The sequence below is a fragment of the Macaca mulatta genome, chromosome 4 (assembly GCF_049350105.2).
Source record: "Macaca mulatta isolate MMU2019108-1 chromosome 4, T2T-MMU8v2.0, whole genome shotgun sequence".
NCBI lineage: Eukaryota > Metazoa > Chordata > Mammalia > Primates > Cercopithecidae > Macaca > Macaca mulatta.
Window position 1 is genome coordinate 129,604,038 of NC_133409.1, and position 72,089 is coordinate 129,676,126.

The 72,089-nt window shown below is 41.1% G+C and overlaps 1 protein-coding gene and 2 long non-coding RNA genes across 6 annotated transcripts; 1 reads left to right on the forward strand and 2 right to left on the reverse strand.

The window, feature by feature from the left end:
• The first annotated feature begins 3,780 nt into the window (after positions 1 to 3,780).
• Positions 3,781 to 14,162, forward strand: LOC144340340 (uncharacterized). The gene is made up of 5 exons (XR_013416340.1): positions 3,781 to 3,917; positions 7,862 to 8,000; positions 10,024 to 10,155; positions 10,858 to 10,936; positions 12,885 to 14,162. It is a non-coding gene; the product is annotated as an uncharacterized LOC144340340 (long non-coding RNA).
• Positions 6,499 to 30,029, reverse strand: TMEM14A (transmembrane protein 14A). 4 transcript variants are annotated; one of them, XR_013416040.1, is made up of 6 exons: positions 29,940 to 30,029; positions 23,830 to 23,915; positions 19,035 to 19,136; positions 16,807 to 16,894; positions 9,166 to 9,261; positions 6,499 to 8,585 (listed from the first exon to the last, which is right to left on the reverse strand). XR_013416040.1 is itself a non-coding variant. In XM_015136475.3 (5 exons), exons 2-5 carry the CDS (start codon positions 23,897 to 23,899, stop codon positions 14,876 to 14,878), a joined length of 300 nt encoding a protein of 99 aa, XP_014991961.3. In that variant the 5' UTR covers positions 23,900 to 23,915; positions 29,940 to 30,029; the 3' UTR covers positions 14,338 to 14,875.
• Positions 30,030 to 31,959: 1,930 nt separating this feature from the next.
• LOC106997970 (uncharacterized) lies at positions 31,960 to 36,800 on the reverse strand. Its single transcript, XR_013416339.1, has 4 exons — positions 34,616 to 36,800; positions 34,255 to 34,384; positions 33,635 to 33,752; positions 31,960 to 32,784 (listed from the first exon to the last, which is right to left on the reverse strand). It is a non-coding gene; the product is annotated as an uncharacterized LOC106997970 (long non-coding RNA).
• Positions 36,801 to 72,089: the final 35,289 nt, after the last annotated feature.

Genomic DNA, 72,089 nt, shown 5'->3' on the forward strand with positions numbered 1-72,089 from the left:
GCCCACCTCCTCTCAGGGCTTACCCTGGTAAAAGCCCTTGTTGGAACTGGAGATTGAGCTCTGCCTCTCTGAGTTCTTGGGGCCTGGCCAGATTAGATAGCCTAAGTTACCTCAGAGTTCCTGACATGAAAAATTGTAGGAGAAACTGAAATCACAAACATATGCATTTTTCATCACACTTCATAAATATTGTAAGTTGTAAGCAAATTGTGCTTAGGAAAAAATAAGTAAAGCAAAGCATGTTTAGGAAAACAATGCTTTTGGGAAAGCTTTGTTTTATACCTTGGTTATCCCTGTTCATATTCTCATATTTGTTATCAACTTTGGAATATGATGACTTCCTTTTATAATAATTATTTACATAAAATTACACATTTGCCAAGATGATAATATTGAAGGTGTAGTAGGCTCGGTGAGAGGGCAGCCTAGCTCTGGTTCTCCTATCATTTAGCTGAAAGACTTTAGGCAAGTCACTTAACCTCTCTGGTCTTCCTAAGCATCAAGGGAAGCTTTGGTTAAGAAGAGCTCCAAGATTATTATGTCAGCCGCTGCCTTTCCTTTTTTTCTGGTGAAAATATGAGAGAGAGAAAGCCACCCACCAACTCTCTCTCTGAATGTTGGAAGTTTTTTGGAGCATCAAAGGTAGTAAAGAGAAAACATCTAGTATAGGGGATTATTAAGCAGACCCAGAGAGAACTTATTTTGCAAAACCAAAACAAACAGCAGAGGAGATAAAGAAGAACTCCCTCCCCATATTCACACTCATACTCTACCCTTGCATACAAATTATTTTTAAATTTAGCAAGTATCCAATTTCTTTTTTTTTTGAGACTGAGTCTCACTCTGTCGCCTAGGCTGGAGTGCAGTGATGCGATCTCGGCTCACTGCAAGCTCCACCTCCCAGGTTCACATCATTCTCCTGCCTCAGCCCTCCCGAGTAGCTGGGACTACAGTCACCTGCCACCACGCCTGGCTAATTTTTTTTTTTTTTTTAGTAGAGATGGGGTTTTACTGTGTTAGCCAGGATGGTCTCGATCTCCTGACCTCATGATCCGCCCGCCTCAGCCTCCCAAAGTGCTGGGATTACAGGCATGAGCCACCGTGCCCAGCCGTAAGCATCCAATTTCTATTTCTGAATGCCGCATTTCTGTTCATTAAGACATAGTCATAAGGAAAAGAACATGTCTACTAAATATCTGCTCATTTTTAGAGAAAGGCCAATATGGGTGGCTGAAAATTTTATCCATATTTTCTCATTTTTCTACAATGAGTTTTAGCACTTGTGCAATAATATTGAAAATATTTTTAAATAAATAAGGGAAGAGAGTTTTACATCCATCTTCTTTGTCTTATAAAAATGGCAGAATTCCCTGAGACTGAAATGTCTCTTGCTCTTATATTTGAGAGTTGAAGTTAATGCTAGTCTTCAGGTATAGGAATGAGAGTGATAGGACATCAAGGTTTAACACTATTTAACATTAAGTATTTAGGAATTATGACCAGGAAGCTATGTATTGGCATCTTCTCTGAATATTTTTTATTACTCCAAATTGTAAAATTTAACATTTCAGATTATTTTTTATTGTAAAATGGATAGAATACCATCTGGGAAAAATAATATTTTCCAGTTTCTGTTGGGTTTTTACATGTCTATGCAAGAAAATATTAATAATACAGGAAAACTGATTGTATTTCAATTTTATGTTAAAATTATACTCTACAAAATATACACATTTAATTGGTAAATGTATTTTCAAGTGAAAGTATCCAGAAGTTAATTGGTGACAATCTAACAATAACACTGGTAAAAACTCTTGTGAGCAGTAAGAAAAGATAGCTTGATTTATGTTTCCTTAAATATGCAACAAAGGATCTTTTAAGTTAATTGTGTTTTATTGTTGGATTGTTACCAAATAACTTCCAAGATTAGCCGCAACTTAATTCCTATGTCTAAGCCTGTTTGTCTTAAAGAGAAGGTATGTAATGAGACAATCAAACATTTGCCTGTTCTTTAGCACTGGAAATAAGAGGCAACAAACACCACCCAAGGGAAAGTTATGAGAAAAAAAGTAACAATGGTGAAATACTGAGCCAAGACGGGAGTTAGTCTTTGTTATACATTGTGTCATTTAACCATCATGACAGCACAACCAGTGGGTATTAACTTCATTTTCACATGTTAGGAAACTGAAATTAGAAGAGAGTAACTTATCTGAGCCAATTAAGGGGAGCAGCCTGCGTTCAATTTGTGGCTGAAAAGTTTACCAGGCAAGTTATATCTGCACAATAGTAGACTATAGGTATTTCTCAGTCAGCTGAGTTCAGTCAACCCTTTGCTTTGGTTTTATTTAAAAACTTCCTTGCTTTCATAAGATCCAGAAAACAACAGCATGGGTTCAATAACTTACTTGAAATATTGGTTTAATTGGTGGTTAGGCCTTTTACTTTCTATTCTTTTCTGTGATATCAACAGTAATAACAATAAAAATGTTAATAGCAACATATTCTTATATTCTCTCATTTTTCAATTTGAAGAAAACCTTTTTGAAACACGTGAAGAATTTGAGAAATTAATCCAAGGTGAGATAAACGCCTTGTTATTTGTGATGTTGCATTAGACCAAAGAGATGAGATGGTCTCTCCGTTAATATGAAAGTCTCTCTCTCTCTTTCTCCCTCATATTCTAAATAAGAGCAGTAAGAATTATGTAAACAGTATCTATCCATATCCTATCTCCATATAAGGAAGATAGTGCTTGGATCTTGCAACTAGGAGGAGCCCTGCCTCCAAGTTTTTAAGCTGTAATAATTCCAACCCCATTCCTTTGTTTTTGTTGCCCTGGGGATAATGTCTTCTTTAGCAGTTGCCAACTTCATGATACTGCACTGTTCCTTTGTTGCTTTCGGTTCCCCAAGATACAGTTCATTCCTTTATATTTAATGATCTGTGCTAAAGTACCTGATATGGTTCTGTCTTCCAGCTAGACCCTGAAACCAATGTAAGGGAGAACTGCCTCAACTTCAGGTGTTAAATGGGAAAAGTGCAGAGCCAGCCTTACTGTTGCCATTCTGAGGCAGAGAGAGAGAAAGAGAGAAAGTACCTCCAGTCTTTTAAATTTAACGATTGTTCTCTCTAGTTACAGTTGCTTGGTTGGTTAGTTGGCTGGTCTGTTGGTTGGTTGGTTTTAATGCAAAGATTCCTTGGGAATATTGAAAAAGTAAGCCCGAAGCAGAGAGAGCTGTCAGCCAGAAGGGAGATCACTGGGATTCCAAGAAGGGAGGGGTAGGACATGGAAGGCTGATGTGGGAGAATGTTGGGAAACCATGTGTAGAAGAAGGTGCAGGGAGGCACCTTCAAAGACATGCTTTGAATTCCAGGCAGTTTAAATCTTTATGCTTATTTTCCTATAAGAAAATGGGGAATAACAGAAAGGTTTTAGGCAGAGGCTTATGGCTTCAGAAAAACAACCAGAAAGAGCATGTTGGGTAGATAAAAGTTGTGGTAGTTCAGAGGTAAAAAGAGGGTGACCATAGGAAAGGAGAATAAGGAATGAGAAAGGACAATTCTTGGCCAGAGAGAAAACTTTGTACCTACCAGAGTACTCAACATCATTTTCTTGCACTCTACACATTTTTGTAGGAGTGAATGGGTAAATATTTCTCCTTTTACTTGGCCTCTAAAAATATTTGATTACATAGTTCCATTTTGTAGCACCTTTAAAGAAAACAGTTACTACTATCACAGACAATAAATAACCCAACTTTCCTTTGTGTATTTTAAGGTGGAACCCTGATGTATGGACAACACTTGCCCATGGTCGAAACTCATGGAATGAATTTGGTAGAAACCAGAGCCATCCTAAGATAGATAGCTGCAAAGTATGACTTGTATGGAGGGAACCTGAAGGAGCAAGCCTGGTACAACAATCACTTCTTTCTTAGAATAAAACTTAAAAAAAAAAAAAAAAAAAAAAAAATTTAAGCTTATTAGCAGTCATGTGTAGCGTAGTTCTGATAGATTAATGGAAAGTTCTTTTCTGGTTTCTTAACTTTGTATTATAGGAAAATCTAACATATCAAAGGAAAGAGACTAGTATAATAAACTCTATACACAAAATTTACCTTTGACAATCACTAATTCATGGCCAATTACACCGTTTCTTTAATTTTCTGGTTCTATATTTAGCTCTTTATTAGCTGTTTATTGTTTCTTTATTTACTAAAGCAGAGACGTTAGTAAAGTACATCTACCACTTTCTTGTGAATTTGTGTTTCCCTCCACAAGGTGGAAGTGGCACACAGAGTAAATCACCAGAACACAGATTCAAAATTTTCGAGGGAGGAGCATTCTAACCCCACGCAATTGATTCTGGAAGTGGTTGTTGGAAACTACCTCATTAATCTCTGGTCACACCAACCTCTGCCCCCTGGCCTCCCAGACATTAGTAAATTCCTTGGTGCAGGCACCAGTCCTTTTACAATAGGCAGACCCATCGACAAACTGACAAAATAGTCTTATTTTACCTGGGGTTTATAACAGCAACCCTAAACTGCAAATTATTGCACAGAATTAGAAAACCATTAATTGGTAAATAACAAATAATCCATCTTTACTAAATGAGATGTGTTTTAAATAAATTTCTGAAGCCATTGTTTTATTTCAAAAATGCATGTTTTCAGAAACTTAGCTTTAAACATTTCAATGTAGTAAAAATTTTAAAATTGATCTTGTATTTTTAAATCTCAACAAAAGCTTTCTCTTGCTTTCTAGTAGTTTCTCACTGACTTAGAAACCAAATTTCTGCTGAAGCCTCCCTGCAGTGTAGTTTAACATGTTCCGCTGTCTCTGTATTTTTATAAATTGGTAGTTGGGTTTAGAGGCTTTATCAGATTCAGGTTCTAGTGGTTTTTGCAAGGCTACTTTTGGTGTCGTTATGTTCCTCTGTTAGGAAACATAAAATATCTGCTTGTCTATTCTTTATGATATCAGTAGCCACTGGTGTTCAGTGCTAACATTCCTTCTGCATCTATTATCTGAAATATTTCTTTTTCTTTTCTTTTCTTTTTTTGAGACGGAGTCACTCTGTAACCCAGGCTGTAGTGCAGTGGCACAATCTTGGCTCACTGCAACTTCTGCCTCCCAGGTCCTGGTTCAAGCAATTCTCCTGCCTCAGCCTCCTGAGTAGCTGGGATTACAGGCACATGCCACCACGCCCAGCTAATTTTTGTATTTTTAGTAGAGACAGGGTTTTACCATGATGGCCAGGCTGGTCTTGAACTCCTGACCTCATGATCCACCTGCCTCAGCCTCCCAACATGCTGGGATTACAAGCATGAGCCACTGTGCTCGGCCTGAAATATTTCTATAAAGAAAAGCTTCTGCTAACACAAGAAAGGGGCTAACAAACAAAATAAAACACAAAAAAGAAAAACAAGGGCCAGGAACGGTGGTTCATGCCTGTTATCCTAGCACTTTGGGAGGCAGAGGCAGGTGGATCACATGAGGCCAGGAGTTTGAGACCAGTCTGGCCAATATGGCAAAACCCTGTCTCTAATAAAAATACAAAAATTAGCTGGGTGTGGTAGTGCTCGCCTGTAATACCAGTAATTGGGAGGCTGAGTCACTTGAACCCAGGAGGCAGAAGTTGCAGTGAGCTGAGACTGTGCCACTGCACTCCAGCCTGGTCAACAGAGTGAGACTCTGTCACAAATAAAAAAAAAAAAGAAAAAGAAAAAACGTCCTTTCTTCTACTCTGTGGTTACTTGGACATACAGTTTCCAAGACTGATGCTTGATTCTTTCCCTTTGTTTACTATTTCCAAATAATGAGTTGGTTCATTTGCAGTGACCTGTTAATTAGTGTTGTTTTCATATCATTATGAACTCATCAATTCAAAACATCTTTGATGTGTTTCAATTAACTTCAGGTATCATTCTTATTTGTGCTCAAATTGTCCTACCTTTGGCCAATGGGAGTCAATGGGAATTTTTGGTCTGACCCTAATGGTCTCTGATGACTTCCTTATTATCTGGTATAAGATGATAATCCCAATTAATTCTGAACATCTCCTGCTCCAGACATGGACTCAGTCATTTCTCTAAGAAGCTCTGGTTCCTTTTAATGAAAAACAGTTTTTAAATAGATCTTTCATATAAACTGAAAATGAATTACTTACTATTAGTGCTTTCATTGGTATATTATTATGATAAAACCTTGTACATGTTACAAACTTTGTATTTCAAAACTCTTTCAACCGTATAAACCCACAACAATCCTAATGCTCAGAATAGTACTCTCCTGGTTATCTGTTGCTATAGAATGTGATCTCTCACAGTGCTGAGTTGACAGGGCTCAGCCGAGTGGTTCTCTCCAAGTCTCTCATGGAGTGCCTTACTCATGTGTCTGGCACTTGGATTGGGAGAGCTGGTGTCATGCCAGATCCCTATTGACTTCAATAGGGATGGCACCACGTATGAGAGTCTAAAGAAGAGACCTAGAGCCAGCAAACAAGACTTGGGATTTATTGAGGGGACTTACATACAACGCGGTCCAGTGGTGGCAGGCTGGACAGGAGAACAACTACCATTGTAAAAAGCATGCTGGTTATATGGCATTTTCACTTAGCACCCTCTCCCTTGCAACCTCCACCTGGCAACCTTTATGTAACCCAGAACAAAGGGCCTCAATCCCTTGCATGGCCTGCATTCCATGGGATGCACCAGGGGTTCAGATGCTCCTCATAGATAAGGAATGAATCTCTAGGTGGGCCACTCCTGGATTCCTTAGCTTGGAACTCCAAACACAAATTCTTCTTAGACCACAGGACCATTCTCAGGGTATTGCTATCAAGTACATCTGCCATATAGCTGGACCATATGGGCCTAATGGGGCATCTGTCTCTCTCCACATGCCTTCTTCACAGGACTAGCTTGGGCTTCCACATGGCATGAGGTTCTCAGTGTAGTTGGACTTTGTACATAGTAGCTGGTTGGCCTCTGAGCAAATGTTCCAAGAGGACCCAGTGGAAGCTGTGAGACTTATGTCCTAGACATACAAGTCTAAGGACATTACTTCCTCACATTCTGTTGGCCAAGCAAGTCTCTGAGGCCCACTCAGATTCAAGGGGAGAATGAAACTTACTCTAAATAGGAGAAGTAGCAAAGAATCTGAGGCCATTTTAAGACATGCACTGCTATTGTAGGTTAAAGGAACTGTGGTTCAAAAAGATTAAGAGACTCATCTTGGACCCAGACCAAAGTTTCCCAAGGCCCACACCAGTAGTCTCACTATGTCATGGTATCTTGTCAAATATAACATCCATGTTTCCATACATTCTGCAACAGAGATGTGGGTGGTGGCAAGTGGGAACTTGTGTAAATTTTGTGTTCTATGAAATTGCTCTACGATGTTTGAGAACCTTCAATCCAGATGGAGATGTGTCTGGCAGTGCAGAGGTCCTTATTACCTCTTCTTCCACATGCATCATCCGTAGCAGCATGGGTGATCTATTATTACAACAACTAAATAGCCATAAATGATATTTGCCCAATTTGCTGCTTTGGGATTATTTTAATACTTTGTGTGTATGTATTTTATTAACACTAGTCTTACATAATTGACAGTCACATACATATAATTGCTCACACACTTTGATCCTACAACTTTTCTATCTCCCAGTTGGATCTAAAGGAACAGTATGCTGCTGAAAACGCTTGGCTTTAGCTCCTGGAACAATGCTCCATGAGAACACTTGATAGCTAAGCGGGTGAAACTGAGGCACTACTTAAAATGTTTCTTTGGCCCGTGAAATGAGAGTTCCCTTTATCTGTAACTTTTTTTTGAATTACCATCCTTTTTCTAGGATTCATATGTATGTAGAAGGCTTGAAGGACCTGAGTAACATGATTATGTTCTTGCCACTGTCTCTGCCTGAAGAGGAGATGAATCTTGCATACATCCTTGAAAAAGCCACTACAAGATTCTTCCCTGTTTGTGAGAAGGTAAGCAACCAACTCCTGCCCTGCTTTATGGCTTGGATCAAGGGGGAGAAAAACAAACGATAGTAAAAATAGACAAAGGATTTTATCAGTAAAGATCTCCAAACCCTTTGTGAAAGCCCAAAATTCTTCCCACACTTGCAGTTATACGACAAATCTGCTCTCCTTCCTCTCACCCTGGTCTTCTGGATTTTATTTTTTAAAGAATTGTATGCATAATTTCAGCACTATTTGTGGTTCTGGTGCTGATAGAATTTCAGTCACCTGTTTTAAAATAGGGCCTAATAAATAAGATTCTAAAGGAGGAAATCCCACACTAATGGGAGAGCTGGGGGAGAGGGGATGGATATTATTTCTAAAATACACTGGACAGTCCTGGGGCTCAGGGCTGTTTATAAGGTTAGAATTCTATGGAGTATTCTAAAAGTTTAAAAATTGTTTTAAACATAATGCTTCAGCATTCATGTCTCTGCATTTTTAACATCTGTAAAATGCTGTCTTAAAGCTTGCACTTAGTCAGGGTTGGATGGCTTCTTTAGTTATCAATGCGCTTCACCTCCAGGTGCATTGATTATAATATTGGTAAGTCTAGGAAAAGATGATGAAAAATGTTAGAGCTTGGTAAAAACAAAGAAAAAAGAACCAGATAAGTTTTTCAAACTCACCTGCCATGCTGGTTTAATCTATCCTTTTTGGGTTGAATAACAATAGTTCTCATTAAATGATTTAATACATATATTTGAATATATTTATCATGATCAACAATTTTAGAGCCTAATCATGTAACATAGATTATCTCGTTGATACTTATGTATTTGGCATAGATGACAGATATCCTAACTTCCTCAGTTAGACTTTTCCCTTAATTACACTTGGTGAGCTCCTAGCTCCAACTGGATCAAACTGTGAATATTCTACACCCCCAGGTTTTCCCCATATTGTTTCCTTCCAAAGTATTTCAAAGATAATATATTCCTTTGTAATCAGCATGTAATTTAAGATCTTTTATCATACAAATACTGACAACAGAGTGAATGTTTACCACCACCATGTGGTAAACTAATGCATGAAGTTTTTGTTGTAAGATACAATGAAGCACAGACTTCTCATAACTAAAAATGGGACTGTAACTGCACTAAGAACAGTGCTAATAATAATAATCACTCACCTTTACTGAGTGTCAAGTGCCGTGCTATACAATTTGCATGCATTAATCCATTTAATCTTCATAATAACTCCACAAGATACCATGTGGTTGCTTCATCTGTAAATAAGAATAAATTATTTCCTCATTTACAGATGAAGCAACTATATCTTAAAGCAGCAACGTAACTTGCCCAATGTCATACAACTAATAAAGTTGGAACCTGTACTCAGGTCTCTGCTCAAGTATCAAAACATCATGAAGTCTACGGCCTGGAATGTACCTTAGTGACCACCTCCTCCAAACTTACATTTCATTTTGTATTTGATCAATTTTGACTCAAAGTTGTAATTTACAGCCCTATTTGAAGACAATTTGCTTATAAAAATGAGGGTTGGGTCCCTCTGAGAATGACACTCCCCCTGCAAACACAGTACCTTCCAAAGAGCAGCACACCAAAGAACACACCCTGAGATGGTGCAAGGAGAAAATACCATCAGCCCCGGAAGAGCCACCAATGGAGGGTGTGGTGCGAAAATCACTCTACAGAGGTTCACAGGATAGGTACAGGGAGAGAAGGTGAAAAGAAGACAAGCACATGAGATAAAGCTGTTTCCTATGTTCAGAATAAGTCCGGAAGATTTAAGCTATTCCATTCCTTTCTTTTTTTGTTGTTTGTTTTTCTTATCCATTCCTTTCACCTCATGAAGCCCAAGAGAAATGGGGTTTGCTTGAGCTTACACAGCTAGCCAGTGGCAAAGAACAAATTAGCAGCCAGGTCTCTTAACTTCTAGAAGACTTTCTGCCAAATCAAGCTGACTTTAAATTATATGTTAGGTGTGTCCTTCATCCTCTGCCTTTTCCTTATTAACCATCATGCAGGCACTGAGAGACCACTGACAAGATTTTCTTGTGTGCAATCGGCTGAGCTGGGCTGATACACAGCAACCTGAAGTTATCTTAATGACTGAAGAGTGCAAACCCAGTGTCCTCTTGGGCTTTCCTCTGCTACAGGTAATGGTACCCAAATAGCTCCCAAGAACTGCAGGGAGAATGAATTTGTATTATCCACTTATTCTTTCATTCAGTCATTCACCATCATTTATGAACCTACTAACTTCTTTATGCTAAGGCCTGTGCTAGAAATACGAAGATGCCCTCAAGGCAGCTATCTCCTGGCGAAACCAAGCGCATAGACTGGTAACTTCAATATAATGTGGTAAACTAAAACGTAACATAAGAGAAAGCAGATGTCTTGAAGTCCTGGGCTCAAATGATCCTCCTGCCTCAGCCTCCCAAAGTGCTGGGATTACAGGCATGAGCCACTGCACCTGACCCATATTACATTATAAACATGTTTTGACATTGTTAGTCTGCCTCATTTCTTTACAATGGAGTCTATTTTTGAAACTTTTCTTGATTATATGTATATTCCATTTATTATGTTCAAAATAATCTTTTTAACAAAAAAGAAATATTTTAATTGTTACAAAAACAAAGGAGGCAGCTATTAGAAACTCTGCATTTCATAAAACAATGAAACTTTGTTTAAATGTTTTCATGATCATCTTCCCGCAGACACCATTCATTTTAAAAGTCCTAGTCAAGACCATTAAGCAGTTTCATCTTCTATATTTTAAAAAACCCTAGAGATTTAAAAAACAGTACAGAATTTCACTATCTTTATATATCTTACAAAGCTATTAAATTTTTCAGTGTCAAGAGCAAAACATTACCCCATACCTAGCTTCATTACTGGAAGGTGGACACCTGATTCAGCAATACTCATTAACAGGTAGGTAGATTTTACCTGTGTTGACGGTAGTAAAGCCATTTTACAATCAACTTAGGAGGTAATAATACCAGCCAAACACACAAAGACACAAACACCAAAAATGATATGTTTAGTATGTACAAATAGCTATACTTGGGGCATGGCTATCAAGTAACAAGACTGATTTAATACTTTATAGTCATAGCACATTAAAAATATATTGCTAGAGGGATAACGGTACCACACATGAAAAATGTCTATATGGAAAAGGCTGCGATTTATTGCAAAGCATAATATATAGCAAATTCCAAGGAAGGGCAAATAATTTTTAAACAAATCTTTAAATTTAATGGCTTAAGCTAAAGCCTCAGTTACTTTTCGGAGGATTCATAACAAATAGGGGTTGAAGAATGATTTTCCTTTTTTCTTTTCCTTTTTTTTGGAAATGATATCTTGCTCTGTTCCCCAAGTTGAACATAGTGGCACAATCTCGGCTCACTGCAACCTCTGCCTCCTGGGTTCAAGAGATTCTCCTGCCTCAGCCTCCCAAGTAGCTGGGATTACAGGTGCCCGCCACCACCCCTGGCTAATTTTTGTATTTTTAGTAGAGATGGGTTTCACCATGTTGGCCAGGCTGGTCTTGAACTCCCAACCTCAGGTGATCTGCCTGCCTCTGCCTTCCAAAGTGCTGGGATTACAAGCGTGAGCCACCACACCCAGCTTTCTTTTTTTGATTTACTTTTTTTTTCTTTTTTCTTTTATTTTTTTTGAGATGGAGTCTTGCTCTGTTGCCCAGGCTGGAGTGCAGTGGTGTGGTCTTGGCTCACTGCAACCTCTGCCTCCCAGGTTCAAGCGATTTTCCTGCCTCAGCCTCCTAAGTAGCTACTATGCCCAGATAATTTTTTTTTTTTTTTTTTTTTTGTACTTTTAGTAGAGATGGGATTTCACCATGTTGACTAGCTGGTCTTGAACTCCTGACCTCATGATCCACCCACCTCAGCCTCCCAAAGTGCTGGAATTACAGGCGTGAGCCACCACACCCGGCTTTTTTTTCTTTTTTTTCTTCTGATATTTTTGTTTCTTTTGCAATGTCCTCTTCAGTGGAACTGGATGAATAAGACCGCTTTGTTTTTTAAAAAAATTGATTTTCTCTTTGCTTTTTCTTCTCCTCTTCATTTATTTTTTTCCTGTAATACCTGCAATTTATTCAGTTCTTCATTTTATTCATCAATCTTCACTATGTCCCTTTGGGGTCTACTTGGAGAAAGTTGCAGCATTCAAAAGTCAGGTGGCCAGGAAGCCACATTTTTTACAGCCTGCTCTGACACTGTCCTTGTTGCAACCTGGGACTGCCATGATGTTGGTAAGAGGGGTCGCTGGAGTCTCCGGCTTTCTAGAACACGCTTGTTTCCCATTAGCTGCGAGGATGAGTCACTGCCAAAGTGGCCACTTTCACCCGTGCCACGGCCTAACCTGATTTTAAATAGTGAAAATCATAAACAACTTAAATGTCTCATACCTGAGAAATGTCTACATAAATGAGGATACATTCATTGGATAGAATTCTATGCAGCCACTTAAAGTTATGTTTTCAAGGATTACATAACATGAAAAATGCTTCTGGCATAAGAAAAATGAGGACTTCTCTTTATTGTATACCAGGATGCTTTAGAATGTTTGTTTTTATAAATAATGTTGCAACAACATCTTTGTAGGTGTAGATTTTTCCACATTTAAGATTACATCATTAGGATACAATTTTTAAAATGGAATCACTTGGTAATAGCCTATGAATATTTTTGTGGTTGAGAAATATGGCTAACTTGCAAAGTGGCAGTATCACTTTGCAATGCCACACAATGTATGAAAATCCCAATTATCCCCCACCTCCACCAGAATGTGGCTCATTTGCATTTTACTTTGTTTTGCTATATTCTTCTCTCATGGATAGGGTTCTTTTGCATTTTAGAAATTCAAGGCCAGAAACAGCCACATCCCCACAATTAATAAATTTCTCCAACCTGGAAGCCAAAGGAAGTCTCTACTGGATGAAGAATCTATTGAGACTGTGAAGAACACATTTAAATTGGAACGTGGTATGTTTCTTAAAAACATGAATAGTATAGTAGCTGAGTATTAACAAATGAAACAAATGAAGTCTAAGAAACATAGTAAATATTTCACTCTGCATTTGTAGCAGACCCATAAAAATATCGTAAAGCCACGTTAATGTAATAAAGTAATGAAACATGAAGACATAAACTGCCTAATACCTGTAAGCTAGACAGCCTTTTCTATTTTTCATAAGACAAAAAAACACCAATTAATCAGAACCATCCAAATATGAATCCTTCTACGTATTGCAAAAGAGTAAAATCACAAATATGCAAATGAATGTCAAAGATTTCTTTAAAAACAAAACAAAAAGCACACACATCACCATCATACACTTCTACCATATTTTGGGAAAAGTCCAGGGAACAGCATAGCTTCAAACTAGTTTCTTAAACTTTCAATCACTAGAATATTCTGCAGACACGGCATGTATTTCTAGGATCAATTTCACAGTTAGTTTCTACTTCAGTATCATAATCGGTTTTGACTATTATAAGCTGCCGTCAGTTGGAATCTGAAGATTCTCCTCAATCATCTCTGACAGCTAGTGAGTGAGCAGAGCACCTCAATGATGACGGTTTTTTCCAGCCTTGCCTGTGGTAACAACCTCTTTGCCATCATTAGGATTCAAGGGATTTTTTTTCTTCTTCTTTAAATTGGGTTTTAAGTACGTCAAAGAATTTTATCTAGATTTCCTAGTCAGTTCAACTGGTAGAGCTTTTTTCTGCCCTTAATTGAATTACTTATCACTGAAAGTTTAACAACCTCCTTGAAAGTCAGTTGGGAAAGGTAACCGATGGAACAGAACCACATGAACTCTGCTGTTATCAGTTGAGGACCCTACACTTTCACTTCAAGAAAGGGTGTGAAATATGACACCACTGCACAGAGCCAACAGGATAGGAACTATAGATTTTTAGAGCTCTAAGGGGTCGAGCATTTAGTTCAATTCCTCCTTAAGGATGAGAAACTGAGTCAGAGGGAAAGGAAATGACCTTCCAAAGAGCATCAGATGGGTGGAAGAATTGGGCTGGGATTCGGGTTTCCTGATGTTCAGTTTGGACCCTAAAAGTGCCTTGGACGTTAAAAGTTATAACTATGCCTAAAAATAAAGTGGTAATTTGAAACAAAATTGGTTTTGTTTCAGAATTGTTACTCTTTAAGAGAGAAAAAATATCTACTCCTGAGGAAGTAGAGTGTTGGCTTAAATAAACCCTCCTTCTCAACCCTTTTCGTTAATAATTGAACATTTAAATGTCAAAGATGATTTAAGTATTCAGAGGAAAAACTAACATGAAAGAAACAGGTTTGAACCAAAATGTCTTTTATTTGAATACTGAATACATTCTGTTAGGACGTAAGAGTGTGCTAAGAATAAAATGTTTTAAAGGAAAAAATAGCACTGGCAGCAATACAATTAAAATGGAAAAAGTATAATTTCTAATAATATCAAATATAACACAAATGACAAATAGATACATTAGCATTCTGTGAACTCCACTTAAGAACTGCTTTATGTGACAAGTTGTAGTTTAAGCTTACTTGAGACATGAGTATTTGGAATTTTCAAAAAATGCCAAATATATAGAAAATAGACACAGCAAATGGAAGAGCGTATCATGATTCATTAGACACTTTTAATGAAAACAGCGCTTGACAATTAGAAAACAGTTAAAACTTTTGCTTTAGGAAAAAACTACCTCAAACTAGTGTTCATATTAGAGGTGACAGTGCTCTTGGTGTTTCTAGCATTCCATATTGAAGTTTATCTTTTAAATACAAAAAAATATGCTCTGCCCATTACAGCAGGATGACATGAACTTAGTTTTCTGTTCCTCCAGATGCTCAGAGCAGCAACAAGACAAGTCTCAGGATCATCATGAGGCTGGATTTAAAATAAAACAAAGACAAAGGGAGAGTCACTTTTATCTGGCATAAGACAGAAAGGGCCATGCACTCGCCTATCCATTGGTGTTACTAATCTTGGCTTGGGGACTCTCCCAGTTCAACCCGTTGGAGGATTAAAATATCCCAGACATAACTGAATTAGCCACTTTAAAATGTTCGCTAAATGAATAAGGAAAAATCAGAACCTGTTGTCCTGAAAACCTTGGATGAGGGTTTATGAGAGAAAGGTTTGGGAAGAAACAAACTTTCAAAAGCTAGTAAAATAAAGCAACTTGAAAAAATAATCAAGGACCAACTTGGGGGAGTTACTAATTTAATCTCAGCTACTTTCTATTAACTGAGGCCACCTTCTGGATGCATAAACCCTACTTCTTTTTTTTTTTTTTTTTTTTTTTTTTTTCCTGATGGGAGTCAGGAAAGTCTCACTGTGTCACCCAGGATGGAGTGTACTGATGCAATCTTGGCTCACTGAAACCTCCACCTCCTGAGCTCAAGCAATTCTGCCTCAGCCTCCCAAGTAGCTGGGATTACAGGTGCCTGCCACCACACTCGGCTAATTTTTGTAGAGATGGGGTTGTGCCATGTTGGCTAGGCTGGTCTTGAGGTCCTGACCTTGAGCTCCTGACCTTAAGTGATCCACCCGCCTCAGCCTCCCAAAGTGCTGGGATTACGGGTGTGAGCTACCACACCCAGCCCATAAACCCTACTTCTGATTCTTCCTACCACCAAGTATCACTTTTAGAACAGGGCTATAACTGGAAAGCTGTCTTTTGTAATCACACTCCTCCTCCCCTCCCTGAAAATTCTAGTCACACTAGAATTTTCTAGTGTGACTAGAGTAGAAAAAGTAGTAGTGTGACTAAAGTTGAAAGAGGAACATTAAAATTATTCATCATGCTACCACCCACAGAAAAACACTACTAATAGTTTGAAGTATTTCCTTCCTGTTTTTTTATACACAAACATTTTTTTAATCACACTGTATTTGGTTGTTTTTTATCCTGTTTTTATACCTTACTTATGTCACTAAGATTTTCCAATGCCACCAAATCATTTTTGAAAACATAAAAATGTAATGCTCACTCAATATTCCATTAAATGGACAAAACATTTATTCCAACATCTCCTTACTGGTGAACTGTTAGGTTGTTCCTAATTTTTCAGTCTATCGTGTTTCCATTGGAAATAAAGTTACAATGAACATCAGTCTTTGTGCATATCTCACTGCTTTGGAATAAATTCCAAAAAGTGAAAATGTCTATCGAAGGAAATAAACATGTTTATAGCTTTCAACATATAAAGCTAACTTTCCGGAGAAATTTGTAAAATGTTATCTCTAAATTTTTATTTGGTGATATGCTTAATCTCATGGATAGAATTACTGGATCAAATTAAGAGAAACTTGAGGCGCTCTGTTTATCTTTTAAAAAATATTAAAACTTCTCTCTTAAAAACTCTTAAAAATATTAAATTTCTCTCCCTTAAAAACTTGAAATAACTGTATCACACTGTCACTCTGTCAAACTTTCTAAAAGGGACTGAGTATTAGATTTAAATGAACACATTTACTGTTGCAGATGGGTGAATCCTGAGGAAAAATGAGGCTGAGTTTAGCTCTTTCTTCTGAAAAAGGCAAGTATGGCTTTGCGACTCCGTACTACAGCAGCACTATGCATAGCCAGTAAGAATGTTCACGGGTACATCAATATCAAAGACCCACTGAATCCATGCTATCTTAAGGTTTTTACTGTCATGCTTATTGTAACAAAAAGGACTTTGATCTTTCAAATTAAAATTGATGTTTCCCAAAAATTCAGCACTTCAAAACAACAGCACAGGAAAGTATTGATCAAAATAGCTTTACTTACCTCAAACCTGCAACCAGACCAGCAGGCATTATTTTCTTGGACCTCTTAAATCTCACACCCATTATGGTAGCCAGGAAGAAAGCTGTAACTGAAAACCAAACTAATTCATAAACCAGAGTTTCAAACATGTTATCCATGCTTGTGGGAAAACAGTGGGTACCATTTAAAGCTTTCTAACATTACAACTATAATGGATAGGTACTGAGTTGCCATTGTCTGGAAAAGATAAAGTGCTCTATTAAAACACTTCGTGGGCCAGTGGCTCAAGCCTATAATCCCAGCACTTTGGGAGGCAGAGGTGGGCGGATCACCTGATGTTGGGAGTTCGAGGCCAGCCTGACCAACATGGAGAAACCTCGTCTCTACTAAAAATACAAAAAAATTTAGCAGGGCGTGGTGGCACATGTCTGTACTCCCAGCTACTTGGGAGGCTGAGGCAGGAGAATCGCTCGAACCGGGGAGGTGGAGGTTGCAGTGAACTGAGATTGTGCCATTGCACTCTAGACTGGGCAATAAGAATGAAACTCCGTCTCAAAATAACAAAAAACAAACAACAACAAAAAAAACACTTCATAATCTACCTCATCAGAAAGGTTTCTGGGTAAACAAACATGTTAAAATCAATTCCTGAAATATCTTCAAAAGAGAAAGACTTTTTTTCTTTTTTTTTTTTTTTTGTTGTTGTTGTTGTTGAGACAGAGTCTTGCCTTGTCACCCAGGCTGGAATACAGTGGCGTGATCTCAGCTCACCTCCGCCTCCCGGGTTCAAGCAATTCTCCTGCCTCAGCCTCCTGAGTAGCTGAGATTACAGCCACGCACAACCACATCCAGCTAATTTTTGTATTTTTAGTAGAGACAGGGTCTTGCTATGTTGGCCAGGCTGGTCTTGAACTCCTGGTCTCAAGTGATCCACCAGCCTCGGCCTCCCAAAGTGCTGAGATTATAGGCATGAGCCACCATGCCTAGCTAAGAGTCTTTTTCTAACTAACCTAAATTTCTATTCAAAGAACACTCCTTGAAGGCTAGCACTGAGCTTTATTCAACTTCCCTCAGAAACACTAAGTAGTACACTTGGACCCACAGGACACACTCAATAATGTTCAGTTAACTGAATATGAAGAAAACAGTTAATGTATCTTTTACAAGTAAGATCTGATTAATAAAAAAATACTTAAAAGAAGGCAGACTGGTTTTGTTTTGTAGCATTCCATTTTGGAGAATTTGATGCCTGCAGACTAAATAGTCTAAGCAATAGTATTTTATTCAGAAGCATCATGTCAGCCTTTTCAGAGCTGTGCCTATGAAGGGAGAGGTAGTTTTATGTAAGAGATTAGGACATCAATGCCACAGTTTAAAAACAGCTTTCAAAGAAAAACTGTTTATTGATATAAAAAATAAAATGACTGACAACAAATACTTGTGAACTATTTAAATGCACATCAATAAAAATCCTAATATCACTATATCTGGCTGATACATCTAACATAACCTCATTACTAAAAATATCCCTACCCCCTTATAAAAATGACTAAAGAAAAAAAAAACCCAAATCTCTCTCTCCTTCAAATATAGAACAATTTTGTCTTCATTTATATTTTTTTCCATACATGACCAAGGCACTTTGAATAATAAATCAACTAGAGAAAATGTCCTTGGCATAGTTTTCTAAACCTTCACTGTATATCTCTTTCAAGTGAGATGAAAGTCAAGTGTCCTGGTGACTTTAAACACACAGGTTTCCATTTTTTCTGTGGATATTCTCCCATTAAGCTTAACAAGGGAAGAAACTAAAAAAGTGTCAGCCTTACTTTTTTAGGTTAAGTCTTAAGGCAGTGCAGAATCTAAAAGCTGTTTGTGAATTAAATGAAACAATGCAAGGCTGTCTCTTTTTTAGTTATTCTCACAGCAATGTGAAAACTATGCTAAACATGCATTTAGGAGAGTTAGCAGAAAATCTGAAAATAATTCCTTGCTTTTCGTAATTCAATTTTTCAGGTAACAGGTTTTTATAGAAATATTCTTCTCAGTTGGAAGGCCTGGTAGCAGTAACATCATTTTTTATCAGGTCTTTCTAGAAAGGAGTAAGTGTTGTATTCAGCCTCAACACATGCATATGGCCATTTGCCATTTGACTAAATATGTTCAGGTATATCTAGCATAGGGTATCAAAAAAGATCACCACCTCCAATGTTTGAGTCTCTGTAACCAGGAAAAAATGCCTTACTTACACAGTGACACTTTTACATCTCGTTTGTCATTGGAGACACGGTAAGCTCCATAGCCAGCCAAACATCCAACAAAAAGACCAGCAATCAAAGATAGAACACCACCTGGGAGGGGAAAAAAACATGGGCTCACAAAGAGAATCCCAAAATGAAAGGAATTCATTCCATTACTTCTAGCATGATACAGGTACCTTCAAATGTATTCCTGCTTGGGCACAGTAACTGGACAAAGCCAAATTAAGAATAGGCGTCTTCATGGATACTTTCTAGGAGATGACTGTTTCCTGCTGAGCCCAAATGCAAGGCAGAGGAGCCCTGTGGGCGCAGCAGCGCAGGGGGTCAGATGTCACTTGGGGGAATAAGAAAACCTGCCTTGTGCTGGTGGCTTGGACATTGATTGCATGATCTTGGGCAATTATTTAACTTCCTAAGCCCTTCTTTTTAAATTTTTTCTATTCTCCTTGCCTCCTTTTTATGATGAGGTTGTGATGATAAAAACTAAGATGCAAAGGTATTTTTAGTTTATAGAGGTAAAGACAGAAGTGCTATACAAACCAAGCAATGGTTCCATACTGAATAATTAACAAACCTTCAAGCCTCAAGATGTCAGGACTCAAGGACTAATGGAGGCCCTACCAAGAAAGAGGAAGAACCAGAGTACTGACCCCAGCTACCCAGTCCCTATCCCATGCACTGACCCCACCAGTACACTCCCAGCCCCCAACCCATACGCCCGCCCCAGAGCACTGTGACAAACACCAAGCACTTTCTGTGCACTGGACAGTGGGTTACATGCCAGTGACACTATGAATAACACACACACAATCCTTGCTTCATGGAACTCACCCTATTTAGAATCTATTGGGTTAAAATCCCTTGGGGGGGTAGGGTCAAAGTATCTCTATTTTTAAAATATCCATTGGAAATTCAAATGTGCAGCCAGGGTTAAAAACCACTGCAGCACATGCATGCATACACATCCAACACACACGCACAACACATAAACACAACACACAAAACACACACAAAACACACACCCAACACACACACAACACACACATCCCACACACAACACACACATATCACACACACAACACACACCACACACACAACACAACACACACCACACAACACACACACACACGCACACACACACCAGAGCAGCATCCTGAATGAGAAGACAAACACGTTAGGTTCTAGTCCTAATTCTTTCACTTGCTGGCTAAAGGACTCTGGCTAAGTCACTTAGCCTCCCTAAGTTTTAGCAGTTGTAAAACAGGGTTAATCATCCATGCCATATATATATATATATATGTGTGTGTGTGTGTGTGTGTGTCAATCATCCATGACATATATATAAAATGGCTTAGAATGTTACAGTTGTAGATAATGTTAAATTACACATTGTTTCCCCCAAAAGCTATTCTTCAAACATGGTAAGATGATCTTTTAAAAAACATACATCTGGACAGGTCACTCTCCTAATTAAAAACCCTCAGTGCTTCCCAAAGCTCTTAGGAAAAATAATCCAGTTTGCTATATTGTGGGAACCCTGGCCTTCTTTCAGTTCTCTGAATATACCAAACTCTATTCCTCATGGCTTTTAGACATACTGTTCCTTGTGCAGACTGCTTGTCTCTTCACTTCACTTGGCCAAGTGCAGCTCACCTTCGGATGTCTGCTTAAGTGTTGACTTCTCTGACCCACCATTCTGAACGAGGACCCCCATCATAGTCTTCCACTATTCCTGATCATACGTTTATATGCTGTTCATGGATTGAATGTCAGTCTGCCCTTACCCACTTGTGAGCGCCATTCTTTTTTCTCATTGCTGTTTCCCCAGGGGGAGACACAGGGCCAGGTACATAGGAGCACTTGATATATACTGATTTAATGCATCCCTGTTATGGGTCATGTTCAAGCAGAAGATACCAGATAAGGATATTGTTAAAGAGATTAAAATATTTTCTGAAATGCACAACTAGGTGACCATTAAGGTGTTTTCCCACCTAGAGATTCTATGATGCTCTTTTCTGTATACCCTGAAGATTTCTGAACTGTTAGGATCACCCCATCCCACCCTCCCCACCACCACCATACACACACACTTAAGTATGCGGAGAAAGTGGCAGTGTCTACACTTCAGTCTTGATGAGATCAGACAGCAAACAGCAGAGGCAGGCTCACTGGCAGCAAGAACCAGGAAGGTTCTTGAGAAATTTCATCTTGCCTGAGGAAGGTGGCAGGACTATGAGCTGTTTTACAAGAAAGCCATGCTATTGGAAGGAAGCAAAGATCCTGAGAACAAGCTCAGTACCCCACAGTGGGGGCTACAAGAAAAGCAGCTCTAAACTCTTTCCTTCCCACTTCCTGGGAGGCCTGATCTGGGTGGGGCAGTCTTGGAAGAGGAGTTTTAAAAGGAGTTGAAAGATGCCTCTGGGAGCTTCCCTGCAGGTGCTCTTGTGGTCCTCAGAACAGCGGCCTGCCCAGCAAGCACACCTGAGCCTCTCTGGAGGGATGGCTGTGTCAGTGCCCTTCCCTTCCACTGGAGTAGGAAGGTGTAAGGTCTGGTTCAGCCCTAGTGTGGGAGAAGGCAGGGAATGCCATCTGGCCCTCTTTCGCTCTGGGCACTCAGTGTTACCTGGCCTAAGAAGAGCCTCCATATCATAGTGTCTTCCTGGTCATCCACCTCTCTGGAGACCTACCTGGGAGGAGGGGTGAGCCCAGGCAAGCACAGTGGTCAGCATCCTGTGTCCCGCCACTGGCTCCCCTCTCTCGCCACTGTACCCCCACCAAAATAAAAATCTATCAGCTTCTCCCTTTAACCCCACTTGTGTCTCACAGCTGGTCTAGTTTAGGATTTAGATACATCCATGTCCTCCCACCAAATACCATTTCAACATCACATCTTTCACCTACCCAAGATTATTCTCAATAACTATCCTGTAGAAGGGTCTCCTGGCCCAGCTACATAGGACTCGTACCTAGGGAAGCTCTAAGTCAAAGGAGAGTTAACTCACCTTACACACACATTCTAAGACATTTGGGCCACTGGCAGCTTAGAACATAATATAAAACTAGAGTACAAAACTAGAAAAAGGTATTATGCCTCATTGGTTCACAGACCACCCACTGGCAGGGCAGTAGCAGCAGAAAAAAAAAAAGAATATTAAAACTTTATTCTATGCCAGGCACCATGTGAAATGTGTACCATGCATCATCTTATTTAATCCTAACAGATTAATTTACAGGTGAGGAACTGAGGCCCAGATGTTGAAACACCTCACCTGAGTATCAGTGCTAGTAAGTGGTAGTGTCAAGACTAGAATGCAGGAATGCTTGATTCTGTGGCCCGTGCTTTTACCTCACATTATACTACAAAGTGAGCTTCCTTGTGAACCCATAATACCCTTGGGGGCTTCCAGGATCACTCAGTGGGGGGCTCTTGCAGGAGGCCAAGGAACTATATTGTGCAGGTGGACAACAGCAAGCCCTTGAAATCAGAGACCTCACAGCTAATGTAATTTCATTTGTTCCCACCAGCTGGTAAACACTGAAGAGATGTGAGTTAGAGTAAAATGATTCCTTCCATTCCAACACACACACACACACACACACACACACTCTCTCTCTCTCTCTCTCTTTCTCTCTCCCCCCTCCGCCCACTGTCTTTCTACCTCTCATAAAGACAGGCAAAAATGCCCAGATGTTCTTTTCTATTCTGTAATAGAAGTTATTTAGACATTGTCTTTGACAATGAAATTCTTTTTTTCAAAAACAATCTTATCAGCATTTTAAACTGAGTCCTCTTTAAAGTAGATTATGAAACATCAACCTCTGAGTAGTTGGTTTATAGGTCTTACTTTGGTGCCATTATCTTTTTCTTCTTCAAATACATACCTCTAATACATACATTAAGATGGAAACAATGAACAAAAATCCAAGATGAATTATAGGCTTTAAGGAATCATAGATGATGGTCATTTCTACCCTGCCAGCCCCCCAGCTATAAGAGCTATACTGTGCTTCTGGTCTTTGACTTCTTAGCAGCCTTTATGAAGGAAGCTAACTGGTAACCATGCAGACCTGGCTTTTTCACTCAAATTCAAGTCAACCACTGCCACAAATACAATACCCTTTGAAATAAAAAGCTTCATTTAAAAAATTTCATTAAAATGTAAGAGACGGTTTGTCAGAAAGACGATTAAAGGTTGTACATATATATATATATATGAAACATAACTAGGAGACATCATGACTATAAATGATTCTAAAATAAAAGTAAGATAAAAAATCTTGACCTTTCCTTTTTCTCCATAAAAACCCTATAATTGATTACCTCAGTTTTTTTCCCCCTCTTTTGGACAAAGGTGAAAAGACAACTTTGGATATGATAATTGAATATTTAACAATGCTTTCATTGCAACACACAGGATCAACAGAACTCAGTTTTTTGGTATCACGATTATGTAAAGCAAAAAAAAAAAAAAAAATCCTTATTTAATAACAAGCAATGGTCCTGAGGGAAATTAAATCAATTAACTATGCAACTGATAATGAAGTGAAGTGAAAGTTTTGTGGTGGAAAAGAGGCCCAGAACCCCCAGGTTGGAACACTCTGTAATGCCCAACCCCACGGAAGCCTCTTCCTTTCATGAATCCCTTCCATGACACGCTGGTCTTCAGCCACCTCTAAGGCATCTTTAGCTTCTCATCCTACTTACAGACCCTCAGATGACCTAGCACAACCTCCAAACCCCCCACTAATTCCCTTTCATGAAAATTTGGGTTAGGCTTACCTCTCCGCTTATATCCAAAAATGCTTCCAAATGTCACGAGGGCTGCATAACCAAAACCGATCAGGTCCATTGGCAAGGTTGCAATTCTAAAGCAAGGGGAAAAGGACAGATTATACAAAATAAAAAGTTTTGGGGACGGAATGTATCTAAAAATGATATGCTTATATGGTTTGGCTGTGTGTCCCCACTCAAATCCCATGTTGAATTGTGATCCTGAGTGTTGGAGGTAGGGCCTGGTGGGAGGTGACTGGATCATGGGGGTGGTTTCTAATGGTTTAGCATCATCCCCCTAGTACTGTCTCATGATAAAGTTCTCATAAGATCTGGATGTTTGAAAGTGTGTAGCACTTCCCCCTTCATGCTCTCTCCCACTCCTGACGCCATGTGAAGATATGCTTGCTTCCCCTTTGCCTTCCACCATGACTGTAAGTTTCCTGAGGCATCCCCAGCCACACCTCCTATACAGCCTGGTTGAGTTGATTAAACCTCTTTTCTTCATGAATTACCGAGTCTGAGGTACTTCTTTAGAGCAGTGTGAGAATGACTAATACAAAGGCATTCCACAGAATTACAGAAATTAATTTCTCTAATCTACTAAAGAAAGGGAAGTTCAGCCAGGCATGGTGCTCACGCCTGTAATCCTAGTATTTTGGAAGACCAAGGCAGGCATTTGGCTTGAGCCCAGGAGTTTGAGACCAACCTGAACAACATGGCAAAACCCCATCTCTAGTAAAAATACAAAAAATTAGCGGGGTGTAATGGCAAGCACCTGTGGTCCCAGCTACTTGGGATGCTGAGTTGGGAGGACTGCTTGGGCACGGGAGGTTGAGTTTGCAATGAGCCATGATTGTGCCGCTGCACTACAGCCTGGGTGACAGAGTGAGACCCTGTCTCAAGGGAAAAAAGAGGTTCAAACTTCACCTCTCCCAACCCTCTACTATCCCCTTCATCCTCATCACTGTTAAGCGCACTCCGGGGGATACCTCAAGCTGATTCTCCTCTGCCTGTCTTCAAGATCTGCCATACTCTCAGCTGTTTAATTCTTTCTACTTCCCCAAATAAAACTTCTGCTCTGGTCAGCCAGGTCTCTTCACTGAACCGTGACACTACAATCTTCACTTTTCACTTTCCTGCCTGAAATGTCCTCCCTCCCTGTCCATCCCCAAAAGCCCGACTATCCCCTGTACCCCACCTCCCTTTGAATCTTCTTCCCTGACTTCTACCCTTATTAACTACCTCCTAATTTCCTTAACTCTAGCCTGTATATCAAAGTGATCTGGTGCAAATGGCTTCTTCCTCCTCTAAATTCCTTAACTTCCACAACTCCATCTTGTAATTCTTTTATGTTTGTACGGATAGTAGTCCTCTCATTCTTTACAGATGGATGTCTTCTTAGAGATTGAATAATTCAGTTTAAACAATGGCTTTGTCATTAGTTTCCTTGCAAGACAACTCTTCTGTGGTAGCAGAGACATCCACACTTAATCAATGGCAAATCACTAGAGAATACAATATAGCCCCAGCATGAAGTTAGATGGATGACAATGACATCCTACTGTGCATCATAGCAGCAGCTGAAACATACCCAGTAGTGAGAAGTCCCACTGAAACCCTGCCCACAATTCTCTCAGATGCAGTAGATAGTGTGTCAGCCACAGGCTAGAGATGTGGCTACCAGGCCTCAGACCATGCCCCTCCCTCACCCTGAACTCTCCCTGCAAGTTAAGAGAATAGATGAAAAGAGTTCTAGAGTTCCATACAGCTTTTTAAGGTCTAAGATTCCTAGTGGTGCCTTTATTTCTGAGCTTTCTCACATCTATATTTCCTTCACAGGGAAGGTAATTATCTTTGTAAATATAAGGAATGGTACATGAGATTCCTTGCATATTTTTACAATTTTCTCATTGCTTATCATTTAGGTTAATGGGCCTTTTATCTCCCACAGCAACTGGTAACAAATTAATGTAGAAGAACAGAAAAACGGGCCGGACGAGGTGGCTCACCCCTGTAATCCCAGCACTTTGGAAGGCAGAGGCTGGTGGATCACTTGAGGTCAGGAGTTCAAGACCAGTGTAGTCAACATGGTGAAACCCTGTCTCTACTAAATATACAAAAAATTAGCTGGGCATGGCATGATGGTGCATGTCTGTAATCCCAGCTACTCAGGAGGCTGAGACAGGAAAATCCCTTGAACCTGGGAGGCAGAGGTTGCAGTGAGCTGAGATTATGCCATTGCACTCCAGCCTGGGCATCTCAAAAAAAAAAAAGAAAAAAAAGAGAAGAAGAAGGAAGAAGGAAGAAGAAGAAGGAGGAGGAGAAGGAGGAGGAGGAGGAGGAGAAGGAGGAGGAGGAAGAAGAAGGAAGAAAGAAGAAGACGACGATGATGACGACGACGACGACGACAAAGACGAAGATGAAGACGAAGAAGAAGAAAAGAAGTTTTGAGCTGATCTCAAAGTCATCAACCAGAACTTACTATGAGGAAGGGTATGGGGGAGGGAATCTCAGGCATAGGAGATGACAGCACCAAAAAGGAGGCAACAGTAAAAAATGCTCAGCATCTACAGGAAGGAGAACTAAAACAGGAGAGCTCATCTGTGCCCGAGAGGCGGTACAGTAGGATGTAACATGTAGGGAGAAGCTGGGTCCAAAAACCGTTTGCTGACTGAATGATGGCTAAACAAATAATAATAAGAGAGGTTATAATGTTTTTGATCAATTACTATGTGTTAGGTGCCATTCTAAGGCATTCTAGGTGCCTTGCATGTATCAACTCATGTAATCATGACCACACCCTATGGTATGTACTATTATGATTATCCTCATTTTCCAGATGAGGAAACTGGCGCACAGAGAATGCAAGCAATGCCCGAAGGTTATACAGCAAAACAAAGATTTCTGACTCGGGGAAGTCTCAGTCCTAACCACTATGCAACATCACCTCCGGTAACTGAGTTAGCTGCTGAAAAAAGTGAATATATAAACCAAACATGTTCTTCAGAGTTTTCAATTCTGGATCAATCACATGCTCTTCACAGCTTAAAGTTGTGACCACGGGGCACTGTGTTCCATCTGGTAACTTACAATGTTCAGCCCCATGAACTTCTCATGTTTGGTCCTACTTACTACTTTCTAAAGGAGCTAACCATATACTCTAAAGTATGCTTACCTTCAAACCTGACACTGCCACTTACTAGCTGTGGAAACTCAATAACTCAGTTTCTCCAACTTAAATAAGGATAACAAAAATATCTACCTTATAGGATAGTTCTGAGAATTAAATGAGTTAATACTATAAAGCACTTAGAACAGTGCCTTGCACATACTGAGCACTCAACAAATATTAGCTGCTCCAATAATAATGATTCTTCTTCTCATTCACCCTGACATCTATTTTGAGCTTGACGTGTGTAAGGCTATTACTATTTCAGCACACTGAGAAAACTGAGGTAGAGTGAATTTATGATTTACTTAACGAATCATATCATAGTATCGTAACATATATTTGTACTCAATTCAACTTAACAGCTACTTATTGAGCATTTTCTTTGTGCAAGGCAGCAGGAAGCAATGGTAAGTGCTTAGACATGGCCTTGGTCCAGTACAACACAGCTGTAGGAGGCAGATGTGTGAATGAGCCCTAAGAGGAGAGGTGTGGGTACCATAACAAGGAGTGGCACCCAGCAAGGACTGGGAGCCTAAGGAAGGATGCCCAGATAACACAGGGTTCCAGCTGGGACCTTGGAGAGATGTTGTGCCAAACCCCTATTAACCTCAATAAGGAAGGCAACAGGTTCAAGAGGCCAAAAGAGACCCAGAGCCAGCAAGTGAGACATGGGGTTTCATTAGGGGCTTTCATACAGAGGAGGGAGTCCAGCGGCGGTGAGCTGGGCAGGAAAACAGCCGCTTGCAAACATCATGCAATTTACGTAGCATTTTCACTTAACACCCTCCCCTCAATGACCTCCTCCTGGCAACCTTGATTTAACTCAAAATTCAAGGCCTCAATTCCCCATATGGCCCCTGTTCTATGGGACAGGTGGGGCAGGGCTCAGATGTTCTTCATAGACAAGAAACAAATCTCTGGGTTGGGCAGGCCTGGGTTCCCTAGTTCAGAAAACGCATTCAGGTTCATCTGCCACACAGGGTCATTCTAAGGGTATGCTTTAATTATTGCTGTCAGGTGCATTTACCCTACAGGGGAGCATAAGTCAAGTGAAGAGGGTGGCAGGGAAGGGTGTTCCTGGCAGAAGGGAGCGTGTGTGCAAGGCCCTCATGGCACAAGAAAGCATGTTCTCAAAATGAAAAGTACAAGGGGCTTGTGAAAAGAGAGGGAGCTGGTGAGAAAGACAGGGCTGTACACCCACATAAGCCCTGTAAAGGGAGTCTGGTTCTGTCCTAGGGGCAGAGAAGGATCACCAAAGGGAGCCTCACAATCAGATTTAAATTCCAACAAGCACTTCCCAGTTGCAGTAGTGAAGATGGGTTGTGAAGTCAGGCAGGGAGATACATCGGAAAGCTGTTGCAGTAAAGTAAGCAAGAGCTTAGTTGATAAGGGTAGGCTTATCTAGAGAAATGGCAATGAGAATGGAGAGAAGGTGGACAGATTTCAGAGGTTCAGGAGGTAGAGTCAGCAGAATTGAATTCGAGGAGGGAAGGGAAAGTCAAGGGTGAATCAGAGATGACTCACCCCTAGGTATCTGACTCAGACCATTAGGAGAAGCAGGGAGTCAGGGAGCCTCATGTTATTCTCTGAGACAGAGAACATGGGAACAGCAGCAGGTGTGCGGGGCGGGGAAGAGGGAGGTGGTTAGGAATGATGGGACGTGTTTGGAATGTATTCAGTCTGAGACGCCCAACACACAGGAAAACACCATTACATACAGATCTGAGGCTTATGAGAGCATTTTCATTATCAGGTGTAACTTTTAGACCTAATTGTCTCCTAAAGCCAAGTAGCTGTTGTGAAAATTAATTCCACTCCATCCTGAGCCTCCCAGCTCTTCCTGCGATCTTCTCTTGAGGATCCATACTCTTTTACTTGGTTGGGATTCTCTCGCCTCTCAGTCAGCCAAGCTCCTTGAGGGCAAACCGAGGGTGCACAAGGCAGGTACTTAAAATACTTGTTAAATGAATAAATGAGTGAGTGAACCAAAGGAACAGCTTCTGCCTGAAAACATTCTGTAACTGATCTACCCAATACAGCTTTATTGCCAGGAAACAGGCAGCTCCTTAATCTCCTTAGTGAAGTGACTGTTGTTCTAAGGAGGCAAAATAAATCTACTCCCAATGCTTGTAAGAAGGTTCTGTTCTCAGAGAGGATATTCAGACAAAAGAATCACCTTTTCCATGACGGAGCCATGTGGCCAGGCCAGAAGCACACATTAAAGCCAGAGGCTGTGTTAACATGAAAGGGATAAGGTGGGAGAGGATGTGCACAGCACATCACACGCTCTCATCACAAATGCGATGCTCAAGCCTTGGAAGGGCTAGAAAGCATCTTGGATGCAATGCAGCAAAACGATTTACTATACTAGGTACAAAACAAGGCCGACCGCCCCAAATCCTCCAAAATTTGGAGAACTAAGAGATTTTCAGTCAACTGTTATATAAAAAGCATTTTCACATGCTAAAGATATAACAGTTACCTACCCGTGAGCTCTTGGAGGGCACAAAAGGCACATTTTCGAGTGGGGTCTGGGTAGTGCTGGGAAAGTTAAAATCCTGCCAAGCATTTTGCAATGGTCCATGAGCCCACCCCACCACCCCAGCTCCAGGAAGGGAGGAGGCAGCATAGGTGGGATATTTAGGGATACCAGAAGGCAAAAACTCGGGAAATTCCCAGGAGGAGGAGAAAAATGATACCGGGGAGGTAAGACCGATGGCCTGCAAAATCCCCTCAAGGTCCTCTGCATCATCGTTTGCTGTGCAGGTTTGGCGCGGGGGAGGGGATGCCCGGTAAGCAACGCCCCTTATATTTCTGCGGTTCTGTAAGAAAATTCAGAGCACGAAGGTCTCCATTGCGGGATGCACAGCTCACCTGCAGCCCCGAGCCCTCACTGCGGCTGAAAAGACAGAAGTCTGGGGCTAGCTGCCGCCACTCGAGGTACCTGGAATCCGGAAGCAGTCTCCGCGCCAGCGCTGTCCCACCCAGCGCCCGGCAGTCTCGCGCTGAGCAGAGGCCGCTCCCTGCCGGAGACGCCCTCCCTGCCGCGCGCATGCGCTATGTCCCTTCTAGCCTTGCAGGGCTCTGCCCTGTCCATTCCCTTCGGCTGAATCGGGTCGGCCTATAGGTCAGGCAAACAGGAGGCCCTGCGCTGCGACATCCCGGCGGTAGCCGGACCCGTTGCTCCGTCTATCCTACCTTCGGCCCTGTCCTGGAGCCAGGGCTGGGGTTTCCTGCCTCCCGCCTGACGGAGCGGGACTGGCAGGAAGCGTATCTGCATGTAGCCAAGATTATAGAAGGCGAAGATTTTTAAGTTAACTCCATTCATCATTCAAGGGACATTTCCAGAACCTCTAAAAGGCAACGCGAGGTCTCCTACACACCCTCCAGCAGATTGTCCCCATTGTCAGTGGAGGGAGCTAAGGTTCAGTGAGGTCCAGTGACTTAGTTGTCCCAGGTCAGAATCCAAGTTTGCCTGGTTTCAAAGCCCAAGCACCCTTCATTACACTATAGGATCATCTAAATTTGGTTGGGAGATCAGGATCCTAGTTTTAAACTTCAGGCCCAGGATTTGCTGGGCTTAGATATCTACAGGGAAAGGTATAAATTCCAGAGTTGGAAAGCACTTAAAATCTTGCCTAATCCAAGGCGATCTGCTCAATCCTAGGAATGAACCTTAAATTGACTTTTTTTTTTTTTTTGATACAGGATCTCAGTTGATCGCCCAGGCTGGAGTGCAGTGGCGCCATCCAGTTCACTGCAACCTCTGCCTCTTGCCTCCTGGGTTCAAGCGATTCTCCAGCCTCAACCTCCGGAGTAGCTGGGATTACAGGTGTGTGCCACCTCATCCAGCTAATTCTTTATTTTGTTTGTAGAGACGGGGTTTCACTATGTTGCCCAGGATGGTCTCGAACTCCTGAGCTCAAAGCAATCCTCCCACCTCTGCCTTGCAAAGTGCTGGGATTACAGTTTAAATTGACTTTAAATTATGCCTCTCTGTAGCAACTTACCATCTTATTCTTCTGCCTTCTTGATTGAATACAGAACTCCAACCCTCTTCCTTATGTAACAGCCCTTCGGAGATTTGAAGAAGGCTGTCACAGTGAAGTAGCTCTAGAGGTTCTGTGTCACTGAGAATTACAGCAGAATTCCTCAGAATAAAAGAGGAAACTCAAAAATTAAATCTTGTGAAGTTTGTTTGCTACATCTATTCTTTGTGTGTAAAAGTGCTTCAGGGAAGTAATATAACTACATCTAAGTTATGAAAGTCTGAGTTGGTCCTGGGGAATTAATAGAATTCCTGAAGAGTCACAGAAGAGTTGATGGCAACGCACTGGAATGTGGCGTGGAGAAAGTGATAGCCTGAAATTTGGTTCTGAGTTCTCTCAGCACTCCTTTCCATCCCCTTCTATGTCCATCCTTACCCCAGCCTCCTCCCCTTCTCTCCTCACACTCTCAGAACACTTATCCTATTTGGAATAAAACTAAAACCCTCTTGGAATACTTCAGCATCTTCATCTGATGTGACCTGGGTAAATAACTCCCCTCTGGACCTCAGTGCCTGGATTTAAGATAGGCCAAGACTAGATGCTCTCAGATCCCTTCCACCCTGCCACTAGCACACTCGAAGCTGGAAACAGCCTCATGATATTCCTACTCAAGGCGTGTCACCTAAACCTAAAGAAAAACTTTGTATATTATGGGAATTGCATACCCTTGAATATGTGGGAACAGGATAGTTCTTACGCAAAGGGATCACTGCCCTCTCAACTCATAGGCACTAGCTATTGCCTTCTCCAGCTGATGGAAAGGCTGCAGCCCAGGTAAGGATGCAGGAAAGCCTATTCCCCTTATCCATTTTGTAAAGCTTTCTATGCATGATCCGCAGCAGAGACTCTTAACTTTCAATGTGTCACCAACCCCTTTGGCAGTCTGGAGAAACGCACAAAATACAATACACAGGATTGCAAAGGAAGCCAATTTTATTGAAATGCAAATTTCAATTTTATTGAAATGCAATTTTTATTGAAATCAAATTGTTAGACATTTAAATCTGTCATATAATAGATGTGTTTCTTTATTAACATATTAAAGATTACAAGACCTAGGGGTTGGATCTAATTATTACCATAATTTCAAAGTGGTGCTGTACGTAAATATTTTAAGATATCTGTAACATGGATATCTGTGATTCCTAGTGACGACAGAGACACAGGTACTAATACTGCTGTGGTTTGTTGCCTATTTTCCTGACGGAAAGAAATGAAAACTTTTCTCCATTGAAGTTTTCAGATTTCCTGATTTCTATCCTCTGGCCCCTTTAGATTCACAGTTTCCAATTTAAAAACTCCCAGTCTATAGTAATGCAAGTTTTCATAAGTTGTACATAGGTGGAATCAGAGAAAGGGAAAGAAGGCGAAGAGCCTCACTGACTGGCTGCTAAGGCAGGGCCTCACGGGATGGTTACACCCTGTGGATCTTGAGCCTGCTCCTCATTTTCAAATGTTCAGAAACTCAGTTTGTCTCAGTTCTTCCAGGGGCACCCTGGCTTTTGAGAGACAGATTCATAAAAATCAAAGTCACAAGGGACTTACTGATTTTTTTAAGGCCCACTTCAGATTCTGGATTTTTTTCTCCTTTCAGATCCCAAACAATGTCAAAGGACATTATTCTTGTCCTTTGAAAATATGGTCTTATGGCAGGCCAACATTTTAGCATCTTTTCTATGGCTCGCTGCAATGACAGCCATCTTGTAGGCACACATCTAAAGAGGTTATCACCTTCCATTTCTGTGAAGTCAAAAATCTCCTTAAGTGCTTCAGCACTTTTTGAGGAAATTGAAAAGTAACCAAAAGCTTTCATTATGAAAGTCTCAATATCACATTTAAGCAACTCACATCCCTTTTTAGCAGTGCTGTATATAAGATGTACAAGGCATTGAATGAATAAGATCTTTTCATTTTCTTTGGTAAGAAGTTTATAGACTGAATAGAATTTGCCAAAATTTACATCTGTACTGTCTGACAAATATGCAGATAGATGAGCTAAGTCTAGTTTGTATTTAGACAAATATCAACAATATTTTATGATTTCAGCAGTTTCATTAAAATCCTCATAGAAATGAAGAAGATGATTTGAAACTTCTGTTTTCAAGTCAAAGTACCTAACAGCTGAAGGAAACATATTTTTGCTGCCATGATTCAGCATATTACTTAAAACTGATGTACTATAGAAACCAGAATTGTTGGTGAGATACAGAAATTCGCTTTACACTGTAAGGGACCAACACATTTGTTATCAAAATTTCCCCTCTTCTTTGTCCAGAGGGTATTTTAGCTGCAATTCCTAAATCAGGAAACGAAACTTTACTCAATTTCATAGAGCAATCAAAGGAACGCTATGACAATGCATGCTTGTTTGCCTGGTATGCCCATGCTAATTCAGCAGTTGCTATTTTTGACTGAACATTGGTGTCTTTTGGGAAACAAAAGTATTTTCGATTGGTTTAGAAGCATTCACTCGTCCCATCCTACTTGTGAGATTTGCTCTCCACATGTGCTTGCACATCCCCTTCTCCACCATGTCCAATCTCAAATTTTTTTCTGCATATTATGCAGTATGCTCTGTTTGGTTATTTACCTTCCTAGTTCAATAGTATGTGTCCTTCCATCCATCATCAAAATTACATAGTTGTTTAGCCTTCTTCTTCAGTGATGGGATCATGGTTGCATTGATATTATAATCATTCTCATCTGACCTTTTAGAAAACATGGTCACAATATTCACAATGTTAAAAAATTAAACTGGCACTATCTAGTTACAAAGCACACCAATTAATCCACAGGCAAAGTCAAAGATGAACTGTTAATATTCATTATATACACTTAAGCCACATCACTTTGAATGATGCAACCATGGATGGATGACCATTCTGAACTACAAATCATGGTTGCCAATATCAGTGGTCAAGTGGGTGACAACAATTAAAGATGATGGATAACCTGTGCCATATCCATTTGATACTAAAGACAATGTTGCTTTCAGACCCTCTAAAACTTATGAGTTTTGTACATTTCCTCCAACTTTCCACACTTGTTGCTAAAACCAGGATTATTTACATTCCAGGGAAGGGTCTCCCAGGACACAATGCTCTCAGTGCTAAAATTGGGATAGTTGGTTACCCTATTGGGTTGCCATTAACCAAAGGGCTACCACTCCAGAGGTAGGAGGGGAGGCACATAGAGGCAGAGACTCCTCACCTTGCTTCCACTGATAGTGTTAAATTTCTCCACAATATTTCTCACAGATTCCTCTTCTTTGGGGTGTGATGAAAATAAGACATTGTCTTTTGTTAGACTTCAGATCTACTGAAAGGTCACTGGCCTCCATCTGGAAACACAGGCAAAGCTCAGGGCCAATGCCTTTCCCTGGCTCAGGCCCTAAAGGGAACTCAGAAAAGGTGGCCCTCCAAAGGCAAGAAAGGAGGAGAAAGCAGCTCCATTGATAACGCCACCAGTGAAGGAAGAAAGAAAAAAGCATCCACTGGTGGCTGCTGGGGAACAATAAACCATATCCTGGGGAGAAACTCACCTCCCCAAACTCACCAAAGTACTCCCTTACCTTCTCCTCAGTGGCTTTGGGAGTTCAAATGCCCTGCAAAGATTTTCTTCACAGAATATTTCTTCATGACAGTGGCTTTTTGGGGGTCCATGCTATGGCCACCCAGCCTGTGCTCCTGATCTAGGATCTGTTCCAATAGAAGCGTAGGTGGATCAAATCCAGATTTGTTAAGGACTAAGGGGTTTGGGGACGTTCAGGGCTAAAACCAGAAGTAAGGAGTTTCCTAGGAAGCAGGACTGTCAGTGCTAAAACCACAACTAAGGGATTTCCCAGGATGAGGGACTTTTAGCATTAAAACTGGGGACGGTGCAGTTTTCCAAGATGTAAGACTTTCGGTGCTAAAACCTGAACAATTTCTTCTGAGAAGGGGGTAAGGTAGACTCTGGTTCTAAATCTCTTTGGCATTTCTTAATAGCATTACCCGAGGGAGGTTCTTTCTTTCTGAGCCACAAGATTCCACCACAGGTGGAATACACATGCACAAAATACAGATGCACAAAATATTTCACGCCCTCCAAACACACCACTCTCTACCCAAGCCTGACTTCCCAATTTCCTCCAAAATGGAAATCCACCTGGTTTACCTCAACACATATAAAACGGTCCTCACTCCGTCAGAGCCTTTGTCCATGCTCTGACTTTTCTTCCTGGCCTGACAGTCCCAATCTAAGACTTGCTTCCTCCAGACATAAAGCTGGGCTACTGGGGTTGAAATCCTTGCTGTTCCATGCTCTGCTCACTATGTGGTCTCTTCAAGTTGCTTAATCCTCTCCGCATCTTAGTTTTTCCGTCTGTAAAATGGCACTGAAATGCCTATCTCAGGCATCTTTGAGTGTTCTTCTAATTCTCATATGTGAAGCATTTAGTGCAGGGGCCCAAACAGGCACAGAAACAGGTACTGAATGTCCACTCTTCTCTTCTTGGACCACTCCAGCCCATATATTTAATACTTTTCACTTCCCACTTAATCCGTACAGGAACAAGTTCCTAAACTCTGCTTCCCCCAGTGCACTTGGCCACATGCAGCTCAGACAAAATGATCATGATCCAGGAATGCCTTCTCTTAGAAATGCAATCCCGCACACACAGACCTTTGATGGAATACACAGCTTACCTTCTCTACACAGGCTGCACCTTTCAAGATAGCAAAGGTCAACCCTCTTGGTCTTCCAGTGCTGGGATTCATTTTGGGGAGATGGTCAACGACCTCTTCAAATGTGGTAAAATAAAATATGTGGTAAAATAAATATGTGGTAAAATAAAATATGTGGTAAAATAAAATGTGGTAAAAAAAAAAAAAAAAATTGGGTCATTTTTGCTGGTATCCCAGCTCTGGTTTGTTGGTGAGACCAACGGTAGGGTGAGACACATAGCCACGAGAAGTCTTACGACGAAGATATGCGCTTACAAGAAAGTCTTACAAGAAGCCAAGAGTTTAGGAGGGCTGGATTTCCCAAAGCTTTCACTGGGAGGATTACAAATAAAGCCACCACCCATGGCAAAGTGTCTACACCCACCCACTCTGGGTCTGCAAAGATTCTATCTCCGACAGCTGTTCACAAATCTACTCTATCTCCTTACTGCGATCCACCTTGGCCCTAACAGAACTTAACACCACCGCAAACCCCCAGGCTGGGAGAGGAAAAGGAAAGGCAACCTCTCAGGGCGCAGGCCCCATGCACTCAGCACAGCTGGAAGTTAGTCTAAAAACCCTCTTATCAAAGGGCTGTCGTCTCTTCTCTGCCTGTCTTCCCCGGCGCCCAGGTGTCACTCTCAAGGAACTCAGTCTTCCTGGGCAGAGCCCGCGGTCAGATCCTGACTCGGAGCCCAGGTGGAGGGAAGGAGAGAGGAGGGAGGGAAGGATGTGGAACCTTGCCCGGGTCGGAGCGCACATCCTCCTCCCGAGGCTCCGCTCTCTCTCCTGGGCGGCTCCTGGACGGCGCAGACGTCGATCCCACAGGTCCAGCCAACTTCACGGCACCTATCCCGCGTCCCCCTAGTTCTTGCCGCCGTTCTTCTGGTCGGCCTTGGCGCCGTTCTGGTCCCCACCTGGCGACCCGCCGTCTGGGGCGGCCTCGTATGGGTTCTCAGTGGCGCCCGGCGTCCCCAAGAGCTTCTTCCTCTCATTTGCTTCTAACACACCCTGCAGACGGGCAACCGCCTCAGCCTGGGACAGCCCAGCTATGTGGCAGCAGCTGGCGGACTTCATAAGGTACGAGTTAGGGGACGGACCCACCTTGCCCAAACTACATGCTTATTGGCTGATTTTGCCTGATACTCCGCCATGCACCGCTGTCCCATTGGCCGCGCTCTAAATCCCGGCGGGTTTGTCCTCTAGCAACGTGTCAGAGCCAGGGCCCTGCAGAGGGTCCCAGAGATCCCGCGGGAGGACTGCAGGTGCAGGCCCGGGGCCAAAAGGCTCCCATGCGCCCTCCGCCCGCCGAGCCCGCAGCCTCTCGCCCCCGCAGGTCCGTGTCAAGGCATGGCCAAAATGAAAAAGAGCCAAGACAAGTTCAATTCCCAAAAGCAAAACAACCAAAAGGAAATTCAAGGAAAGCAAATATAAATGAGAAAAATATAATTAAGCAAAAATGAATGTTCGCAAAAGCAAGACAAAAAACTAAGTCAAGGAGTAGGGTCAAAGAAAAGATGAAACGTGAATATAATTTAGGATATTTATACTGATTCCTATTGAAATCTCTACAAGTAAAACTTTTACTATCAATGAATCAAACTTTCATTCTTCTTGCCTTTCCGATGAAAGGGCAGCAGGGGGCACTAGATGCTAGTGTTTCTTTCAGCTAGGAAAGGCGTTTTAGCACGTTATTTGCAAACACCAAATAGTGTTCTCTCAGAGTTCAGAGATAATTATAAAAGTTAACAGGAAATGGGGAAAATAGAGTGATGGTCTACAATCAGGGATGTTAAAGAGACAGAATACAGTCATGGGTTCTTAGTTTCTGTTTCTGGCTGAGCCAGTAAAGCCCCTTCCTCATCCCTCTTTTCAGCTTCACTAGAGACAGAAACTAAAAACCATGGCTTCAGGCTGCTAAAAGCCTAAAACAAAACAAAACAGAACAACAACAACAAAATAAGGCGGGTTGGACAAGCTTACTACATAAAAGAATGTGCAAAAGAGGTGTATGATTTCCATACACCCTGTTGGCTAAGTAGTACAGTGTCCTGAAATATTGGGAGGGTGGCAATTCCAAAACATAAGGGGCAGTTTTTCAGAGGTTGGCTCTGAAAAAGATGCAGGACAGTGGAGAGTGACCACCAGCGCACCAGGCTGACTCTCTGTCATACGGACCCGTTTTGAACTTTTACCGAGGACATGGGGCTTTCCATGCTAAAACAAGGAATGAGGGTTTCCCAGACAGGGGACTTTCCTCTAAGCAATAATGGTTATGATAACAACAGCAGCAAACAACAAACATTTAATGATGCCTATTGTGTGCCTCGAACTATTCTAAGCATTTTACAAGTATCAATTCTCTTAATCTTCACAACAACCCTTGAGGTAGATACTCTATCCTCCCTATCTTACAGAGGAGGAAACTGAGGCAACTCACCAAAGATCATGCAAACAGCTAAGATCTAGGCTTTTTGTTTGTTTTCTGTTTTTGTTTTTGTTTTGAGATGGAGTCTCACTTAGTCACCCAGGCTGGAGTGCAGTGGTGTGATCTCGGCTCACTGCAACCTCCACCTCCCAGGTTCAAGCGATTCTCACGCCTCAGGCTCACGAGTAGCTGGGATTACAGGCACCTACCACCATGCCTGGCTAATTTTTGTACTTTTAGTAGAGATAGGGTTTCACCATGTTGGCCAGGCTGGTCTTGAACTCCTGACCTCAAGTGGTCTGCCCACCTCAGCCTCCCAAAGAGCTGGGATTATAGGTCTGAGCGACCATGCCTGGCCCAGATCCAGGTTTAAGAAAAGTGTAGGTGTGCAGGCTTTGCTGTCATTCTGTCCAGGTTTAAGTCAAAGCTCCATCACATACATTATTAATACAGGAAAACACATAACATTATGACTAGCACATAGCAGATACTCAATAGTATTTGTCATTATTGTTAAAAAGAGCTGTCCCTGTCTCCAGAAGCTTAAAATTTAGTGGAAGAGGTTCATAAGAGCCTTAAAGCAGCAGTAGTGCTTGTTGGATGGATGAATGGAATAGACAAGAAATGCATATAAGCATCCAGAGGAGGAAGAGTTGTGAAATAGAGTGGTCAGGTATTCAATGTGGCACCCATTTACAATTCTGCCTGAGCATACTGCGTGTCACCATTAGAAGGCAGCTTCTGTTTCTCAACGGCTTGAGCTAATCATTATAGTCTTGGTATTTGATGACCACAGGCATGTGTATGTTTAACTAAAATACACTCTTTTTGGTTTTTTTTTAAGAGACACAGCCTCACTCTGTTGCCCAGGCTGGAATGCAGTGGCAAGATTATAACTCACTGTGGCCTCAAATTCCTGGGCTCAAGTGATCCTCTCACCTTAGCCTCCCAAGTGGTTGTAACTGCCACACCCAGCTAAGATGATCAGTTTTTATTTGTCACTAATATTCTGTTAAGAAATGGTATAATATCTACTTTTTTAACTGGAGGAAGTATTTATTATTATTTTTTGGAGTTAACGTTTATTAATTCAATAAGTAACTATGAGATGCCAAGCCCTGGAATAGGACTCAGAAATCAACAGGGTGCCAAGTCAGAGACTAACTCTGAAGTAAGGGGAGTGGGAAGGGCTGTTATTTTAATTGAAACCTGAAGTCTGAGAGGGAGCCAGCAGGCCAGGAGCCAGGGGAGCCACAAAGCGGGCAGCAGGAATGGCACAAGCAAAGGCCCTAGGTGAGGAAAGAGCTCTGTGCCTCATAAGAACCAAATGAGGCTACTTAGGGCTGAAGATCTGTGAATTAGAAGCAGAGTGAATTGGTTCAGCAACAAGCTATGTTCACAAAGAATCTGGGCTGAATATGGTTTCTGCCTCTGAGTCTTCTATTTACATCAAATGGGCTGTGCAGTCTCCAGATGTTGCTGAATGGAAACTTTGCATGATGGGGTGAGAGGTAATCTTTGTGTGTAGCTTGTTTTTCGTTGGTTACCCTTAACTGAATTTAAAGCAACATGTCTCTGCGCATTGAAGACCAGAAGAGCCTCTGTCTTAGATGACTACTGACTCTTCTATTTGGCTTTAACAGTGAAAGAATTGTGTTCTTCTCCATGGTAAATGGATTTACATGCATTCACTGGCATGTAACGACAAAACAACTTCATCTTTTCTAAAAGAGATTTTCTTGAAAATAATAAAAAAACACAAATATTAAGGATAACTCAATCTTTCCTATTCTGTTTGTCCCCGTGGAGATGCTACTGTACTTGTGATTCTTGGAGTATAAAAATCAAACAGAAAATTCGCTTGGTGAGAAAGAAGACTTGGTGTGCAGGGTTAATCTATGTGTCTGTAGGTCTCTATGAGCAAACAACCCTAATGCAATGAAAATGGCATCCTTCAGGAAAAACAGATTATCTTATCTTATAAGGTTGCCTCTTCTCATTACATTAATGTTACTCTGATAACACATTTTAAACAATGTTTTTAATTTAAAAGAAAAACTTCCAAGAGAAGGCTTAGACTGAAAAATAGAGTGTGATACTACTTGAAAATAGGCAACTCAGGAACCTTCTAAAATCCTCTCAACAATGCATTAGGACGCGCTCCCTGTTAAGGTCAAATTGGGTACAAGTTTAATGAGAGAAACGATTCAGTCCCTTTCTCTCTCCTTTCTTTTTATAGTTTGTTCTAAGAGGGCTGCTTGTTATAACAAGTTTAAGCGGGATCTCTAAGAAATTTCTTAGAAAGGGCTGGGCATGATGGTTCACGCCTGTAATCCCAGAGCTTTGGGAGGCTGAGCCCCCAAAGGGCAGATGGCTTGAACCCAGGAGTTTGAGACCAGCACGGGTAGCATGGTGAAACCCTGTCTCTAGAAAAAATACCAAAAACTTGCTGGGCATGGTGGCATGCGCCTGTAGTCCCAGGTTCTTGGGAGGCTGAGGTGAGAGGATCACCTGCGTCCTGGAGGATGAGGCTACAGTGAGCCAAGATTGTGCCACTACACTCCATGAGAGACCCTGTGTTAAAAGAAAAGAAAAAGAAAATATCTTGGAAAGAAGGGGAGTGAATATTAAAGGGATCTGAAATGCCAGCCAGGTGTAGATGAGGTGTTACTTTTAAAACAGAACAACACACCTGTAGCACCTTATGCAGGCTGCGGAACACCTAGGAGCCTTTTTATAGCTCACCTCTCAGGCTACACTTCATAAAGATTACAGTAGCCCTCTCATCCTTGGAGAGTACATTCCAGGACCCCTAGTGGATGCCTGAAACTGAATAGTATTGAACTGTATTACAGTCTACTATGTTTTTTTAATCTGGTAACCAAGAGGGCTACTAAGTGACTAAACAAAGGGTAACATATACAGCATGGATATGCTGGACAAAGGGATGATTTTCATCTCAAATGGACTGGAGCAGATAGTGTGAGATTTTATCATGCTACTCAGAATGGTGCACAATTTAAAACTTATTATTTCTGGAATTTTCCCATTTAATATTTTTTGGACAACCATTGGCTAAAACCCCAGAAAGAGAAACTGTAAATCTACTGTATTGGAATGAAGATGAAGGGGAAGAAATTGCATTATTCATGAAATGGCTTTTTAAGACATTTTTGGGGCCAGGCACAGTGGCTCACGCCTGTAATCCCAGCACTTTGGGAGGCCAAGGCGGGCGGATCATTTGAGGTTAGGAGATCGAGACCAGCCAGGCCAACATGGTGAAAACCCATCCCTACTAAAAATTTTAAAAAAAGAAAGAATTAGCCGGGTGTGGTGGCACGCACCTGTAATCCCAGCTACTGGGGAGGCTGAGGTAGGAGAATTGCTTGAACCTGGGAGGCAGAGGTTGCAGTGAGTGGAGATCGCGCTACTGCACTCCAGCCTGGGCACAGAGTGAGACTCCACCTCAAAAAATAAATAAATAAATAAACAAAACATTTTTGGTAAATTATTCCAGTAGCAAAGTAGTTAGTAATGTTGACTTTTAGGCTTAAGTTTTTAATTAGTGAAGTCAGATGAATAAGAAATGTCCAAGGCTTCTCCCTCATACTGACTGAGGCTATGGCCAAAATGTAATAGGATGTGTCTATGTTGTTCCTTTTTACAAAGATATCTCTATAAAGAGAACTTTAGGAAAACTTTTGTTTCTTTCTCTTCTTAAACATCTCAGAGGCTTCTGAGATGCCTAATTCAGTGGTTCCCAAATTTGCTGCCTATGGGATCACCTGGACATGTTTTTAAAATACTGATGTCTAACTTCTTCTCCCGACATTGTAATTTAATTGGGATGGGCTGCAACCTAGGTGTGAAAAGTGGGGGTTTTTTTGTTTTGTTTTGTTGTTGTTGTTTTGAGACAGTTTTGCTCTTGTCGCCTAGGCTGGAATGCAATGGTGAAATCTTGGCTCGCTGCAACCTCCTTCTCCTGGGTTCAAGTGGTACTCCTGACTCAGCCTCTCGAGTAGCTGGGATTATAGGTACCTGTCACACACCCAGCTGATTTTTGTATTTTTAGTAGAAATGGGGTTTCACTATGTTGTCCAGCTGGTCTCAAACTGCTGATGTCAGATGATCCACCCTCCTCAGCCTCCCAGAGTGCTGGGATTACAGGCATGGGCCACCGTGCCTGGCTGGGGAGTGTTTTTAAAATTAATTTTTTTATATTGAGATAGTTGCAGAATTATATGCAGTTATAAGAAATAATACAAAGAGTTTCCCTCAGTGGTGTTTCCCCCAATGTTAATATCTTCCAAAATTCTAATACAATATCACAAACAGGACATTGACATTGATACCATCAAGATACAGAACATTTTCATCACCACAGAGATCCTTTCCTCCTGTGGGTCTTTTATAACCACACCCACTTCCCCACCCACTGCAACTTTCTCTTTATCCTCTGGTAAGCACTCATCTGTTCTCCATTTTTATAATTTTGTCATTTCAAGAATGTTATATAAATATAATCATACTATGAGCAACCTTTAGGGATTAACTTTGTTCACTCAGCATAATTTTCTGGAGATTCATCCAGGTCATTGCATGTATCAATAGTTCATTCCTTTTTATTGCTAAGCAGTATTCCACTGTATGGATATGCCACAGTTTGTTTAACCATCTGAATTGTTTCCAGATTTGGGCTGTTAAGAATAAACCTGCTATAAACATTTGTGTACAGATAGCTTTTGTGAAGATACATTTTTATTTCCCTGAGATAAATGTCTCTGAGTGGAATTATGTAACAAGTACATGTTTAGTTTTTTAAGACACTGCCAAACTGTTTTCCAGAGCAGCTGTACCATTTTATATCCCTACCAGCAATGAATGAGTGATCCAGTTCCTCCACATTCTTGTCAGCATTTGGTGGTGTCACTATTTTGTACTTTAGCCCTTCTGCTAGGTGTGTAGTGATATTGCATCATGGTTTTCTCTGTTTTGTGTGTTTGTGTGTGTGTGTATGTGTGTTTTCCAGTGGAACAGGACATTTAATTATCCTTAGGGTCCTCCTGGGAGAGGCATTGCGGGGCCTTTGGCAAAGTTCTGGCTGATGGAACCAATAGGGGTGCCCATCAGCCAGTGCCAGACAGGATGGCAGCCCCACGCTTGGCTGGGGACAGCCAGCATTTGGGGCTGTTGCTTGAGACAATTTCTGAGACTAGTGGGTAAGGAATGTTGCCTTTGAATGGAGAAGAGGAGACTACATTTAGAAAGAGGGAGGAGAAGTGGTTTGCGTTGTGGAGAGGGACTCTAAGGTCAAGTTAGGAATGACAGGGAGTTGGTCACAAGGTCCTTCATGGCCAGGTGAGAGCTGTAAGTAGAGTGTAGTAATGGAGTCCAGCAGGGGAACTGTGGGCCAGCTTGACTCAGGCCAGTTTCAGGAACTCCTGCAGCATGTTTTGTTCCACAGCCTCCACGAAGAGCTCAAAGTCCCCACAGTAGTGGTCCCCATTGACAATGTGGGATGGGGCAACCTGGGGGTTGCCCACCAAGACTTGCATCTCATCCCTCACAGCATTGTCCTGGGAGATGTCCACTAGCTGGTATTGGATACGCTTCCTATCCAGGATTCAGGTCACCTCACTCTGCTGGGACTTGATTTTATGGGAGCCAGTGACCGATGTGCTGTAGAGGTGCAGGCTGCTCGTCTGCAGGTAGATTGATGGGCCAGAGGGCAGAGGGCAGCGGTAATGGCAGCTGCACTATGAGAAGACTTCATCGTGGTTTTAATTTGCATTTCTCTAATGGCTAACGATGAGATTTTCGTGGGCTTATTTGCCACTATTCAGTGACATGTCTCTTTATGACTGCATTAGGCCATTCTTGCATTGCTTTAAAGAAATACCTGAGACTGGGTAATTTATAAAGAAAAGAGGTTTAATTGGCTCACAGTTCTACAGACTGTACAGGAAGCATAGCTCCGGCATCAGCTTCTAGGGAGGCCTCAGGAAGCTTACAATCATGGTGGAAGGCAAAGTAGGAGCAGCCGCTTCACTGGCAAAAGCAGGAGCAAGGTAGGGGAGGTGCCACACACCTTTCAAATGACCAGATCTCGTGGGAACTCACTGTCATGAAGATAGCACCAAGCCATGAGGGATGTGCCCCCATGATCCAAACGCCTCCTACCAGACCCCACTTCCAGCATTGGGAATTACATTTCAACAGGGGATTCGTGTGGGAGAAAATATCCAAACTATATTAATGTCTTTTGCCCATTTTGTAACTGGATTTTTTTCTCTTACTGTTTAGTTTTGGGAGTTCTTTATATATTCTAAACACTAGTCCTTTGTCACATGTGGTTTGCAAATGTTTTCTTCCAGTCTGTATTTTCATGCTGTCAGCAGCCTTTTGCAAGGTATAAGTTTGAAATTTTGATGTGCCAGGTCAATTTTTCCTTTTGTACTTTTGTGTTTGATTATCCAGCATTATGAACTGAATAGCCTGTATAGCAGAGAGTCCCTCACTACAAAAAGCTTTCATGTTAAAACTTTCCATCCAGATAAGGATATTCATTATTGTTTTCTTCTTCCATTGTATTGACTTTTTAAAAATGTTTGTGGTTTTAGAGATTTCCCGTGGACATATAGAGACTTAAAGATTCCAAAGATTTGAACTGCAGGACAGCTATGACTTATTATCGGACTTTGTCCTTGACATTACAGACAAGATATTCTCAAAGAAAGAGCTCTCTGCTAGTGGGCACATGGAGTTGATGGACATAAGGATAATTTCTGGCCGGGCACAGTGGCTCACGCCTGTAATCTCAACACTTTGGGAGGCTGAGGTGGGCGGATCATGAGGTCAGGAGATTGAGACCATTCTGGCCAACACGGTGAAACCCCGTCTCTATTAAAAAATACAAAAAATTAGCCAGGCGTGGTGGTAGGTGCCTGTAGTCCCAGCTACTCAGGAGGCTGAAGCAGGAGAATGGCGTGAACCCGGGAGGCAGAGCTTGTAGTGAGCCAAGATCCTGCCACTGCACTCCAGCCTGGGGGACAGAGTGAGACTCTATCTCGAAAAAAAAAAAAAAGGATAATTTCTGAATTCATCCACAGGCCACACAAATTCATCAAAGAAACAGCCATTGTGTAAACAAACAAACAAAAAGAAACAATCTCACCATAATGGGAAGAGGTCAGGAATAGGCTCAGATATGTCAAATGCAATTACTACTCATTCATTTAAATGGAGTCACTATTTATTCGTTTAAAAAGTAAAATAAGGAGAACTTAGGCGCAGTCCACGGTGATTAGTCATTATGGGCAGTGTAATGTGCTTTTTAGAATGTAGAGAGAGAAAGAACTTTTGTATGGTCAAAGCAATGAGTTTCTGAGTACTGGAGGTTTTCAATAACCAGACCCTGGACCACCACTTGGCAGGGATGTTATAGAGGTGACTCGGGAACTAGAAACTCAGGTAGACTAGGTGAGCTTTGAGAGCCTATCCAATCCTGAGTGCCTCTGGTGTCATGATCCTTCTCCAAGGTAAGATATAGAACTATCCTGGAGAGGAAGAACACAGGCAGGACAGATCCCAAGAAGCCTGAGCAAAGCACCAGGAAGGAGCCAGCTGACTGGAGGAGGGCCTCCTTAGAATAAGTTGGATTTACGGAGCTGGAAAAGACTTTGGAGGAAGGCTATCCATGCTCTTGAAAAAGAGATGGAGAAACTATTAGTCAAATAAGCTGGGCTATAATGTGTTAAAAAAAACAAAGTATGGAATCTCAGTGGCTTAACAGGAGCATAGTTTATTGCACACTTGTGCAAACCACTTCATAGATGTTTCTGGTCAGTCAAGTGATGACTCAGTGATCCAGGTTCCTTCCATCTTGTCTCATGGCCCTTCAACACATGGCCTCTAAGGTCAATGTGAAAGGGCAACAAACTTCTGGAAAGGCACCCTGGATACTTATCATCCAAACCCAGAGCATGGCATGCAGCACTTTCCCTCACATCCATAGGCAGGATTGATCACACAGCCAGCCTCATTGCAAGGGAAGCTGCAAAACAGAGAAGACCAAACAGATGCTGGTGCTTACCAATAGTTTCTGCCACGAGAGATCAAGGCCCACAGGGGTGCCATGATTGTGTCGTGACCATCATGTTAATGTTGACAAAACTAAGAACTTATTCCCAGTAGGATTTCTAATAGGGTTAAATGTGGTATAAGACGGTATTTGAAGCCTTCCATGACCTGGTCCTGGGGCGTCCTCCATCTTTTCTGTCACTCCCTGCCTGTCAGCTAGTATCCCAATAAAATAGAACCGTTTGTATTTCCCACCCCTACTTTTCCCCTCATTTAGGTGTGAATACCTTCTACTTTACCTAACTTCTTCTACTTGTTCTTTCAGAATCAACTAAAGCATCTGTTCCTCCTGAAAACTGATCTCAACCTCCTGATCCCCACACCCCAGACTGGGCTAGGTATCCCTCTGTGCTCCTGCATTATCCTATCCATGTTTTTGTTTTAAATCATCATAAGGTTCTAAACATCATATCGTTATTCATTTATGATTCTATCTCCCTAACTAGATTGTGTACTTCCTGCAAGCAAATGGCATTATTTTTAAATTAATATACAGTAAAACTGACTTTCTTTGGTGTACAATTTGTGAATTTTGTGAATTTTAACACATGTTAATTGATATTTTCTTGGTTCTTTGTATGCTGAATAACTTCGGATCATATCCTGGACATTTTGAATATTATCTTATGAGACTCTTGGTGTTATTTTAATCAGATGGAATGTTGACATTTTTGTGTTAGCCATCAGTCAAACCAGCTGATTTCAAGCTCCAAGTTCTGACCAGCCTTCTGTGGGTTGCAGCTTCAATGTCAGTTCTGTTTGCAAAGGCTTTGCAGTGCAAGGCAGATCCCGCTGATGTATATGCCACCTAGTGGCCAGTCTGGCACGTGGTTACCCACGTCTCTCCCATAGTTCAGTTCTCAAAGTCTAAAGATATGCTTTTTATGGTCAGATCTATGCATGCACCATTTGGGAATAAGCCCAAGTTTGTTCTTTCTCTCTTTCTTTCTTTCTTTCTTTCTTTCTTTCTTTCTTTCTTTCTTTCTTTCTTTCTCTCTTTTCTTTCTTTCTTTTTCTTTTTCTTTTCTTTTCTTTTCTCTCCTTCTTTTTTTGCCTTTTCTTTTTCTGGGACAGGGTCTTGCTGTCTCACCTAAGCTGGAGTGCAATGTCATGATCATAGCTCACTGCAACCTGGAACTCCCGGACTCAGGCAGTCCTCCCACCTCAGCCTCTCAAGTAGCCGGGACTACAAATGTAAGCCACCATGCCCAGCTAATTTTAATTTTTTTTGTAGGCACAGAGTCTCACTATGTTGTCCAGGCTAGTATCGAGCTCCTAGACTCAAGGGATCCTCCCTGCTCAGCCTCTTGAAATGCTGAGAATACAGGTGTGAGCCACTGCACCCACTCTCAAGTTGTAAAACAACTTTTTGGGGTTGCTTTCCCAGCTCTCTCCTCTCTGAGATCTCCCTGGTACATTCTGGTTCCCTAAAGTATCCCTCTTTGAGCCTAATCTGCTCTGCATTTCCCATAACTGGGCCTGTGTCTAGGGTTGTTGTGGTCACTCAACCAAAATGAAATGGGCTCCTCCCCAAAACAAAATTTAGTTTGGATATTGAGATCAATGATGCCACACATGCAACAAGAGAGTAAGAAGAGGTTTATCACACACATAATGAAGCTTTCTGAGGAAAGCAGAAAGAGTCCCCAGGTTGATCTGAAAATGGCTTGAGAGAGCCAACAAAGAGTACAGGCTTGTTTTTATGATGGCTAGCGGGCGAGGCCGGGTGAGAGTTTCTGCATGTGAGAGTTTCTTACATAGTTTGAACTTCTATCCAGTGCCAAGGGAGTAGCTGAGCTCTTACATCAGCCTGCCCAGATGTGGGGCCAAAGGGGAAGGGGGAGTGGTGAGGTTTGAAAGCTGTCAGCAGTCAAACATCAAATATAGAGTCAGACTCTTTAATACAGGCGCCAAGTGGTGGGAGGATAGAGAAAAAAACAACAGGCATTTGCGCCACCCTTTGGGAACCACAGTTCTTCCAATCAGAAAGGAAGTTCCTCTCCCTGAGTTGTAGGTGCCTACCGTCCATTACAGGCTGGGTGATGTGAGAGATTAGAAAAAAGAAAAAGAAGGACAAAAGAAAATGGAGAATTTAGGAGACTCCTTTTGCACTCCTCATGTCAGGACTTAAAGGTTTTCCTGGAGCTCTCTCTCTGTTCTTGGCAATGCTCACGTCTAGGTTTTAGGCTGCCTTAAATCTAGGCCAGGGAATACCAGAAGAAAAAAAGTCACAAGCTCACCATCAGTTTAGTGGTACTTCAAATTATGGTCTTTTCCTCAATCTACCTGCTAATATTTACTTCCCATAATATTTAAATACCTGCTCAATGTATCCAGGTTTTATAGCTGCATTTGGTGGGAGAGATATTACTTACTCTATCTTACATGAAACTGAATCCATCTTATTTAATTTTGTATGTCCTGTGCCTAGCACAGTGCCTGGTAAAGAGAAGGGACTGAATAGATGTTCTTTGAATGAACAAAGTGAATCTATGAATGAATGAGTGAATGAAGCAAAGTCTTATGACTTATTTACAGATAACATAGAACACATGCCTCCAAGGGACAAATTTATGATAACTATGCCATGGTCAATTTTCCTCCATTCTCTTCCTGGAAGAGTGAGCAATATTATACAGAGAGGCTTTAGCCTAAGTGAATAAAAAACTATAACTTTTCTTATTGCATCTTTAAGTCAGAGAAGTCTTTCAAAACCCCAATGTTTTATGTCTCTAGAAAGCATTTGGATTGCACAGGTTTGAATGAACTTTCTTAAACTCTGTTTCTCCCTTGTGTGTTGTAGAGTTAAAATAAAATAAAATTGGCAAGGCTTTTTGACACCAGCACTTCCTTTAGTTGCACATGTTTACATTTACCACCAAAACAGGCTGAACTGCATATTTAAAAAGACACTGCAGAGCTCTGCTGTTCATTCATCCCCTGCTCAATGGTCCGCATGTAAATCATTGGATCCATTTACAATCAGCAGGCTAGAAACCCCCAGCTATTTGAATAGCAAGCTCTTTTATTTCTGCCTCTTTAAAGCTAAGCTGCTCTGACCCCCGACTGCAACAGAACTTAGCTGATGAGTCCAAAACATGAAATTGACTCCAGCTCATCTTTTCCAGCCTTGAATTTGGCTTTGACAGGAACCACAGAAGTCAATGGGACCTCTGTATGTGGATGAAATTCCCAGGAAAGTTAGGAAGGGACTGATGATTCATGATATGAAACATCCCAAAGGGACTCTTCCCTCCCTCTTGATTTTGTATCAGTGTGTAGAATTTTGAAAACTGATGCTGATGAGGACAAAATTTCCATCATGAGCTAAACAAGATCCCTGACAGAGAGGAAATATGAGCTTCTGAGAGCCAGAATCCAGTTCTCTTCGCATAGAGGCCACCCCAATACAGAAGGGCACCTGGCCAAGTAGCGTGTACACTCTCGAATGGGTCAAGATTTGACCCCCTTCTGAAGAACCTCTTTTCACCCTACCTGATTCCTAAGAACAAATCAGTTATCTACTCTGAGTCATCAAATGCCATTTTTTTTTTCTGAGTCTGTATTTCTCTTCTCCCTTTTGGTTTTCCCTGGGTGCTTCGGCTTTTGGAATGGCTTATTCTGTCTTGGTCTATCACAGGTATGCATTGCGTTCATATCAGGAGTTCTCTCTTATGGCTGGTTTGGCACTCATTGGAGAAGTTAAAACCTTCCATTAGTCAAATCCAGTTCCAGGGAGCTCCAGGGAACCATTCCTGCACTTTCAATGCAGTGGTTTCTGTTTTATCTGAGCTTTGTATTATTTACTGCAATCTGGAACGTATTTGGTTATATGAGAATTTTTATTGGCATGGAATTAGTCTGGTCACAAAATCCATCTCCTGTCACCACCAGTACAATCCCAAAAGCACAGTAACCTGCCGTGGTTCATCCTCCAGGTAGGCTGTTATTGAGTCTGCAGTAACTCCTTGAGGAGGGCTCCTAAGGGTAGGATTTGGGCCTCTAAAGACCTGGTCCCCTTTGGGACCTCCCTGCCTCTGCTTTCTTCCTGGTTCCTCACTGGAGATGTTTGTTCTTTCATTTACGTCTGGACTCAGATAATGGGGAAGAAAATGAAACTATGGGTTTTTTTCTGTCTTTTTTTTTTTTTCTCCTCCTTTTTTTCCTTCTCTTCTCTCAAATGCAGAGAAAGGGAGATTAGAATCATAAATGCCTCTTTACCACAAGCACTATGAGTCCCCTTGCACTGTAGAGGTCTCTCTGCTTGTAAAAATTGCACAACTAAAGCATGTTTGTTGTAGAAAAATTAGAAGATATCGATAAAAAGAAAAAATGAGAAGATATTGATCAAAAGAAAAAATCAATCAAACAAAATTTTCTCCAATAAAAATCAGGCTTCTTGGTCACTTCACTCTTTTCAGTCTTTCTGAGACTCAGTTCTTGTTAATTTTCTTCAAGTATTTTTCCCCTGTGTCCCGGCATTGCCCTTAGCAACCAGCATTTTTTTTTTTTTTTCCAAACCATTTATCTACTTGGCTTTAAGGAAAGTTTCCTCCCAGATAAGTACAAAAGGAACATATGTCTGTAATACAACAAAATATTCTAAAGAGCAATTTACACAGCTCTCTTATAAGAAAACTGTGCATCCATACTTACTGCTTCTTTGGTAGGCTTCCTCTGACCAGCCTCAGTCTTTATGTTTTTGGACCCCTGGGGTAATTTGGCCTTTGTGGCTGACTTTTAGAGCTCTCTTTTAAGTCTCCTGAACAGTGGTTTCTTGCCAGGTCTGACCAATCTCTCCTAGCTCTCATGCCTATAAGAGGTCTCCTTTTCTTGCATGCTCTTAACGCATGAAAACTCCTCTTCCCATTTTGGGGGCAGGCGTGGCAGAAATTAAATTTTTTTTTTAGACAGGGTTTCGCTCTGTCACCCAGCCTGGAGTGCAGTGGTGTAACTGCAGCTCACTGCAGCCTCCACCTCCTGGGCTGAAGCAATCCTCCCACCTCAGCCTCCCAAGTAGCTGGGACTACAAGCAGGCACCACCATACCCAGCTAATTTTTGTATTTTTTGTAGAGACAGGGTTTCACCATATTGCCCAGGCTGGTCTCAAACTCCTGGACTCAAGCAATCTGCCTGTCTCAACCTCCCAAAGTGCCGGGATTTACAGGCATGAGCCACCATGCCTGGCTAAGAAATTTAATATTCTTTATTTTTCTGTAATGCAACTTATTTTCTACTTCAAACCCCCATTTCATCTGATGGCAGGAATTTAATCTGTCAAGATGGAATTTACACCATGTACACACTTGTGGGATTCACCTTGTCTGAGTCACTCTCTATCCATGCTGGCATCCCCTGAGACATCGCTCTTTCTATTTTGACTTTAGTCTGGCTAAGTCATCTCTGACCCAAGGCTCCGTAGTTCCAGCTCTCTCTCTGCTCATTTCTTTACTTCTTTGAGGGGGAAAGGATGAGTCTTCTGTTGCCATGCAATACTAGAAAAGTGAAAAATCTCAGTGGAGTTATTGCTGACACTTTGTTACATCACTGCCACTCTAACATGCAGACGTTTCCTCGGGCTGTTTCAGGCCAGCTATGCCATTTTTGAAACGGGTGAAAAATGAAAATTTCAGGTTGGGGATTACAAAATCAGTCTCCCCTTCCCATGGACCCACAGGACCAACCCAGGGCAGGCAGGCAACACCAAGGGATTGCAACCTTCCTGCTTGCACACACTTAGCCCCTGGGTTGGAAATGGCAAGAGACTCTGCAGAATTGTCTACCAAATTGCTGTGGCATCAGCAGCCTGGGGCCAAAAGGCCACAGACAGGCATGGAAGGAGACAGAGAGCAGGACTCAAGGAGAGGCAGACCAAGCAGGTAGGGCCTGTGGCACCCAGAGACAGGGGAGTGAGTGGCAGAGAACCCATTCCTGGAGGAAGTGGGAGCCAAGACTGAAGGAAAGTCAAGACTCCAAGCCCCTGGAGCACATGCCATTGTCCCATTGGATTTTACAAGATACAAAATCAAAGATTAAAGCATTAAAAATATCCAGACTGTCACCAAGGAGCATTAAACCCCAGGCTCAGAGCCCCTCTGAGTGTGGTGCCCTGTCCATACACTCACAAGCCAGCTTGCCTGCATACTTAGATATACGAAAGCCAGGGAATAGACTTCTTCTTTTACTTGTATTACATCATCCCTTCCCTGATGCAACGAGAATAGAGCTATTCTAGCTGTGGCCTGGAATGGAGAGAGTTGGGGGAAAGAAGCACAGGTAGGACAGCTTCTAGAGTAATAGGAATTATGGGAAAGGGGGAAACCCTAAATTTGTATTTCAAAAAGTTTTCCCACCACCCAAGCCTCAGCCGGTCCGAGCACTCATGGACTCCTGGCTGTAGTCTGGCTTGTGATTCACAAGTGGGTTCACCTGCAGGACACCAGCCCCCACCCTCCATTGCCCAGGCTGTGTCTCAAGGAGCCCTAGCCCATATCTTTGCTGGGTGAGGCTTAACTTCTGGGACTGTAGCAAAGCAGTGTTGAGGTTTGACGTCACATGGTCGACCTTTCTCAGTTTATTCTTACATATAAAAAGTGATCTTTTTTTTTTTTTTTTTTTTGAGACGGAGTCTCACTCTGCTGCCCAGGCTAGAGTGCAGTGGCTGGATCTCAGCTCACTGCAAGCTCCGCCTCCCGGGTTTACGCCATTCTCCTGCCTCAGCCTCCCGAGTAGCTGGGACTACAGGCGCCCGCCATGTCGCCCGGCTAGTTTTTTGTATTTTTTTAGTAGAGACGGGGTTTCACCGTGCTAGCCAGGATGGTCTCGATCTCCCGACCTCGTGATCCGCCCGTCTCGGCCTCCCAAAGTGCTGGGATTACAGGCTTGAGCCACCGCGCCCGGCCAAAAGTGATCTTTAAAGTGTGGTGCCCGGACCTGCAGCATCAGCATCACTTGGGAGCTTGTTGGAAATGCACATTCTCAGGCCTCATTCCAGACCCACCAGATCTGAAACTCTAGGATGGGGCTCAGCAATCTGTGTTTTGTTTTGTTTTTTTGAGACCGAGTCTCACTCTGTTGCCCAGGCTGGAATGCAGTGATGCAATCTCAGCTCACAGAAATCTCCACGGCAGCAGAAGGTTCAAGTGATTCTTCTGCCTCAGCCTCCCGAGTAGCCCGGCTAATTTTTGTGTTTTTAGTAGAGATGGGGTTTTGCCATGTTGCCCAGGCTGGTCTCAAACTTCTGGGTTCAAGTGATCCACCCGCCTCGGCCTCCCAAAGTGCTGGGATTACAGGCGTGAGCCACCGCGCCAGGCCTGATCTGTGTTTTAATAAGCTTTCCAGTAACTCTAATGTACACTGAAGTCTGAAAATCACTGCTCTAAACTTTGTTATATGAGAGACACATTTCAGGATTCTTCAGTAATTTCTCTCATAATCTTACAAATAAATATTGGACCTAGTGCTCAGAACTGACAGTTCAAAGAATTCCAAGAAGGTTCGGCAACTCCAAAGCATGTCCTCTAACCACATGCTACAATATTTGGAATTCCTGCATTAGAAATTTATTTATTTGGCATCTTTTTATTGTTCTTTTTTAAAAGGTAAATGTTCTGTATGGAAGCTCACATAAAAGTATCGATGATATCTGTCATATTCTGCTTACCGTGGCTTAGGCACGGAGAGAGGACACACAGAAAGGGGAAATAGCTGAGCAAACATAGGTATTGCCTAGTGTGCTGTATTAGTCCATTTTTACTCTGCTGATAAAGACATACCCAAGACTGGGCAATTTACAAAAGAAAGAGGTGTAGTGGACTCACAGTTCCACGTGGCTAGGGAGGCCTCACAATCATAGTGGAAGGTGAAAGGCACGTCTCACATAGTGGCAGACAAGAGAAAGGAATTTATGCAGGGAAACTCCCCTTTATAAAACCATCAGATCTCATGAGACATATTCACTATCATGAGAACAGCACGGGAAAGACCCACCCCATGTAGGTCTCTCCTACAACACATGGGAATTGTGGGAGCCACAATTCAAGATGAGATTTGGGTGGGGACACAGCCAAACCGTATCAGGTGGCAATTTTGCTTAGAGCTAGCATTTCTAGAATGTATGAAGTCACTGGAGTAAAAACATATATTTGAAATGAGCCCTATATCTTAATTTAAAAATAAAATAAACTGGAGAGAATGAAAGAGTGGGTTTGAGGGAGTACATAGTAGAAAAAACCTAGTTCGTATCCTGCCACTAACTAGCCATAGTCTTAGATGAGTTATTTAAACTCAGTTTCTATAAAATGTGGTGATACATGGTATCTAAGATGTTACATCAATTAGGATTTAGTTGCAAGTGGCAGAAAATCCAACTGAAACTGGTTTAAACTGTGAAGCAAAAAGTTACTCTATTGGCTTTTGCAAATAAAATCTAGAGATAGTTCTAACTTTAGAAACGGCTTGAACAGTGTTCCAAAGAGGCCACATGAACCAAGTTGTTCTTTATTTTACTCTCTGCTGTTCGGTGTGTTTGGCTTCATTTCAGACCATGCATGGCGGCAAGATGGCAGCCCCAGTGCCAGCCAACATGTCTCCATGGTTCAAATGTGGATTTGAAGGCAAACCCAGAAGCCCAAACAAACCCTCCAAAATGAGACTGATTGGCTGTGATTTGCCTCCCTTGAGTTATGTCCCTATCCCTGAACCAATCACTGACCACAGGAGAAACTGACACTCTGGATCATATGCCAGTCCTGGGTTGAACACAATCCCTGGAATGCGGGGTGGTAGGGAGGGACTGTCAACTCCACAAAAACCACAGGGATGGAAAGTGGGGAAGGGTGGATCCCCCACAAACATTGGAGGCCGTTCCTGGAAACAGGGTAAGTGAAGAGGGACTGGCCAAGAAACAACACACATCTACCATGCAGATCTCAGTTCCAACATTCTGCAGTTCTGTGAGGCCCTCCTATGGCCCAGAATGCCGGCATAGAAAACCACATTCATCAGACTGCCCTCCAGATGGAGCAGGAATGGACTTGGGGAGGAAGGAATCCCGTTTCCATTTAGGATGACTATAATCATACACTTCAAGAGTCCTGACTGGAAAGGCTGTCTCTCCTGGCAAACCAGTCCCGTTTCTCATTTCTCTAGGAGAAATGCACATAAAAGTTTCCATACTCCCGCCTGGCATTAGCTCTCTGCTGACTTCCAACTCCCTTTCACCCTGTCTGCCTCTGCTCAGAATGTGTCTCTCTTTGACTACCCCTGTCTCCTATCTCACTTCCTTTGCTACCTCTCTCTCTTCCTCTCTCCCTCCATTACTGACTGACTGAAGCTGTCATAACTGTCTGCCTAGCTCTCTCAAGAGTTTCTGTCTCTGTTTCTTTCTATTCTCTCTCTTGCTGGGGTTCTCCCTGTCTCTGCCTTATTTTTCCTCTGTCTCATCCTGTCTGTGCTTCTCTACCTCAGTCTCCAAGAACCTGCCTGTCGCTTTCTTTACTTGGCACTTTCATTCTTTGTGTCTGCCTCCCTTTCTCCATCTGCCTTTGTCTCTATCTTTTTCTGAAACAGGCAGTTCTCACTGCTCCAGATAAGGTCTAAAAATGTCTACAAGGCCTGCTTATTCCATACGTTTATCAGCAGATGGACCAACAGTGTTTGAGGATGGAGGCAAGACCTTGAAGGAGGAGAATTTAGAGAGAAGAAGGAAGCATGGACGGGGCACCTGAAGCATAGTGCTGTGAATAAGGGATTATTTAGCCCAAACCTACACAGCACACACACACATTAATGTCACAAACCACCTTCAGGCAGGCACTGGGCTTCTCCATCACAGTCACAGTTGAGTATGGTTGAAGTTTTGTTGTTTCTCAGTTCAATGCTTTTTAACTGATTAGCTGCTCCCTGGATTTCAAAGCAGCTTGGATATCTGTAACTGATACACAATCTCAGTGCTGTAGCCTACCAGTTTACAACAGGGCCATTGGATGAACTGACTTTGCCATCGTGTGCCTTGTGAGTTTCACTGTGTGGACAGCTCAGCCCCTGTTTTCTCTGTGGTGGTTACCCAGGTCCCACTTCTCAGTGGCTAAACACATCTCTAGTGCCTAATTCAGTGAGGGCTGACATTGGGCCCTTGTTAACATTAGTCTACAATTTCCATTTCGGTAGAAGATATTGCTGGGTTTTGAAAAATAGAATGTGGCAGAAGTAGACATATATCCAACAGGCTTTGCACTCAGGTTTTATTCCCTCCCAAGCACTGTCCTAATCTTCAACAAAGTTAGTTTTCATTTCATTGTTTCTTCATTTTAAAGGTTGATACATTGGCTTCTGCAGTCACCGGCATATTTTTTAACTACTATGATGTAAATGGCAAAGAGTGTGGGGAGACCATAGGACTGTTAGGTTTTGTTGTTGCTGTTTGCTTTCCATCTTCAACAGTTTTCTGCTCTGTGATGGTAAACAAATCAACTTCTATGAGTGCCAATTTCCACATTGATGACAGATAACAGAAACAGCCTAGCATCAGTGCCTAGTACTTAGTACATGCTGATTAAATGTGTTCATTCATTAAAGACAATGGTTGTCAGCTTTGACTATCCATTAGCATCTCCTGGGAAGCTTTTAAAAACCCTGAAGGCAGGCTGTAGATTAGACCAATTACACAAGGATTTCTGAGTCTGAGACCCCGGAAGCAGTATTTTAAAAAAATTCTCCAACACATCCCACTTGAGGTTATTCCACTGTGCAGCCAAGCCTGATAACCACTGATTTCAGAGGTTTACATTAGCTATGTGCTCATTTTGTACTTAATCAAGGGTCAAAGGCCCTTGTTTTAAAAGTATCGCTCAAAGACCCAGAATTTAAACTTTGACTACAGTCCCTAAGAACTAATTTCCCCAATTTCCAAAGAGTACCTATTCCTATAAGCTCATCTAAAATGAAAAATGGCCCATAAAATATTCCTTATTTGGTCAAAGAGAAGCATATGTTAAACATTCAATTCAACAATTTGTATTGAGTACTGTCCAGTTACAGAGAACTGCACTAAACCAAAAGTCTCTAATTGTCAAAAAATAATGCTTAAGTTCAAAAGGCACAACACAAGTAAAAAGCAATGCTTCATAACAACAAAATAAAACAAAACAAAATGAACACTTCCTTCCCTTGGAAACTGATGCCTTTAAGCACACACCCTGCCAGCTTAATTTTCTGCTGATTATCAGCTCTCCTACTGCCTATAATGAGGGGCTTAAGAAGAGGAAGAGCAGCTGGGAACAGGAAGTTCGCAATGATGTGGGAAGTTTACTGGAAAATTATCTGCTAAGGAAATCATTTCAGTGGTCAACATTGCTAACAAAAATACATTGCGCTGACAAAAATATTGAACAAGCTTTGTGCTCAGTGGAACACAGTGTTTTGTTTTCTCCACATTGAAGAATTTAATTTCAAATGCACCAAGGTGCTCTTGTGAGTAGTAAAATAAAAACATATTTAAAAGCTTTGCTGAATTCATAATCAGATATGGCTATGTAATTTCCCAATCTGTTACACAGAATTGAATACATTTTTCCAGCTTTACTGATGTATAACTGACAAATCAAATTGTATATATTTAGGTATACAATGAGATGTTTTGATATACATACATGTTGTGAAATGACCACCACAATCAAGCTAATTAGCATAAACATCACCTCACATGGTTACCATTTTCCCTTTTGTGGTGAGACCATTTGAAACCTACTCCCAGCAAATGTCACAATACCACATGATTACCTATGGTCGCCATGCTGTACATTAGCTCTCCAGAACTTGTTCATTCTGCATATTGAAATTTTGTACCTTTGACCAGCATCTCCGTGTCCCCAACTCCTCAGCTCCTGGCAACCACCATTCTACTCCTTACTTCTGGGACACAGTGTTTTTAATCTAAAAAAAAAAAAAAATTGTGATATTTTGTGTGTACATTCATGAATTTCTTTCCCATTTTGGGGATACCCTTAACATAGTCTAGAGATGATTTGTGTATCTGCTTTTCTTTGCTCTCTGCTCTTGATTGGTTGCTCCCAGGCTGGAAAAGAGATGTAACCTCAGGAAGGAGATGTGTGAAAGACGATCCAACTCGGGAGAGTTCACTGATGGCTGGCCCTGAATCTTAAATCTGCAAGTGGTTGCTGTGATGTTCAGGTCCAACATCTCAGGTCTCGTTCACACATCTCCACTTCTCACCGTCACTCACTAGATCCCAATATCACAGGCTGTGCAGAGGGAAGACTACTCCAAAGCTTGTTTTCTTCGCATCTAGCCAACTAGTTCTGTTCTCAAAAGAACTGAAAGGGATGTTCAGCCTTGATGGTCAGTCTGCTAGGAAAAGAAATGGAGCCAGGAAGCCAGGGTTGAGGATTTGGTTTTATTCCTTACTGTCTGTATGATATCAGATAAACACTGAGCTTCTTTGAGCCTTAGTTTCCTCGGTATAAAACGAGGGATACTAGTATTATCTACCTTGCAAAATTGTTGTAAAGATTTAGTGAAATGTAAACTGTATAAATGACCAATGCCTTCTAAAAAATACTCTGAACCTGTGTGTGTCTCTGTGTGTGTGTGTGTGTGTGTGTGTGTGTGTGTGTGTGTGTGTGTTTTAATGTTTGGAAATCTTAAACACGTAATAGAAAACATTTGTAAGTGATGACTGAAATGAACCAAACTTTTCCTACAAACTTTAGCCTACAAAGCTCCCAGCACACACCTTAGCACAACCCTGCTCCTTCTGAATAGGCGACACTGAACACTCCAGGGAGAAAGTCAGATTTCAAAGCGCTTTACCTTGTTCTTTCCTCTTTTCCCGCCTTGGCTTCCCAGGTAATTTATTACAGAGATCTGGCAAGGCTTCACAGTGAATGAGGCCTGGTGGTGCTGCAGGGGGTGACAAAGGCAAACCGGATCCTGTATTTAAACAAAACTGAAGGAAGTGCAGAGAGCCCGCATTTGGCTCTCCGCGAGCTCTCCATATGCCGGCCCTCCCAAGCACACACTGGGGAGCATTGTTCACAGTTTGAGAGTCATCGCTGCAGCCTGCACTGACGTGAGTCTCCACCATCAGCTAAGAGGAACACTGGTCTCCCACACAGCAGCCAAATCCAAGATCGATGCTTCCCAAGGAGCACTAGAAACCAAACATAACAACAAGAAATGACTTTCCAAACACTCTTTCACAGAGAAAAATAGAGAGTACAAACAATATTTTCATCATTAGTAGTTATAAAATATTCATGATGTTCTAGGGAGATAAAAGGTAAGGATATCTCACCCCTCACCCATCCCACCTACCCTGACCCATCCTTCCCAACCTCACCAGTAAAAGAGTTCAAATTGGACTTGTATAAATTCCCCCAAAGAGTGTACCTACTTCTGAAATACAGAGGAAAGAATGTTCTTCCTTCTTACCTTCTATTAAGGAGTTAAGAGAAGGTAGTAATATATAAAAGTTCCTGGCATATGCCAAGACATTTTCTTTTTTCTGTTTCTTGTTTGTTTGATTTTTGTTTTCTGAGACAGGGTCTCCCTCTGTCACCCAGGCCAGAGTGCTGTGGTGCAATCATAGCTCATTGCATCCTACAACTCCTAGGCTCAAGTTATCCTCCTGCCTCAGCCTCCCATGCAGCTGGGACTACAGGTGGACCACCACGTCCAGCTAATTTTTTTTTTCTTGGTAGAGACAGGATCATGCTATGTTACCCAGGCTGCTCTCTAACTCCTGGCCTCAAAGGATCCTCCAGACTTGGCCTCCCAAAGTGCTGGGATTACAGACATGAGACATTTTCACAGACAGTATTTAATCCTTACTATGACACTTTGAAACAAGTATTCTTATGCCTATCAATGTGGAAACTGAGAGTCAGAAAGATTAAGAAACTTACTCATGGCCAAGCACAGTTGCTTACGCCTGTAGTCCCAGTGACAGGTGAAGCCAGCTGGGCTTCTGGGTGGGGTAGGGACTTGGAGAACTTCTCTGTCTAGCTAGAGGATTATAAACGCACCAATCAGCACTCTGTAAAAACGGACCAATCAGCACTGTGTAAAATGGACCAATCAGCACTCTGTAAAAACGGACCAATCAGCACTGTGTAAAATGGACCAATCAGCACTCTGTAAAATGGACCATTCGGCAGAACATGGGTGGGGCCAAATAAGGGAATAAAAGCCGGCCACCTGAGCCAGCAGCTGCAAGCCAGTGGGATCCCCTTCCATACTGTTGAAGGTGTATTCTTTTGGTCTTTACAATAAATCTTGCTGCTGTTCATTCTTTGGGTCCACACTACCTTTAAGAGCTGTAACACTCACTGCGAAGGTCTGCTGCTTCACTCCTGAAGTCACGAACTCACCAGAAGGAAGAAGCTCCAGACACATCTGAACATCGGAAGGAACACATTCCAGACACACCATCTTTGAGAACTGTAACACTCGCCCGTGAGGGTCCGTGGCTTCATTCTTGAAGTCAGGGAGACCAGGAACCCACCAGAAAGAACCAATTCTGAACAAATCATCAATTTGGGAGGCCGAGGCGGGCGGATCACCTGAGATTGGGAGTTCAAGAGCAGCATGACCAACATGGAGAAACCCCGTCTCTACTAAAAATACAAAATTAGCCGGCCATGGTGGCTCAGGCCTGTAATCCCAGCTACTTGGGAGGCTGAGGCAGGAGAATCACTTGAACCCAGGAAGTGGAGGTTGCAGTGAGCTGGGATTGCACCATTACACTCCAGCCTAGGCAACAAGAGTGAAATCACTCTGTCTCAAAAAAAAAAAAAAAAGAAAGAAAGAAAGAAAAAGAAAAGAAACTTATTCAGATTCACATAGAATATGATTGGTAAAAAACAGTATTCTAACCCAGATCTGCCTCATTCCCTCTATTTATCTTCTAAAACATGATGAAGTATTAGTATAAACTATCGTTGTAATTCTTTGCTTGGTGAAATAGCAAAAATATTGAGATTATTTTAGAATAAATGAATAAATCCTGGGCATTTTCTTCTAAAAGGCAATGTTTACTAGTGGAAAAACCCTAAAAGATGAGGCCCTCTTGATATTTGAAAATGACCAAGTTTATTCAATAAGTCTCAATGACTCAAATTCTGATATTCCATTGAAAACTCTGAGAAGGCAAGAAAATACTACCAAATCGTGAGACCTGTCAAGGGGAGAAGAAAGGCCTTTCATTAGAAAGTGAACATTCAATCATTCTTGGCTCACAAACATGTAGGGAACGGTTGTGACATATGTCTTAAGCAATTTATTACCAATAACTGAAGGTAGCAAGTGATTACTCAAATGTGACTGAGTGCTCAGTACAGTATACGTTCTACTTTTTTGTATGTTTGAAAACTTTCATAATAAAAATATTTTGATTTTGTTTCTTTTTAATTTTCCTTATTTTTATTGAAGTATAATTTTATATAGTGAAGTGACAGGTCTCAAATATACGGTTGGACGAGTTTCAACAGTTTACATACATCTGTTTAACCCACGCTCCATTAAGATATAAAATATTGCCATAACTCCCACAATTTTCATCGTGCCATTCCAGTCAATCTCTGTCCACTCCCTGCCCCACTAGAAACCACTGTCCTGATTGCTTTTGCAATAGATTGCATTTGCCTGTTTCAGAACTTCATATAAATGGAATCTTACAGTATGTACCCTTTTGTGCCTGACTTCCTTTCACTCAGTATAGCAATATTGAGGGCCATTCATGTGTCGTATGTATCAGGAGCTATTGTGTTTTTGTTATCGCTGAGCAGAACGCTGCTGTATGTAAATACCATGTTGTTTATTCATTCTCCTGCTGATGGACATTTGGGTTGTTTCTAGTTTGTTATTTTTGTTGAGGCTGAGGCTGGGAAAAGAGAAAAGAATAAAGTTTCTTGAAATCTGATTTTCTTCCTGGAGTATTCAGTATTATGAATAAAGCTGCTATGGACATTCATGTACAAGTCTTATCTGTGTCCACGTGTTTTCATTTCTCCTGACTAAATACCTAGAAGTTCATTTGCCAGGTCATGGAGTAGGTGCATGTTTAACTTTATGAAAAACTGCCAGACCAATTTTCAAAGGGCTTACATAATTCTACATCCCCACCAGTAATGGATGAGTGTGCTCATGGCTCCACATCCTTGCCCATATTTGTTGCTATTAGTAGTGGTATCTCATTGTGCTTTAATTTTCATTTCCTTGATGCCTAGTGATGTTGAGTGCTTTTTCATGTGCTTATTGGCACATCTTCCTTTGTGAAGTGCCTGTTCAACTCTTTTGCCCACTTTGTTTTTTAACTTAAAAATCATATAATCTCAACACCCAGCAATAACCCTCATTAATGTCTTGGATTTTTTTTCTGTGTATTTACTTATTTATGCAAATATATTTATTACAAAAAAGGATTCATTTTTTAACTTTTTTCATTTAACAATTCAATTGGTCATGAACATCTTTCCCTATCACTAAATATTGTTCTATGCCATCATTTTTAAATACATGAGTGTTCATTGCAGCTTTATTCACAATCACCCAAACTGGAAACAGCCCAAATGCTTTTCACTTCGTGAATGGATAAACAAAATGTATTGTCGAGCTGTACAATAGAATGCTACTTAGCAATGAAAAGGAGACAAACTACTGATAAACGCAACATACATGCAAAACCATTCTGAGAAGTAAAAGAAGCCAGACATAAAAATGTAAATACAAACTATAGTAAGAATGCAAATACAGTCACAAAAAGCTTGGGGCTGAGGGTGGAGGGTGGGATGGAGTGATGACGGGCAAGATGTTGCTTTTGAGGGTGATGAAAATATTCATATATTGGTTGTAGCTGTAGTTTCACTTGTGTTTGCACGCCTTAGAACTCATCAAATTGTATATTTTGTTCTGTTTGGCTTTTTACATTTAAAAAAATGTATTACTAATATTACTTTTGATTGACAAATCATAATTGTATACACTTACAGAGTACAATATGATGTTTTGATGTATGTATACAATGTGGAATGATTAAACAAAGCCAATTAGGATATCCCTCACCGGCTGGGCGCAGTGGCTCACGCCTGTAATCCCAGCACCTTGGGAGGCTGAGGTGGGCAGATCGCCTGAGGTCAGGAGTTCAAGACCAGCCTGGCCAACATGGCGAAACTCCATCTCTACTAAAAAATACAAAAATTAGCCAGGCATGGTGGCGGGCGCCTGTAATCCCAGCTACTTGGGAGGCTGAAGCACGGAGAATTGCGTGAACCCGGGAGGCAGAGGTTGCAGTGAGCCAAGATCGTGCCACTGCACTCCAGCCCGGGCAACAGAGCAAGACTCCGTCTCAAAAAAAAAAAAAAATGTATATGTATATGTATGTATATATACATATTTTTATATATATATCCCTCACCTTGCTTACCTATCATTTTTTATGGTAAGACATTTGAACAAATTAAACATTTTAAGGGGCTGAATAATGCAGGCAAATTATAGCTCAATAAAAGTCATTTAAACAAAAAGCATTACTGAGGAGATGCAGTATAGGATACAGATTGGGCACTACAGGAAGTGGGGCAAGCATGGCTGATACAATTAAAGACAAGACAAGAATCAAGTAGTCAGAAGCATGGAAGGATAGAAAGTTGAGATAAGAGAGTACATAGAGTTTAGATCTTAGAAAAAAAGAGTTTTAAGTTGAATTAGAGCTCTCAGTTAAATCTAGTTACAGTTATTTAGGCTAAAATGGTGATTCATCAATTCATAGAAGGTTTTTTAAAAGATTGAACAACTCAAATCAGACAGTCAAGTGAAGCCAGGACTTTTTTTCCAGCTCTCTGATTTCTGACACCACCTTAAGCGAGGAAGCAGGAAGGAAGGATGCGTAGGGTGCCTCATTATAACCTCACAAGTGTAGGGTCCCCAGGTGGTCTTAGCAGGCAGGGATGGGGGTGAGGTCACAGATTTTTCTGTGGTGTTTAGCTGGAGTAGAGTCATTATTGTCTAATAGTTTTCTGTCTCCCTAGGCTCTCCCTTTCTGATCCTTTGGCAAGAGTGAGCAGGCTTTTTCTAGGTGATTGTGTGTGTGTGTGTGTGTGTGTGTATGTGTGTGTGTGTGTGTGTGTGTGTGTCCATTGATATTTCCAGGTTGCTGGCTTCTCAAGCAACCAGTCTGGGATATATGTATATGAAGCAAAAAGAAGGCCCAGGGAGCTCACCCTCTTGTTCCTCTGATCCTGAGGTCAACTGCTGGTCTGCCTTCTTTCCACCTTTCAGAGTCTTCTTTTCTTTGCTTCATATAAAACGTACAGGGATTTTTTTAGCTGTCCTCGGCAGAAAGAATAAGGGAAAAGTATGTCTACTCAATTTTTCTGGAAGCAGAAATCTCCTTGATGGCTTTTTAAAAATTAGATTGTTTGTCTTTTTTATTATTGAGTCACAGGAGCTATTTTTTATTCTGGATACAAGTCCTTTGTCAAATGTATATGTTGTGAATATTTTTTCCCATTTGTAGCTTGCTTATTCAATTTTTAACCGTGTCTTTTGATGAACAGAAGTTTTGAATGTTGATGATAGTTCATTTCTTCAATTTGTTTCTTGTACAATTAGTGCTTTGTGTGTCCTGAAAAAGAAATATTTGCCTACCTGTAAGTTGTAAAAATAACCTCCTGTGTTTTTTTTTTTTTTTTTTCTAGAAGCTTCATGGTTCTAGCTTTCATGTTTAGCAATATGATTCATCTCAAATCAATTTTTGTGTTTAGCGTGAGGGATGAATTTCAAGTGTTTTTTGTTTTGTTTTGTTTTGTTTTTTTCTGCATAGATAGCTTGTTCCAACACCGTTTGATGAAAGTGTTTCCTTCCCCTTTTAGTTTCTTTGGTACCTTGGTCAAAAATCAATATATGGCCGGGCGCGGTGGCTCAAGCCTGTAATCCCAGCACTTTGGGAGGCCGAGACGGGCGGATCACGAGGTCAGGAGATCAAGACCATCCTGGCTAACACGGTGAAACCCCGTCTCTACTAAAAAATACAAAAAACTAGCCGGGCGAGGTGGCAGGCGCCTGTAGTCCCAGCTACTCGGGAGGCTGAGGCAGGAGAATGGCGTAAACTCGGGCGGCGGAGCTTGCAGTGAGCTGAGATCCGGCCACTGCACTCCAGCTTGGGCGACAGAGCGAGACTCCGTCTCAAAAAAAAAAAAAAAAAAAAAAAAAAATCAATATATATGGGACTATTCTTATATTGTATTCCTATCCAGTGATCTATTTGGTTGTCTTTATGTCAATACCACATTGTCTTGATTACCATGGCATTATAGCAATTTTGAAATTAATAATAGTATACATCCTCCAACTTTGGTTTTTGGCTTTTGATTTTGTTTTTGTTTTTGTTTTTTTGTGCTTTTTCAGAATTCCTTTACCTCTTTTTTTTTTAAGCTTTTAAGTGTTTCTAAAATGAGTGTTGTAGAATTATTATTTTTTCCTTAAATGTTTGAGATAATTTATAGTGAAGCCATTTTTTATGTATAGTTTACCTATTTCCCTTCTTTAAGGAATCACAGTCCTCCTTGAATGCCGTCCAGTGTCTTATCATAGTTAGTTTATATATTGTGCGTGGTTTTGTGGTTGTTGAGAGTGGAGGGATGTCTGGTACTAGTTACTTCATCACGACTAGGCCAGAAGTCTGTAGTAAAATGTTTGTTTAAGTTGATGTTATTATTAGGGTAATTTTAGATTCAACAGATGCAATATCATCCCAATATTGAAACTACCTCAATATTTTATACTAATTGCATTTCCATTGACTCTACCCCCAAATTACTCATATAACTATATAATTCAGTATTAGCAAAGACTAGCACAATGACCAACAGTCTTATACCTGCCACCTAGATTCAAGTATTAATAAATAACATTACTTTTACTCACTTCAATTTTAAAATGCTTTTTTATATGGAATAAAAAGTAGTAAAGTTAAAGATAGAGTTATTTTGTGTAACTCTGACATGGCCCAGGAGCATGTTTTGCATCTCATTCACTATGCTTATTAACAACAGATTAAACATTTGAAACCCATTATTTAGAGACTTACATGTTTCAGAAAAGTTATCATTTAAATATACAAAACTTTTCTAACAAAAAACATATGTGTGTATGATTCTGGCATTTTATCAGAAAAAAAAGGTGTTTCCCAGTAGAGTGCACAAGAACTTTGCAATTATGTTTGTATCTTCTGCATGGGTTTGTCCCTGCTGCTTCTCGTCATAGGATTATACCCTGTAAAAAACAATCATTTTCCAAAATGATATATAATATCCCGGTTAAGGGGGAATTATTAGGCTCAAGTTTCTCTGCATAAGGAACCATGCTGGAAACCTAATATTTTGCTTATCAGGCCTCCTCTGAGCCTAAATCTACTTTCTTAGACAAACAATGAAATAGATTGCTTCAACTTCCCTTTTGGAATTAAGTGGGAATATTAAACAAATGATAAAGTAAAATTTAAAGCCACTGGACAGTTGTAGTTCTTGCCTTCACTTAAGTGAAACAGTTTCGGCTCTACTCACTTAAAGTACTCCCACCTCACCATTTGGACCACTTACGGTCTGAAGGCTGCATCTTACTCCTGGGTCCAAAGAGCTAGGGGTGACAGCTAGGGTCTACCATGGTATACCAGGGGGAACTTTGAAGCAGGAGTAAATTTTAAAAGAAGGGCCTTACAGATTGTTATACTGACACTGTCATTAAAGGACAATGTTACATTAATGTTGCATCCTTTGAAAAACCTTACGATATGGAGAATATGAGGGAACACGGAGAATGTGAGGGAACATGCTAACTGAACAGCTCTAGGGAAAACTTGTTTGTAAAAAATACATTAGAATAGCCAGGCGCGGTGGTTCATGCCTGTAATCCCAGCACTTTGGGAGGCCAAGGCGGGTGGATCATGAGGTCAGGAGATCGAGACCATAGTGGCTAACACAATGAAACCCCGTCTCTACTAAACTTACAAAAAATTAGCCAGACGTGGTGGCAGGCGCCTGTGGTCCCAGCTACTTGGGAGGCTGAGGCAGGAGAATGGCATGAACCCAGGAGGCGGAGGTTGCAATGAGCCGAGATCTTGCCACTGCACTCCAGCCTGCACGACAGAGCAAGACTCCATCTCAAAAAAAAAAAAAAAGAAAAAAACCAAAACCACACACACACACACATTAGAATATAATGTAGCAATTGACATGTTCCTCTGTTTATGGTACTGGTAAATTCTGATTTTTGCTAGGATTGCTCGAGTCCTTTTCTTGCTGTCTGTCCCCAGTCAAAATTAACTACTTGTGCAATGGGAGTCAAAAATCATGTTAATCTCTGCCAACAAATACACAATCAAAACAGGCTGATGGTTTATTGCAAACTCATGGTGTTTCAAAATCACCAGGAAGCGATGAAAAATTTAAATGCCCAACCCTCATTCCTAGACATCTGAATTTGATTGATCTCAGTGGAGACTAGGCATCAATATTTTTTCATGGTTTTTTTTAATTTCATAGAATCTTGTTATGTTTTCTTTTTAACAGTTTTATAGTTTTACCACTTACATTTATGTCTTTGGTGTATTTTGGGATAATTTTTATATATGGTATGAGGTCAGGGTCCAACTTTATTCTTTTGCATGTGGATTCTCTAATTGCTCCACTACTGTTTGCAAAAAAGGCTATTCGTTCCCTATTGAATTGTCTCAGGAGTCTTGTCAAAAATCAGTTGCCCACATAGACACATGGGCTTATTTCTGGACTCTTGATTCTATTCCATTGATCTATCTCTATCCTTATGCAAATACCACACAGTTTAGAGTATTGTAGCTTCGTCGTAAGCTCCAAATTGAGAAGTGTGAGACTTATGACTTTGCTTTTTTTTTTTTTTTTTTTGAGAGGAATCTCACCCTGTCTCCCAGGCTGCTGTGATCTCAGCTCACTGCAACCTCCAACTCCCAAGTTCAAGTGATTCTCCTGCCTCAGCCTCCTAAGTAGCTAGGATTACAGCCACATGCCACCATACCTCACTAATTTTTGTATTTTTAGTAGAGAAGGGGTTTCACCATATTGGTCAGGCTGGTCTTGCACTCCCGACCTCTGGTGGAAGACCGCCACGGTCTTCCAAAGTGCTGGGATTACAGGCATGAGACACCACACCTGACCTGTTGTTCTTTTTCAAGATTATTTTGATTATTCTGGGTCCCTGCATTTCCCTATGAATTTTAGGATCAGGTTTTCAATTTCTACCAAAAAAAAAAAAAAAAAAGCCAGCCTGGATTTGTACAGAATTGTGCTGAATCAGTTTGGAGAGTATTGCCATTTTAACAATACTAAGCCTTCCAATTCGTTAACGTGACATGTTTCCATTTATTTAGGCCTTCTTTATTTTCTCTCAGTGATGTTTTATAGTTTTCAGTGTATAAGTCTTGCAGCATCCATTTTTTTTTTTTCAAGCTTTTCAGGTGATTACCATATGCAGCCTTTGGTGAGGAGCATTGCTTAAATTCCCAAAGATGAGGAGCATTTCTCATTGTCCCCAAAATCACAACTCTTAGGTAATCTGTCCATATGTGGTCCTGTTAAGGACAGGAAAATAGGGTTTATCTTGACCAGGAAGACCTACTTCTGAGAGATGTCCATTTCATGACGTTTCATTAAAAAAACTCTGGTACTAATATTTAATTACACCCTACAGATAATCCTAGAGTTGCAAAATCTTGAGAGGCCTAAGAATTTATTTATGCTGCTCCAGAGTGGTGAGAGTCCATCTTATTTTAATGTCTGCTAAGAGCAAATGTTCTCTGAACAATCTCCATCAATAACCCATTCCCATGTTAACTAACTCTCCTCTGAAAATGTCTTCACCCACCTTCCCCAACCCATTACCTCTGCTTTCCTATTTATAATGAGACTTTTAACCCCCTGGGTTCTCCATTCCATCTGTACCAAATTTATGATCTGTCTAAATTCCCATTATTACAACTTCAGGCCATTTCTCAGTGGATCTGAGGAACGTCTGTTCACCATTTTGAGTACAAAGACTAGAAAGCTCCTGTTATTTGTTTTGTTGTTTGGTTGGTGGGTTTGATTTGATTTAGATTGATTTTTTTCCTCTGGTTCTTGATTTTTGCCTTTCTGACACATACTATTTTCTAGGTTTGGCAAAACCACTGTGAGATCTAAATGGAATGAAATGACCTCTCACCTTAATACCATGTTTTGTGATCCCATTAATGGCTAAGGTAGACCATGAGTAGCTGAAAGTGTTGACTTAGGATGCTATTCTGACAAATAGCCAGTCTGTCTTTGAATAAGCTTTGAATAATGTCAACACATTGATCTATCTGTGGACATAGTCTGTCCCTGATTGCACAGTTCTCCCTTTCCTCTTTTTTTTTTTTTTGAGTTTTTTGACAGAGTCTTGCTCCATCACTCAGGCTGGAGTGCAGTGGCATGATCTCAGCTTACTGCAACCTCTGCCTCCCGGGTTCAAGCAATTCTCGTGCCTCAGCCTCCCAAGTAGCTGGGATTACAGGTGTGCACTACCATGCCTGCTACTTTTGTATTTTTAGAAAAGATGGGATTTCACCATGTTGGCCAGGCTGGTCTCGAATGCCTAACCTCAAGTGATCAGCCCTCCTCAGCCTCTCAAAGTGCTGCGATTACAGGTGTGAGCCACCACTCCTGGCCTCCCTTTCCATTCTTGACCTCTGGGCCTCTCTAGGTCCTGACACGATCAGCACCTGTGTAATTCTAGTCCACATAACCTACCTAGAGCTGGAGAAGCAGTCTGGATTTCCTGAATACTGATGGAGGAATTACCTCTTCAAATGGGACTGAAAAATAGGCCTAAGATTCTTGTCTTTTTCCTCCTGCAATGCAAATGATGGATGATGCCACAATCATGACACTCTTTCATGATCTATCCAGATACTGAAAAAATCTAAAAACGTTTTATAGAAAAAATAAGAAAATAGTGCCCCAGATCTTTTCTCTTAAGTTGGTGTTCATAAAAGCATTTTATCCATCATATCTGTCAGTCATTTAGAATTTTGAAAACTACAAAAACATGGTAAAACACAGGACCAGTCTAATTTTTAAACTCTAAAAATCATGACTAGTTGCTTTTCAGTACATTTCTCCACAGGTATATTAATCAGGCAAAGAAGTAATATAATTGAAGAATAAGTTTAGGCAAAACTTATTTAATCATTTTAATGTTCCATCTGTTGAATTTTTAAGTAATAGCATTAGTATAATTAGCATTAATGCAAATTTCATTCATATCATTGCTTTGGTTTAGTAATGATATGTGTTGTTATTATTAATATAAGTGTTCATGGCATCGTTCTTGTTAATTAACCACTTATGCATCTTTTGCCTATTCCTTTATTCCTGTTATACATCTATCTATATGTCTCATTTAAAAGAAATGAGAAACTACAATGCATTACAAGGATTTTCAATTTTCTTAATTATTGATAGTACCTCAATAGTGAGGTCTTATTTGGGGCTTTGGAGAAAATTGGGCAAGATGTATGCTTATCTTTTCCACTGAGGAAAGCATATAAACTATGTAAGAAGTGACAGTCATTCCATTAAAGGGATAATCTTGGATCTGCTCTGATTGTTTAAGATCCTAAACTGATACAGTGTTTTCCTATTATCAATAAAATATTAATTACAACATGTTTCACAGTTGAAGGCTGAGGCTGAGATCCTCTGGTCTAGACTGATGGTCTCCAATTTGTTTTTTATGTACCCCCATCATTTTAAAAAAATGCAAGTATACACACCCCAGTGTGTGTGTGTGTGTGTGTGTGTGTGTGTGTGTGTTTATATATATATATAGAGAGAGAGAGAGTTATATAGATGTACCATTGTGCTGATGTATTCTGTACACAGAGAGAATAGAAAACATTAAAGGGTGACATAAAAATAAATATCAATTAAACTCTAAAATCTTGTTCCATCCATGTGGATTGTGTTGTGCAGAGTTTGGTAAATTTATTTTTTCCCCCTTTAACTTCCAGCAAAAATGAAGCAGAGAGTTGTTTCAAGGTCCACCAGGGAATACAAAGTTTCTGGTCTCATATTTTGCTCTTTGATAAGGAACTTAAAACTGTTAAAGAGCAGGTTAGATGTTTGCTTATGCATGTAATCATGTTATGTGGGTGTTAGAAGGATTTTGGGTTCCCTCCAGAAGATCCCAGATTGGATTAATTTTGACATCTTGTATGAACTCCAGAAAGAAGATAAAAATGAGTTGTTGTAGAGGATTCGGCTTTTTCTTTTATCTCCCCACTCTCTTTCCATGGAAGAAATAGTACAGAATTTTATGCAACTTTCATGGTCTTTTCCTTTTGACAAAACATCACAGTGATGAGCCTTTATGAATTGTCTATAAAAAAAAAAAAGGTGTGTCATGAGATTCTTCATAGAAGTACCCATTTGACTTTTGATCTCTTCTGTATCTCATTGTTTTCTTTATTTTAGTATCCAGAGTAAATTGTACGGAAATTGCAGTCAACCATGGAGAGGCTTTTATTTCATTATCAAAGGAACTGAATCAATGGTGATTCATTTACTTTTCCTTCCTTGCTTTTTTTAAAAAACTGTTTTCTTCTGATTATAAAATTTTTGAAAAACACAATAAACAAAAGAACAAAATTAAAGTCATCTATAACGTCATTAATTTAAGATAATACCAAGATAGTACATTTTTCTAT

What these genes read in the sequence shown, in the direction of transcription:
- TMEM14A (XM_015136475.3), bottom strand. Translation starts at nt 23,899, where the DNA reads ATGGACCTGATCGGTTTTGGTTATGCAGCCCTCGTGACATTTGGAAGC. An exon ending in TTTTGGATATAAGCGGAGAG is followed by an intron (nt 19,137 to 23,829) that starts GTAAGCCTAACC and finishes TTCCCCTCCCAG; the next exon opens with GTGGTGTTCTATCTTTGATT. An exon ending in AGATGTAAAAGTGTCACTGT is followed by an intron (nt 16,895 to 19,034) that starts GTAAGTAAGGCA and finishes TTTGGTTTTCAG; the next exon opens with TTACAGCTTTCTTCCTGGCT.